Raw genomic sequence first — 72089 nt, 5'->3', positions numbered from 1 at the left:
TTATTTGGATGTGAAATGTAAACCCTGGCTTAAATTAAAGCCTGGCATGGAGTTTCACCCTCGTCTGTGGAGATCTAAAACAATCCTATTATAAAAGGGCTCATTATTAAGTTAATTGTGATACAACATGATATAGATGCATGAATAGACGTGTTATATTAATGCGTGATAGGATTGCTACTTCTCTGTGCCTTTTCCCCCCTCAAAAAAAAACATACATATAAACATATCAGAAATACTTTGTTTTCCAAAAAAAGCCCACACCTATTTTAGAAGCATAAAACTTGCATAATATATGCATACTCAAACACATACACACACACACACACACACACACACACACATATTCCAAATTAAATAATTCTCAAGAACAGGAGGAAAGGATATTTTATTGAGGTCTGTCACGTGCCTGCTAAATGCCAATAAAAGCATATAACTTTAGGCGTACTACGTTTAGCCTTTTTAAACAAGATTTGTTATTGCCTCCCAACACCAAGCTTATTAAGCAATTTCAGTACACATTTACAATAGACAGGATAGTTCAAATCCTAAAACGTGTCACACAGTTTTTAAATGAATTTAAATATCACTTGGAAAATTTAGCAGCTGAAGCCCCAAAGAGCCAAAAGTGGCAAAGAAAGAGGCTTTGAGGAGACAGAGAAGAGAATGTATTCCTCTCTCTTTTCCAGAAACATCCAGAGGGCCAGGGAGAGCAAAGCCAATAAAAACACTTGCTGTGCCCTAAGAGACTATAGTTACGTTAATGGAGACCTTATGCCTGAACTCTCACATTTACTCAATCCCTGTTTGGTGGTGTTAAGACAATCCTTGTAGCAGAAATCAGGACCAGCCTTAGGAGTAGCTGGCTGCCAGCAAGAGCCAATGGGGTCTCCACTAACAGTTCCTTTCCCTTTCTTCCAAACACCTCTCTCTTGTCAACATTCACAGTCTTACCAAGTAATTAGTACTCTTCACGTATCTGATCACAGGATCAGCCATTTTAGCTTTAATTCTTCTCAAAATGTAATTAATCCAGAAAACTTTGTAATTTAAGTTGGCATGCATGGCACATATCTGAAAGCAAGCTTAACTGAAGGAATTAGATGAAATCTAGATGTCCTGGCTCACCGTTGTGTAACTTCCACACACATTACTCTCAGACTTGGCACATTGTATTTTGGTTTTCTACCTGTTTATCAGTCCATCAGTGGACTTGGACTCAGAAATTACTCAGTGCTCAGAAACATTTTGTGTTTTACTTTTTGTGTGTTTATTTATTTTTAAGGATTAAGTATGTCAGGGGATACCAAAAGGGTCAATCTCTCAGTCAGGGATTGCTTGATTTCCCAAACACAAAATAGAGGAATGTAATAGATATCTCTTACTTTCTTGGCTTCTTCAGTATCTTTTCCATTTAGAGATTTTCCTTTCCCTGCATGATGAGGCTGCCAATCGCATAGCTCCACTGAAATGCTTGGCAATTCTGCTAGGCTGTCCAGAGAACCCTATCCTTCTGGAATCATTGATTGAGTCAAGAGTGGCAAAAGGATTCAAGAAAAGCCAGTCATAATTCTTTTTGAGGAATTGACATGGATATTGGAATTTAAAGTTCTTTCTCTAGAGATCAAGAAACTTGAAGATTGTTAAGGATTGTCATTGTTGCCACTTTGCAGAGAATGCAGTGGAGGGAGTGAGGTCTCTGAGAGGTAAAGAGAGCAAGTGGTAAGATAAACTAGTTAGATTTCCTAAGGACATCATTAAATTTCTGAATCAAGCCATACCTGAAGATATACATTCATAGCAGCTATTCTAGACTTATGTTTCAGGATGTTATTTTTGTTTCTTTTTGTTTACTTGTTTCAGTAGAGTCTGTTACTTATAGCCTTAAAAATCTTGACTATTACATGAGGGCCCATGAAGTTTCCCCAAAATCCAAGCATAGGAAGCAAGATAGCGTTGGATGATAAAGAATAGAAGCCATGTTTACTTCTTCATCCCTGGTGGACTTGGTGGCCTCTTGCTTCTGCTTCTTACTGATAATTTGCTTCAGTTTTCTTCTTCTCTCTGGACCTGCTCTGGATACGTACACAGGACTCTCTCTGTTTCTGTGGCTTAAACCTCCCTGTAACCTAGAGTGAGGACCAGGGTTGTTTCCATTGCTCAGAGGGCTGTGTAGCTTATTGTCTTAGATTTCTCTCTGACTGTCAGTCTGAATTCCTGCTGTTTTCTCCCGTAATGGTCTAGATATACACCATCATCTTTTAAAATCACTGTTCTAGTTTAAAATTCCCAGAAAAGAGAATGTGGTTGGCTCCCCCAGGTGATGCCCTCTCCCACCTCGTTCCTTTATTAGCCGTTAATTGTGTGGGATCATACAGCATGCTGTCTTTTCTGGGCTCACTCCTAGAGTTGGGAGTGTGATACCTGTGGGATGGAGCATGATGAGAAAGCACTGATGAGCATCTCAGGTATGATGGTAATGATGGCCTTCTCCAACAACCAGACGGATCCTAGGCTCTTTCTCAGATTCTCAATGCGTCATCTTTCTTCCTCTCCCACAAAAAATGTTTCTGCCTCAACTGTTGCCTCAAATTACCTGATCACTCCTTACTTGCTCTTTCCAAATGTGGATGAAACCCACGCTGCAGGGCCTGAGATATGATTTCTCAAGTGGCCACAAGTGTGGTCGATGATGTGAACTAAAGCTGGGGGAGGTAATGATTTTAGGGACCACATTTGACCAATGGAAGATAAGAGAGGAACATCCAGAAAAGGCATGCTTTCCATCTTCTCTCTGTTCAAGGTATAGCTTTTCCATATAGCCCATCAGGAGATTTTTGGTGCCTGGGGTTACCTGCCAAAAATCGGCTGTGTCTCTTTGCAGTTTATTATGACACAGCAGCCAGTGAGGTAATATATCATCTCTCAATCACTCCCCATCCTTTCTGGACTGAGTTTTCTTTCCTTCCTTGTGCCAAAAGGAATGGCTCCTCCCTAAATAAAGCATTAGCACTTAAGTCTTATCCCAGACTCTGTTCTCCAGAGAACCTAGGACTTTAATTGATGACCTTGTACCATCAGCACTTGTCTATGTAATTCTCGTAACATCATGAGATATGTGTTAATACACATTTCCAATGAGGTTAAGCAGTTGAGATTCCAGCAGGAGACAGTGGCACTCTCCCACTGGGATAATTCAAAGTGTTTATTTACAAAGGGACCATTTATAATTGTGGAGGTGGGGGACCCACATTTAGTGTAGGAATTGGGATCTGATGACAGGAGAGAAAGTGTTACCTAGTCCAAGGGGTATGAGGGGAGCAGGCAGGTTCCAGAACTTAGAGAGAGGTGTGTCAAGAATGGCACCTTGAAATAGATAAACAACAAGGTCCTACTGTACAGCACAAGGAACTACATTCAATATCTGGCAATAACATATAATGAACAATAATACATATATATATATGTATATATATATGACTGAATCACTGTGTTATACAGCAGAAACTAATACAACATTGTAAATCAACTAAACTTCAGTTTAAAAAAGGAAAAAGAGTGGTGTCTTGGGGAGGGCAGCCACCCGTGATGAGGGGACACAGACAGGGAAGTCAGGATCCCAACAGTGCTCTCCTGCCGCCCTCTGCTCTGCTCCCCCAGCTTCCTTTTCTCCCCACCCAGCCAGAGTCGGAAGGCTCTGGAACAGCTCCTGTTAATGTAACCCCCAGGAGTCAGCGTTCCATGCCGGGGCAGGACAGCAGAGGTGTAATCCAAAAGTGAATCTGGAGCACAAGACTGCATTTATCTGATAGAATGAAGCAGTGGAAATTCTGGAAGAATGTAGAATTTGCCTAAGGTCATACAGCTAAGAGAAATGTTTTGCTTTTTGGTTTAAAATACTGCCTCGTGCAAGTCCTGTTGGAGAGGGTCTAATTGACATCTGGGAAGCAGTCTGCAGTGTTTGGCCTGATGCCCTCTTTCAGCTGAGAAGGATGCATGTTAGCAGCCAGTTCTCTGTTTAGTTCAAGTCTTGTACTGTAATTGCCACACATCTTTTTTTTTTTAATTGAAGTATAGTTGATTTACAATGTTTCATTAGTTTCTGTTGTATGGCATAGTGATTCAGTTATGCATACCTATTCTTTTTCATTATAGGTTATTATAAACTATTGAATACAGTTCCCTGTGCTGTACATTAGGACCTTGTTGTTTATCTGTTCTGTATATGGTAGTTGTATCTGCTAAGGCCATACTCCTAATTTACCCCTCTTTGGTAACCTTAAGTTTGTTTCTATGTCTGTGAGTCTGTTTCTGTTTTGTAAATATATTCATTCATGTCATATTTTTTTAAGGTTCCACATATAAGTAATATCATATGATATTTGTCCCCACACCCTTAAATGAAGCCTTAGTATGCTCTGGGTCACAAGGGTGGAAATTTCTAGAAACTGGATTATTGCTCACAAAATTTTGTTTTTCCTTCTAAAACTTAAATTCAGTAACTCTTGGAGATTATTAGAATAAAACCTTTAAAAATTAAATTTATTAAATTTGTAATTATTGTCCAGAGACAGTGTATTTCAAAATTAATTTTAAAAAATGGCAGTTTTATGAATCAATGTAATTTTACATAATGTATTTTAATATCTATGCTTGCTGGAAATTCACTTCACCCCTTTCCTCTTGGAAAGAGTACATTAAAATGTACTTGGCCTAATCTTTCACCTTCCAAGAGAATTAATTCTTTGCCACGGGCTGTTACCGCCCACACCATCTTTCCTTATCTCCTCACACAGATCTTGCCCGCAGTTAAATTAATTCCACCTAAGGTATTTTTTCCCCGCATCTTCAGTCGTCTTTTACTTCAAGGAACCTTATTTTCACATTTTAGTTAAATCTCCTATTTCTCTAAAATAATCCCTGAAAGGGTTTTGATGCCTGGAGCAGGCATTAGCACAGCATTGCCCCGTAGCCCTTCACAATCCAGCTTTGAAATATTTGTACTCGGGGTGCCATTGCAATTAAATGACAAACCAGTAGTTTCCCCTAAGGGACTGGTCTGAGGTGGTTTTACATTATAGAAGTGTTAGACTTTCCTGTAATTGTGCTGAGCTGTTATTTGCATTATTAACAATCTCCTTCAATTCAGAGAAACAGAAGTTTGCAAATGTAGATCATCTATAATCCTTCACTTTCCAGTTTCAAAAATCAGTATCCAATCAAGTAAGATGACAGTTGAAAGGTCACATAGCTACTGATTGCCCTGTGACCTTTGCTTTTTTAGGGTTTTTGAAAATCAAAGAAAGGGTGGAATAGATGGCACAACATCCTCATATCCCAGACGCCTGAGTCACAATGTGCTCAACGACTCAGGCCTGGGTGTCACCACAGAATTCCCTAGAATTCCTGAAGCCAACATTTTCAGGAATTGCTATGCCCAGACTGGATTTTGTTTCCCGCACATTCTTCTTCAAGGGCCCATCTAAAAGGAGTTGATGTATATGTCTTCTGGTAAAGAATAAATTACTAACAATATAGCAAGGATTTTATTGCCTGCTCTTTTGATGATTCTTCTGAATCCACGTGTCAAAGGCAATCACGTGTAGGATAATTGACCTTGCTTCCCTGTTCTTCAACAGCAGCAGCAAAGACAGGTTTTGTATGAGGAGGGGGCTTATTGCAGGACACATACAAAGCCCCTCAGGGATTTTCTCCTGCAGTGCAATCTGGGCTTCTTCCAAGTCCCACCCCTCTTAGGCTGTAGCAGCAAGAGGTTGGATGGACTTAAATGTCAGATTTACTTCAAGACTTTTGTTATTTCTCTTTTATCTTTTTAGCATGGGATGAGGATTGATCTCTGTTTGGAAATATTGACAACAAATCAAAATATAATACAAATATAAAAGGGGAAAAATGAACGAACAAAACCCTTCAGCCTGACTAGTATTATTCCTTTGATTTCCTCTGTTTTCAAGATTTCATGTATTTTTTTCCCTTTTACATTGATTGCCCTCCCTCTTACACATACCCCAACCCTTTCAGTTTCAAGGCTCACCGTGTGCATTAAGTTCACCACACTGCATCTTTCTTAGGTTTGTCTTAACAATCTCTTCTTCTCTGGCTCTTTGGATAGGCTGAGTGGGTGGTGTATTTCCCAAGGCCCCCTGGATTTTGCTGCATCTCACTCTCTCTTTTCTCTGAACTAGGATAAGACTCTGTAACAGGCATAGCACTTTTCAAAGTACTACTTGAACAGACCTGATGAAGTCTGATTATTTAATTCCCTGGACGTTCGTATTGTGTGCACTCACAGTTGCAATCCTCGTGTCATTTACGATTTTTCAGGGGGAGTTTTTGTTTTGTTGTTTTGTTTTTTTTAATATCTTCTACCTCATTATAAAAAGCTCAGTGTATGTCACTGATTTTTATACATTTTGTCAGTGATTTGTGTGAAACATACTCAACAGAATTGTTGAGTTCCTATCGTGTCATATAATTGGCTCTGTAAGTTAACACAGTGTTGGATCTCCTAAGGAGTGACAAAAAGAAAAATTGTGTTCCTGTCATTCCTTTTAGGGGGGAGGATTTTTAACACTAATTATTTGGGGCAGAATTTGTATTTCTTTATAATTTGAATTTTTATTTCTATTACATCTTAGTTCTTATCCTCTTCCAATCTTTAATTTAGTGTTCTCTATTTAGGCAGAGTAAAAAAGTGTAGTATGAAAATAAAGAGCTCTGAAGTCTATCTCTATGTTTAAATCAGTGTGTGACACTGAGTCAAAAACCCCTATTTTGTCTCTCACTAGTCAAAAAGATATTGAACAGTTTACTGAAATTCTCTAAATCTTAGTTTCTTCATCTGTAATATGGGGATAATATTAACATTCTCTCAAATATTGAAAATTAAGTGAGGTGAGACATTTAAAATTCTAATTTCTATTAAGTATACAGTAAGCTAAAATGTGTTATCAGGCAATAAACAAAGTCTATGGCAACCATTAAGAGCATTGGTGAACTTTCTCTGTAATGGGGCAGATGATAATTTGGACTTTAGTGGCCGTATTATTTCTGTTATAACTGCTCAACCCTGCTGTCATAGCATAAAAGTAGCCATAGACTGCAAACACACATATGTAAACTCACAAATAAGACTGTGTGCTGCTAAAACTTAATTTTAAAAAATGAAGTGGTTGTCTGAGTTAGGCCTATGGGCTGCAGTTTGAAGACCTTTGATTTAGATTATTGCATCTACATTTTGCTCCTATCTACTTCTGTACCTCGTTCTTACTATTCCTAAGTAAATTCAGTAACTGCTTCATAAAGATTTTGTTTTTTCTTATTTTTATCTATTTATTTATCTTAACTGAAGTAAAGTTGATATACAATAGTGTATTAGTTTCAGGTATACAATATAGTGATTTAATATTTTTATAAATTATACTCCATTTAAAGTTATTATAAAATATTGGCTATATTTCTTATCTGTACAGTATATCCTCATAGCTTATTTATTTTATACATCCTAGTTTACACCTCTTAATTCTCTACCCCTATCTTACCCTCCTCCCTTCTCTCTCCCCATTGAAAAGCACTAGTAGTTTGTTCTCTGTATCTGTGAGGCTGTTTTTTTGTTATAGTCATTCATTTGTTTTATTGTTTAGTTTCCACACATATGTAATAACATACATTATTTGTCTTTCTCTGTCTGACTTATTTCACTAAGCATGATACCCTCCATATACATCCATGTTGTTGCAAAAGGCAGAAATTCATTCTTTTTCATGGCTGAGTAATATTCCATTGTGTAAATATGTGTGTGTGTGTGTGTGTGTGTGTATACACAGACCTCCACGTCTTCTTTATCCATTCATCCATTGATGGACAGTTAGGTTGCCTTCATACCTTTGCAATTGTAAATAATGCTGCTTTGAACATTGCAGTGCCTGTATCTTTTTGAATGAGTGTTGTGATTTTGTTTGGATATATACTCAGGAGTAGAACTGCTAGATTATATAGTAGTTCTATTTTTAAAATTTTGAGGAAGCTCCATAGTGTTTTCCACAAGTGGCTGCATCAATTCACATTCCAACCAATAGTGTAGTAGGGTACCCTTGGCTCCACATTCTCACCAACGCTTATTATTTGTGATCTTTTAGAAGATAGCCATTCTGACAAATACGAAGTGATATCTCATTGTGGTTTTGATTGGTGCTTCTCTGATGATTAGTGATGTTGAGCATCTTTTCATGTGCCTTTTGACATGTTCATGGGGGAATGTGAGCTTTGCGTCCTCCTACTCTACTGTCTTGATCTCCTCTCATAATATTTTTAAATGTGTTAAAATGTATAAGATATGAAAATATACTCATAATGATGAATCAAACACGTATTAACAACCACTCAGATAGAATAATATAAAATATTATAAACATGGGCTGACGTGTCCTAAGTATCCTTTCCTAATTCCATTCCACTCCCTACCCTCAAAGAAAAATGGTCTCCTCATCATTCCTTTAGATAACATTTGCTTTTGTCAAATTTTTGTGTATATTCTTAATAAATAATTTTGTTTCATTATTGTAAAATTATGTATGTGTGTGTAATATCATACATACTACATATATCCTGTCTTTACTTTTTCACTAAATATTGAGTGTTTTAAGATCTGTTTGGATGTAAGTAGATTGACTGTTAATTTACACTGCCATATAATATTCCAATAAATGTTTACACCATAATGTATGTGTGTGTGTATATATATTATATATATATTATATATTAGTCTATAAAGATTTATGTTATTTCTACCTTTTTTCTACTATAAATTGGCTATGCACATTCTTACCCACATATTGTATATTTGAGGGTTTATCTAGAATATGTACCTAGAATTAAATTGGCAAATCATCTTCTATTTTTTATTACTTTGCTAAATAGCCTTTCAAATTAACTATAACAGTCTGCACTTTACTAGTATCTATGAAAGTTTCAACTCATTGACATGCATTTTTTACTGATAGGTTTTTAAATGTTAGGCACCAAATGATACTTTATTGTGGTTTGAATATGTATTTCTTTGATAACTGGTGTACTTTTTAAAATATATCTATTGATTTTTATTCAAGTTAGAGTCTTACTCTGTGGAACGACCATATAAAACATTTGTCAGTTTTCCTGTTGAATTATTTGTCTTTTTCTTACAGATTTTAAAAAGTTCTTTATACATTGTAGGTCATAATCCCTTGGCATTTACTCAGTTTGAAAATAATCTTCCAGTGACTGATTGACATTTAACATTGTTTCAATGCCTTGTGATGCACAGAAGAATTAAAAATTTAATATATTACCTAATTTATCAATATTTTTCTCTGCACTTATGATATATATGTCATTTTTAGAAATAGCTTCAATATTGATGCCATTGATGCCATTCCTTCTACAAGTTTTAAAGTTTTTCTTTAACTTGTACACTCAGACCTATTATTTATTTGGAATTGATTGTCTTTATTGGTTAAGGATACAATTTCATTTTTTCTATGAATAAACAGTTTTCCTAGTGGGATTTATTCAATAATTAGTCTTCTCTGCCCATGATTTTCAGTGTTAATTTATTTATATAATATACTTATATAATATATTTATATAATATACTTTTATAATATAAAATATGAATTTTCTGTTTCTTTGGTCAATTTCCTTATGTCTGGGCCAGCGCCATGTTGCCTAATTACTTTGGTTTCACAATTGCCTGATGTCTATAGGACGAATAGTTTGCTTCATGCCTATTTTTGGTTTTTGGCTTTTTCATATAAATGTTTTTGACATGTTTCTTGAAAAAATCCCTGTCTCTTTGCTTTTCTATGTACTTTTTTGTAGATTTCTTGAAAAAAAAATCCTGTGAGGATTTTGATTGGAACTGCATCTAATTTTACATTAATTTGGAGCATACTGGTAGTTTTTTGCTTTTGAATCATTTTTATCCAAGAACATTAATATGTTTCTAATGTTTAAATTTACTAAAGTAATATTTTGTGATTTTTCTATTAAAACTATTCACATTGTTTCTGTTTAATCTCATACCTTACACTTTTTTTGCTATAGAACATGATATCTTTTATTTAATAAGATATTTTTACTTAATAAGATTTTACCACTCTATGTGGCTGCTTATAGGAATGCAGTTGATCACTGTATTCTGTTTGTATATGCAGCAGTCTCGCTAATTAGATTACTTGTAATGATTTCTGTGTAGAGGATGATGGGCTTTATATTCAGACAATTTTATTAAATACGAATAATGACAACTTTGTGTCTTTCTCTCCAATCCTTACAGTTTATACTATAGAGTTGGCATACTAGTTCCATTCATGCCTTTGGCCTTTTATGTGAGGGAGAAATAAATCTTGGACTTATTTAATTATTGTCATTATAGCAATGGAATATAATTCCTAAATTTTTTTTAACAGATACACAAAGATTGTTTCTGAGATGGGGGTGCTACAAGACTTTTCTTTGATTAGTCAGCCTTTAATTGTCAGACATTTTGGAGAAAGAAAATTTTGCCTTTTTGCTTGGATTGTTAAACTAATAGATTATAAATTTAGAGATGTAGTAACCCATGGCTGCCACTGGCCTAAGCTTGCCTGTAAAAGAAGCCAACACAGAGGAAGGCAGAACCCAGAGGAAAGGGAGAGATTCATGTTCAGCTCATGAGCATGACCTTGCCTACACTTTTCACTTACGCAAGCCAAAACGTATCTTAAGTCAGTTCAAGTTGTATTATTGTCATGCATGCCAGAAGAATCTGCACAAAATCTTTTCCAGGGCTACTCATCTTTCTCAGCAATGTTCTGGCCGTTGCTTAACGTCTCTCTCCTCTTTCTGAGCCTTCTGATACTATGTCCCTCTCACCTACCCACTGCGCTACCTCCTCTGTGTAGGTTCCTCAGTCAGCCTAATCCAACTACAAAATCAACTGCCCTGCTCTATTTTGGGAGGTGAACTCTTAGCCACAACTGCCCCAGAACACATCAGGCAGTCAGCATTGCAGTATTATCACCATCAGGGTTTATACACCTGTCTTCCAAATGAACAAAGTGTCTTACTCAGAATGCCCATGGTAAAATATAAATTTTCATTTGTATGTTCTCCATGAATTTAATAGTTTGTTAATCTGTTCATCTCTTCTACTAAACCAAGAAGTCCTTAAGGTTGTCCATATTAACTTTGTAGTCAAAGGACCCAGTCAGTGCTAGGCACCCCGGTTATAGACAGTGGTGACTGAGTTGAAATTACTGACCATTCAGTATGAGCCTATAAATATATCTAATTTTCTTATACAAATTCCACAGTTTAGACAAAAGAAAAAATGAATTTTGGAAGTCCTCTTTATATTGGCAAAAATTGGGCCCTTCCAAGTCAAAATTTTGAATAGATGTACTGAGGGAACATTTTGTCACAGCAGAATTTGGATACAGAATTCTCCTGTGCCTTTATGTATGTTTCTTTTCTCAGTGAGTGGAATAGTGGAGATTTAAACTCTGGCTGGAAATTGGAAGCATTTATTTGTGAACATGTTGTAAACACAAAAGCAAGAATAGAACAGGACTAAAAAGAAACCAGATTTCCTTTCTAGTTTTACTTGGAAGATTTTTTGTTTCCCTCCTGCAGCTTTTAGAGAAATAATAAATTGCTTACCATTGCTTACCATCCTGTTTCTTTCCTTTACTTCTCTGTGCAGGAAAGCTTGGATGATCAAGGAAGAGTGGAAAACAGTGCTGGTGCTTATATCCATGACTGCAACTGCCTTTTAAAGGTAAGCCTTTCTGCAAACCGAAATACATTCAACTAGCAAATCACTGATTTAATCAAAACATAACCCTTTTCATTTTGTCTTACACACTGATTTTGCAACTAATTACTCATACATGTGGACTGCGTCAGGTAGCGTTTCTGCTAGTACCAAGTCTTCCTGCTGATCTCACATCACTGCACTCTACTGTGCAACATTCAACACATACTGGCGTAAGAAAAGAGAAAAGAAGCAAACAGTGACAACAAGAACAATAACACATGGGCCCCGATGCCTCTGGACTTCCTCATCCTTTTAGGTAGAATGCTAAGTTGTCTCTTTGAATGTAGCTTGGTTGGTTGTTTTACAATTTTTGCTCCTTTAAGAGTGTGACAACTTTGTTCTTTATTATACATTTTTGGAGGGTTATTTATTTGAATATTTTTGAAGCTGTAAATCTTTTAAAGACTTATAGACAGCAGAAATCATTGAGGCATAAGGAGAAATTTATATTGGATACAAATATAATTTATACATGAATAAAATACAAAAAGCATAGATAAAAATATAATTGAACAACTCAGTATGTTGTATTTTGCCATTTACAACATACTCGAGTAAAACAATAAGTAAACAAAAGCAAGATGAATCCTGAATCCTGTAAGTGAGGAAAACATTGATTAAAGTTAAGGATTCTGGACATTTTTTTTTTAAATCAAGCATCGTTTTGTTTTCCTTAGAAGGATACACTGTTGAACCTCTCTCCTTCCTCTGCAGTTGAGTAAATCTGTTTAAGAAGTGACTAAAACATCAATAAAATGAGATTTCAGCTGGGTTTTTCATATTTCCCATGGTAATTATTAGAGATATTAGGTGTTGATAAGGAGAAGCTATTGGGCTATTATTAGTGCTCAGCATTCCCTTTGTTTTCCACAAAGGTTCAACAAAATAAGTGACTGCTGTATTAGTCACTGTTATTGGAAGATGCTAGAGTCACTGAACACTTCATTGCCCATGTGTATGTATACAAGATAAGAAAACATTTTCCCCTATCATAGTATTAGTCCAATTTTGTGATAATTAATTACTTAAAATTTGCCTTCTCTGTTAAGCTGTGAATTCTAAGTGGGCAGGAATTAGTTTATTTTTGTTGCAGTATCATGTAATCTAGTACATATTGAATACCTAGTGAATATTTTTCAGTGAATGAATAAATTAATGAATCAAAGAATAAATCATCAGGTAGGTTTGGCCAATAATATTTTTGTAATTCATAGGAATACTTAGGATTGAGTATGTTTGTGTATAGATAGGCAGTATAACTTATTCTTTTATTTTTTGTTACTAGGTAAACATTTCAGGATTCACTACTATAATAGTAGAGTCTATTATGAAGCCTCCTTTATTACCGTAGAATATAAAGTATGCTATATACTTCATATAAAAATGTATAGAGTATGTTTAGGTTTTCTGCCCATTTTTGGATTGGGTTGTTTGTTTTTTTGGTTGTTGAGTTGTATGAGCTGTTTGAATATTCTAGAAATTAAGCCCTTGTCAGGGGCTTCATTTGCAAAAATTTTCTCCCATTCCTTAGGTTGTCTTTTTGTTTTATTTATGGTTTCTTTGCTGTGCAAAAGCTTATATGTTTAATTAGGTCCCACTTGTTTCTTTTTGCTTTTGTTTTTGTTGCCTTGATAGACTATCCCGGGAAAACATTGCTTCAATTTACATCATGGAATGTTTTGCCCATGTTTTCTTCTAAGGGGTTTTTGGTGTCTTGTCTTCCATTTAAGTCTTTAAGCCATTTTGAGTTTATTTTTATGTATGGTGCGAGGGTGTGTTCTAACCTCACTGATTTACATGAGGTTGTTCAGCTTTCCCAACACCACTTGTTGAAAAGACTGTCTTTTCTCCATTGTATATTCTTGCCTCCTTTGTTGAAGATTAATTGACTGTAGGTATATGGGTTTATTTCTGGGCTCTCTATTCTGTTCCATTGATCCATATGTCTGTTTTTGTGGCAATACCACACTGTCTTGATTTCTGTAACTTTGTAGTATTGCCTGAATTCTGGTAGGGTTATTCCTCTAGCTCAGATTGGCCATCATTAAAAATCCCACGAACGATCACTGCTAGAGAGGCTGTGGAGAAAAGGGAACCCTCCTACACTGCTGGTGGGAATGCAGTTTGGTGCAGCCACTATGGAAAACAGTATGGAGATTCCTCAAAAAACTAAAAATAGACATACCATATGATCCAGCAATCCCACTCCTGGACATGTATCCAGAGGGAACTCAAATTTGAATAGATACATGCACCCTCGTGGACATAGCAGCACTATTTACAATAGCCAAGATACAGAAAAAACCTAAATACCCATTGACAGATGATTGGATGAAGAAGCTGTGGTATATTTATTGGAATACTACTCAGCCATAAAAAGAATAAAATAATGCCATTTACAGCAACATGGATGGATCTCAAGATCATCATTCTGTGAAGTAAGCCAGAAAGAGAAAGAAAAATACCATATGATATCACTCATATGTGGAATCTTAAAAAAAAAAAAAGGAAAAATAAGACACTAATGAACTTATCTACAAAACAGAAACAGACTCACAGACATAGTAAACAAACTTGTGGTTACCAGTGGGGTAAGGGGGTGGGGAAGTGGGAAGGGATAAGTTGGAAATTTGAGATTTACAAATACTAACAACTATATATAAAATGCACAAAAAACAAATTTCTTCTATATAGCACAGGGAACTATATTTAGTACCTTGTAGTAACCTATAATGAAGAAGAATATAAAAATGAATATATGTATATGTCTGACTGAAAAATTATGCTGTACACCAGAAACTGACATGCTGTAACTGACTATACTTCAATTTAATTACATATATAAATATAGAAAGAGAATATAGTATAGTCTACATAGTATAGTCTATTCTATACTCTGTAGAAATATAAAATATTTTTGGATAACTTTTTCTAGAGAAGGTACCTGAGATTCAGAGAGATTATTCAACTTCCTTAATTCCTTGCTAAACCAGAATTTGAACTGTACCCCAGAGACTTTTCCTTTTTCGGGAACCCTGTACTAAATTAGGCAAGCTTTAGATTGGGATGTCACATGTTGTAGATGATATGGGAAAAGGAGCTCTAGTGTCGATGCTTTAGTCTCAAATTTTACAGAACATTCTAGAACCTGGGACTTCAGAGAGAGCACTTTCACTAGGGAGCAAAAATGTTTTCAAAGGCTAGATTTTATACATGTAGCTTTTTTCTTTGTTTTTACCATTAGAGAAAAATGCTCCTTCAGGGCAACCAGCTTTTTACCCATTATTTAAAAATACAATTAACCTCGATGTAAGCTTAATAATACTGTCTTTTTCCTTTTGCCATCTTAGCAATAGAAAACCAACTTTTCTTTAGAATACTTTTCCATATCTTCCAAGGCAGAAATATAGGAAAGAAATGCAAGATGAAATATTGAATTCCAGCCCAGGGATTATTTTTACAATAGGTGCATAAAATTCTAAAATTAGATATTTATGATGGAAAACTTGACATATTTTGACTTCACAGACTCACAGAAAGTAGAACTATAATTCTATTCATTCATTTTTCCCCAAACTAATTTTTAGGATCAAATCCCAAAGGAAGATTACTTAGGTAGGAAAGCAGAAAAATGATCCACTGATTTCTACATTACTGTAGATGAACAAGACATAGTAAGGAACAGAGAAGGACCATTTGTGCACCTCAGAGAAAGAACTTGCTGAAGTTGACCAGGTCTCAAGGCAAAACTGAGAGCACTTAATAAAACAAGAACTGCTTATTCGGAACACTTTTGCTTGACATCTCTTGTTCTGTAAAGCTGCGTGCTTAGGAAGGATGATAATGGCTCTATGCTAAATAAATATAAGATAGAACAAACAGTGAATATTCCATTTTGTTCAGAAAATATCCCCTGCGAAGAGAATGATGGCTGTTAAAAGTGCCTCCTGCAACTTTTAGAGGTAGGAATGACTGCTAATGCATCAATTAGATGCCTTATCTTCCGTTCTCTTTGTGCTATATAGTATTGAACAATTAACTTGCATCAAACCATATCTGAAATACCTCTGGATAATAAATGGCACTTATCAGAGCCACCATTATTTCTGAAAATGTGGGCTTTTTTTTTTTTTTTAATTCCTAGTAAAACTTTTTCGGGATAGATATTTCTAGTGAAATAGGTATGTATAACTAAACAGAAACAAATGTCTATTTCAGAGAATTTTCTTTTCTTCATGCATCACAGTTGGCTTTTTAGAACTACTGGTAGTAAGTGTCCTTAATTTTCAAAACTTTGCTGGAAAATGTAGAAGTTACTTACCTATCTCTGAGACAGGACTTTCAAATATGAGTCTGAATTTAGGATTAAACAAAATCCTAAATGTAATACATATAAATTTAAAAATCTTTAAAAATTTTCTAAAGCTGCTACTATTGAACACAGTCTGATATTTTCCTGAAACATAGCATTGCCGTGTTGAACACAAATATATTTAAAACTTTAAAATGATTTAATGCTTGTGATCATTATGCAATCACTTTTTATTATTAACAATTACTGAAAAGCTACTATATATAAGATACTGGATAAATAAACTGAGTTGATTCAGTGAGGTTCCCTCTTCACAAAATGCTTTTAGCCCTGTGTGATACAGAAAAAAATAATTAGGTTCATGTCAATTCAAAAATCTTTATAGCTATTCAGAGAAAGGAGAGATTCTTTAAATTTGGGGCTTGGATAAAGAGAATGGAATTAGAAAATGATAGTTGTATTTTTGGTAAAACTATTTCAAAAATGGTTTTCCTAGGTTTTTTATTCTATATGTATATCACTAATAGGAAGCTTCATTTATTTTTTTTTTCTACAAATACTCATCATGAAATCACCACAAAATCGGAAGGTTTTGTGTTTCCTTAGAATTTCAAACTTGATGTAGCCCTCAATAAGATGCAAATGTTGTTTTTCTTAGGTTTTGATGAAAAACCATCCTTTCATGCAGATAACTTGGCTTAAGGCGTTTTTTTTTTCACCAATGTGCTAAGTAGTCCTGATTGAAAAAATTCACTAAAACCATAACCACTATTGACAAATGGTAGCTTTTGTATTGCCTGAGACAGCAACAGATTCATTTTATCTATTCAGTAGACATTTTATGAACTCGCATGAGTTTGAAATACTTCCTTCCACCACTTGCCTCCTTTCCTCACTTCTCTTCCCTTGCTCCCTTTCTCTTTAAATGAAATTCTGTACAAATTTTCTGCAGTTTAAATACTGGAAACTACAACATCACATTTCATTAAGGATGTCAAATGCTGCTTCATTTTAGATTCATTTTGAATTCAGAGATACTGCCAAATATAATCACTAGCTCAATGCACAAGTACTTCCAAGTGTGACTATCTAATCCTTTTGGGGGGAGGGTTTAATCAGATATAGTGTTTGTAGTAAGTGGCTAATTTCTTTGTCCACAAATAATTCACCAAAACAGATATTCACCATGTGGGGATCTCTACTGACAGACTTTTATTATGACAACTAATTATTCAGGGCATTCTGTATATTTGGCTCATTATGGGACAAACATCTGAGAACAGGCAAAACAAAGTGCATACGGGATACATGTCTTAAGCAAACTACTAAAGGAATATGTCACTATATCTTGACTCAAGATTCTGTTTGGGCTCAACTATGCCAACAGAGAAAGATAGGGAGATGATGATTTGCATGATCTGTACATGGTATATCATACAGATTCTCATGAAAACAACTTGAAAGCATGAGCTAATCCAGAAATTAAGCTACTATGTATACTATTGTATTCTAAAAAAATATATATATATAACTTCAATAAGTTTTATTTTTACCAGGTCACTTGATATTAAGGGATCTACAGTGGACTTCATTTGTTTTCCTTGTTAATCATAGCTATTCCATTATGTACTGAAAAACAGTCGCCACTACAGTGATATCTCTGCTTTTGTTTCTTTTCAGGCACTAGAGGAAGTTTTGCTTTGAGAAAATTCACTATTTAAATTGCCTATGACTTTAGGATATCTCTTCGCCATGCAAAAATTTTTTTCCAGGGTGACAGTGTGCTGTCTTTTCTCTGAGTTATGTCCCACGTTTTATAAGATGTCTGATTAAAATTCAGCCTTGCCTCAAACCTGTCCAGGTTAACAATCTCACACCTAGGCCCCTTTGTTCTAGAATTCCTTGAGCACATAGGAATGGAGATCTATGTTTACGATTTCGTTTCTGTTTTTCATTCACATTTAAATTCCAAGATCATCTCTTCTACTATTACTGTATTTTCCCAGGGCACATGTCACACAGAAATGTGGAGATGGTGGACTATCATAAATGTTACCGGATGCACTGATGTAATGAACAGTTCACCATCGTCCCCTCTTTTTTAAGAATCCCCATATGTATGGCATTTTCTTGGACCACTTCTGGCCACAGAGCCGCGGAAACGGTTCGAATGTGATGCTTGTTTTGGATTGACTTCTCTCTTCAGTAATTCATCTTGTAGTCATGGGCTCCTACACATGTACTTCCCTTTCTCCTGGGTGGCAGGGGTCAGGGGGCTCAGATCTCACAGAGTGAGAGTACTGTCTTTGTAAGATTCCCATCACTGACTAGAATAGTAAGAGGCTCTGATGCAGGATGTGTGACGTCTAGTTAACAAGGGGTAGAGGGTAAAGGTGGAATTTCAGTTTAATTACCTCTGTATTTGTTTTCCTGGGCCGAAAGCTGGGTATGAGAGAGAGAGAACAATTGTATTTTTATCCAGATGGTTACTGTTAGTGTCTGATTATTACCCAAAACTCCTCGCCCGTGTTTCAGCAGAGAATAGTTGCTCCCAGTAGGCCAAGAGTTCCTTTCAGGCACTGAAATTCAATTGACTCCCCAGCTAAAGCCCCAGTGGGAGCTGCCCAGGAGTGTCTGAGGGCAGGATTTGGACACTTGTGAGTTACAGCCTGTCAGTTTCAGGCCTCACATTTGTTGCTCTTGGTTCCCAAGTGGCACGTATTGCCTCTGTCCTACTGACCGCACTGTCTTATGGACGGAAGACAGATGGTTCCAGGTTCTCTATTAGCCAAGCAAAAACACTTTTAAAGTTCAGTTCTTGTCTGCCCATTTTGAGTATCACAGAACTAACTATACTGACAAAATCTATAAACACCCTCTATAGGGCTTCAGTGGTAAGATAAAAATCTCCAGGTGCCAGTTGATTTTTTTCCAGCGTCCCATCCCCTTCCTTACCTGACACACACCATCCCTTACTACTCGAGTGCTCACACGATCCTCTATTGAAACATTTCTTAGCTGTAATTTTTATCATAATTCAAAATGTGTAATGATAAAGTTGTGTAACACTGTAATCTTAACTTGCAAGCTGTAAAAAAGATCAAATGTAACATCTCCTACACTAAATATTGTCCTAAGTTCTAGTGATATTCATAGTTACTGTAAAGATTCAGGCTCTGGAGTTAGGACCATTTACTCATGGAAATTACACTTTGAGAACACCAGGTTATCTCAGAGCCTTTACAGTTAAATATGAGGAAAGCAATCAAAGGCAAAGTCTTCCGTCGCATGGGAGTTTTGACCTTCTTGCTGGGTACCCTTGAGATTGCCGCATTTGAGGTTTGACAGGAATCTGGCTCCAATCTCCTCCTACAGATAACACCATTTACTGGCGGTACTGCTACAACACATGAATTATTAGACAGGCAAAGAGCTAAGGACTTTGGATGGGACGCTGCAGCAGATCATAGGCTGGGATGTAATGAATACCTTTATTTTCTGACTCTTAAAATAATGGAAAAGGATCATATGCTACACTTTCCTCTGCAGAAAAGTCACGGTGCAACTTTTCTCAGCATGAAGTCTGTATCTGTATGTTGTGCAGAACAAAAAGTTGTTGCTGGTTTCTGTCTGCTCTCTCTCTCCTTACCCGTGGACGTCATTAGGATAGGAGTCTGTATTGAACTTCTGGGGCTACCGTAACAAAGCACCACAGATTGGGTGACTTAAAGAGCAAAAATTTATTTCTCACAATTTCAGAGGCTCGAAGACTGAAATCAAGGTGTTAGAAGGCTTGATTTCTTCTGAGGCCTCTCTCCGCGGCTTGTAGATGGCTGTCTTCTCTTCCTTGTGTCTTCATGGGTCATCTTCTTGGTGTGTCTATGTGCTAATTGCTTCTTCTTATAAGGATACAACTTTTATCAGATTAGGGCTCACTCTGATGACCTCATTTTAACTTAAATCTTTAAAGACCTTGTCTCCAAGTACAGTCACATTCTGAGGTCCTAAGTATTAGGACTTCAACATACGATTTTGAGGGAATCTATTTTTTAGAACAATTTACAACACAATGACCCTGTTAAGTACTGTCAAAATATGCAATTATATGGATGATGGAGGCAAAACCAAGTATGGATTGTTTTTCTGAAATTCAGTTTTTAAGCTAATCGTTAAGTATAAAATTCCTTTATTTTTCTGCTTTGTATCTGATTTAGTTCTTTTTCAAGAGACAGAAAAAGTCAAAGGAAATTTTTTAAATGTTGAGTCAGTTGCAAAAATAATTGATTGCCTATGGCCCACACACCCAAATTAAAATGAAAAGGAATCAGTAAAGACAGGATATTTTATAAGTAATAAAATTTCTCTAAAAAATGAGTAAATCCAGCTATGTGAACTATGAAGAGGAAAATATTCACACACACCCCAAAGTGGCCTAGATAATTAACAAAATTATGAGAAAGTGGAAGAAGCACCAAGTCTTCCCCATGAAAAATAGCTTTCATTCACTAATTAAATTCCAGGAACAATGTGGAATTTATTTTTTGCTTTTAGAAAAGGGAAATTAAAAAAAAAGCTCCTATATATGAATGTATTCTGTCAGCCATTACATTTGTCTGACAGCTCAAATCTTTATATTTACTCTTTTAAGATATGTCCCTCATCACTTTTAAAAATTTTTTTAAAGAAGTCATAGGAAAGTGGAAAAAATTCAACTAATTGGTTGGTAGTTTGCTTCCTCCAATATTTAATGCTTTTCAGCTTCCTCCAATATTTAATCCTTTTTTTAAAGAAGGATTACTCATTCTTATGCGAGAAGATTACTCATTCTTACATACTCTTTTCTTCTTTGTTCTGCATTGCTTACTGACCATTCTCTTTTTTTTTAATTGAATTACAGTCAGTATACAGTGTTCTGTCAATTACTGGTGTATAGAGTAGTAATTCAGTTATACATATACATACACATATTCCTTTTAATATTCTTTTCCATTATAGGTTACTATAAGATATTGAATATAGTTCCTTGTGCTATACAGTATAAATTTGTTTATCTATTTTGTACATAGTAGTTAGTATCTGCAAATCTTGAACTCCCGTTTTATCCTTTTCCACCGCCTTCCTCACCAGTAACCGTAAGTTTGTTTTCTGTGTCTGTGAGTCTGTTTCTGTCCTTTACAGCCAGTTAGTCCACTGATACTGTGAACTACTCAGGTGGCATTTCAGGTTTTTGCTAAGCGTCCCTTTTTAACTTGCTGTGTTCTTATCTAAAGTCGCAACATTTTTTAAAATTACAATTTCTCTACTATTTCCTCTGATGTATATGTGTGCATATATACACGGTTGGAGTGAGGAAACTGTTGGAGAACCCACTGAAGATGTTTTCCTTTTGAAAATACTCAGTAATTTCTGAGACACTCACCTTAATTCATTAAAGAACCATAATTCAAAAGTATTACGTTTTGAACTACATTCAATATCTTGTAATACCTATAATGAAAAAAATATGAAAACAAATATATGTATGTATACACATGGCTGGGACATTGTCCTGTACACCAGAAATTGACACATTGTAACTGACTGTACTTCAATAATAAAAAGTATTACTTTAATCAATAACACAGCTAATTAGACTATAAAACTGTCTCTCCTTGTCCTTGTGTGTTCTTGAATAGTGTTGGAAAGAATAATATCCCCTGAGCAGAATATAACAAATATTACCATAGTCATTCCTTGTGTATGTGCCTGTGATTTGAGGTGAGACATAGAAAGGAAGTTGAAAGAGAATGAATCAGATAGGAAAGAGGTTTGAATTTTCAGGAAATGGCATAGTTTGTACTTCATTTATTAAGAAATCTTTTCTTTCTTTCTTCCTCCTTCTCCTTTCCTTTCTCTATTCATTCATTAAAAAAATATATTTGTACTGTGTTCACAGTGTGCCAGGCTAGGACTCTCAGCAGTGACCTTGATCCTTGTCTAAGTTGACTTAAGATCATTACCTTGTTTTTGTTTTCTGTCAAAATTCCAGCTCATCTCAAGTTTCAGTTAGGAATAACACTGCACCGAGGAAGAACCATTGAAGGTACTAGCTGACAAATTTTTTGTCCACTCTAGTAAGATTGTAGACTGCAGCGAAAGCGAGGGACTTGTGAAGACAAGAAATGCCAAAGGAGAGCGGAGGGTGTATTTGCAAAAGCCCACTTGATAATCTGCTTACCATCAGGATCACAGCAAAGGCCAGGAGTGTGAAGCAATGTGGACTTTTGTTCTATTCTGCTTAGACTCTGTATCCTGAAGATCACCACCTGAGTAGTCTTCTAATTGTACCTTGGTAATCTAAAAAGGTTAAGTAAGCTCGATGACAAGCTTTCCTTAGAGAGAATCACAAAACGGGTATAGAGCAGAGGCTCAGCTGAGCAGGTAATGAGTGGTCTGAGAGGTCTACAGCCCACAGCCTAGCTGCCCAAGAGGGATGGACTTTGAATGTAAAGGTGAATTTTCTTAGATTTGGGGCTGGGGAAACAGATCCTGTGTTCTGAAGAATCTGTTACAAACAGCCCTAGAAGGGAATGATGCTAACAGATAACACTGACTGGCAAATGTGTGCGTGTTACCATGATAAGTGTTTCTTCCTCTACAAATTGCTTCGTATTGGCCCCATTTTATATGAAAAATGAACCTTTCAGAGCCTAAGCAAAACATCAGGTCACATGGTGGAATCAGAATTGCAACCTCAGGTAGTCTGACCACAGAGCCCAATATTTTAACACATACTCTAAGGAAAAATGCATAACAAATGCTTGAACATGTGAGCTACGCTTTGATGCAGGGACAGAGTGGACCCCATTTCCAAATTTGATTTATACCTGTAATCATCACCATCTTCCCTTACGTTGCTTAAGGATGTAGAATACTGGTGAAGACTACCCTTTAGGAGTTTCAGAGATGCTTTGATGGGGGAAAAAAAAAAGAGTACAAGTGGGTTGGTGAGGCAGACAGATAATTGAGATTCAGGTATCTTAGGTTTGCATACTGACTTTCCTGTGCACCGAAACCCATGTGACAGCTATGGCAGTGCAACCTGCACGTCTCCAACTCCACGGGGCACAGCTGACCAAGGGCCGCAGGAGGTCTGGCTCTCTTATCTGCCAGACCTGTTTCAAAATAAAAACGTGAGAGGACCATTGTTCGAAATGCAGTGTCAGGGAAGGTACTAAAATATAAATCTGTTTTCTTTCGTCTTCAGTCTTTCTTTTGATTTTTCATGGTGTTTTTTTAAATGTTAATGTGTTATTTCATGTTGTCTCAAGTAAAGAAATACTTAAAATTTTAAATTACTAGCTTGAATTTCACCATCCATCTTTGTTGTGTAATGCCAGTTTTAAATGCAGATATGAGAGCATTTAACTGCGTGCAGGATCACTGAATCATATGATTCGTGTTCTGTGACTTGTACATGCATGTGTAATTTATCTTATTAGAAAAATGGAAGCTACACAAAAGGCACTCAAGTGTTTTTATTTCACTTTTTGATATATATACATCCTACCAACATCCTCTACCTTTAGCTGACTAATGAGTAAGGAAAGACTGCAAGGAAAAGGAACTATTGGGTTGCTCTATCTTTTCCTTGTCTTTCTGTGCCATCATTTTCAGCATAAGTGATTGTTCAGCACAGAATAGTGGCATAAGCGATGATGTGTTCCTATGTTCATTTGTGTTTCTTATAATGTTCTGCCTTCTTTCTAATTTGAAGCAAGTTCTGGTGGCCTGTTGGCCTCTGTCACTCACCATGGACATAACAAACTTACCTCAAACTAAGTTTGAGTCTGACTTAAACACATCATGGGTCTACCAGCATCCTGTGCGGTGGGGCACCATGAGCCCTGTATGTAGATGGGCAGCAAGGTGTGGTAGCCATGCATATTTCATGCGTTGTCTCTGTTAGTGCACGTGCTCCCTGGTCCCTTAAGATGCAGGTTCAAAGATAAAATCATTCAGAGTGTCAAGACAATAGCAGAGCACTTCAAGAAATGCAGGTCTCTGCGTGACAGTACAAGCTGCATGCCCATGAAGTTGGCCCCAAACTCGGAAGCTGTACTCCAAAATCGATCCCCATGTTCTGACCATGGGTATGTTTCCCATGGGGTGCTCCGAGACGGGGATTGAGTGTGGCAGGGCAGACAAAGGCCCATTCATGAGATTCAATGGATTCTACTGATAGTTGACTTTGGCTTAAGGCCTCCTGAATGGTCTAACCAAACTTTCCTTAGACTGCTCAGCAATCTAGGTCTCTTTGACCCAAACCTCTCTCCTCTCCTGTACTTAGAGTCAAACATCATGGTCTAATGGCTTTCCCCAGCTACCTGGCCACCATCTTTCATATAGATTAATATAAGTGGTACCAAGTGGTCTAAGAAAACAGGTAGTAAGATGGGATACGAAACTGGCTTACCTACCAACTGGCAGGTGAAGAGGATGCCACCCCACTCATTGGATGGGGCATGGGTAGATGGCATAACTCAATTAATAGGGATTTCCCAGTAATGACCTAGGAAAATGTCACACTGGAGGGAGATGCTATGGCAGGTATGTTGATGCATCTGAAAAACTGAAACTTGGAAAAATTGAAGCTGCAGAAGTCTTTTGCATAAAAGGCAATAAGCTGCCTCCACCTTCTCTCCTGGTTCTGAAGCTGCTAATTAGGGTTAAATCCTGACATAGCTCAACTAAGGATCTGCTGAGCTTTATAAGGAAGAAAAGAGTCTTTTCACCTAACAAGCTGCAAGAACTAGTCTGTATATGCCAGCAGGAGCCAGGAGAGCAATACTGGGATTAGATTTTGAGAATGCTTGATCAGGGGGCAGGAATGTAAGTCTGGATGAACAAGAATTACTGATTTAAGGTCACTCTCTGGAGACTTAGTATTTAATGTTCTAGTAAGAGTCCCAGAAATGGAGATAGACTTACTAATGGGTTAGATCTTAGACGCCTGGAATAAACAGCGGCTCACTCTGACTAAAATAGAAATGCCTGAGTTGCCTTTGAAAAAGGCAGAGGAAGGAATAAAGATGCAGAGGAAAGAGGGCATGTTGGAATGGGCATATTACATAGGTCCAGGAGATCCACGAGAGAATGATGTTCCACAAGGGGACCCAGAGGACATACGATTCACCAAGGCTATTAGGAATGTGTGGTGGGAAGGGGACTAGCGTCACTGAGAAGTTTGATGATGGTCCTCCTCTGTATGCCAAGGCTGATGGTAGAAGATACGGTCACAGAATTTGGGCTTATTATTACTCATGGGTTGTTGTGGCCTTAAAGGAAGGACGGCCAGGTGACAGTGCTCAGGAGGCACAGTTAATGTAATGGCTGGTAAGATACAAGGAACAGACAAGGAACTTCACTAGCCAGGAGTTGTGAAATGGATGAGAGGTAATAGTATCTCAAGGGGTATAATGTCTGAGGTGTGGCTCAACAAATGTGTGTGTGTGTGTGTGTGTATTAAAGGCATATATGTAGTAGGCACAAAAGATGGAGAGTGGACAATAAAATATTATGCTTAAGTTTTCAGATCTGAAATAATTTTTACACTGAAAACCCTTTGAGGAGGAAGGACTTAGCCTTATTATGTCAAGTGTATGTGCTAATGATTTCCCCAACTTTTTTCTGAGATCTACAGCCATTTACTCACATGAATACACCATGGGGAAGAGGGATAAACCCAGACGTTTCTAAGACTGTTGAACACAGGCTGAGTGGGCGTTGACATCTACAGACCCAGTTGTCATCACAGTCTCCCTGTTGGAGCAGGGGCAGACAGGGGCCGGATAATCGATGCAGTTCTGTCTCATATTGAGTACACTGGGCCTACAGACCCATCCTGTGGTCATTTCTCCAATTTTCAAGAACATAATAAAAATTGATATATTGGACAGTTGGATTAACCCTCCTGTCCCTCACCTGTGAAGAAAGAGCTATCATTAGGAAGAAAGTCAGATAGAAACAGCTGAAGCTGCCTTCCCTGGATAAGACAGTCATTAGAAAACAGTATGAAACCCCAGAGAGGATGACAAAGATTAGCGCCTCAGCTGAAGACCTAAGCCGTGCAGAGTAGTGGTCCCTGTCACGTCTGTTTGATTAGCCAGTCTGACACCTTTGGTATCTGATGGACTCTGGAGAATGGCTGTAGACCACCACAGACTTGAAACAAGTGTTAGATGCCACCACAGCTGCTGAGTCAAATGTGGCGGTATTTCTTGAACAGATTAATAATACCTTGGGTATATGCTCTGTCACTATTGATTTGGCATATGCTTTCTTTTCCCTTCCAATTAGAAGAGAATCAGATCCAGTTTGTATTCATGTGAAACAAATAGCAATATTCACTGACAGTTTTGCCTCAGAGCTATGTTAACTCTCGGGCTCTCTGTCATAGTCTGAAGAGATTCGAACTCTTGGTGGAATATATTCCACCAAAAATTACCCTGATCTGTCAGTACATTGATGACATCATTCTGATTGGACCGAATAAGCAAGAGGTTATGAGAAAGCTTGAAACACTGGTAAGACACACCAACGGGTCAAAGATAAATACGATGAAGAGAGGAAGGTCACATCAGTGAAATTTATAGGAGTCCAGTGATCAAAATTATAGTTGGACATCCTCTACAAAGTGGAAGACAAATTGTTGCATCTTGCATCCCCTACCACAAAACTTAGCATCTTTTTTGGATTCTGGAGGCTGACATAACAGGTGACAGAGAAGGCGGGCAGCTTTGTATAGGGCCTGGAGCAGGAAAGAACTACAGTAATTTCCAGTTACAGTACAAGCAGCCCTGCTACTTAGCCTATGTGGTCTGCCAGGCACTACATTATTAGAAGTACTGTTGGCAGTATAATTGGCAGTATGAACTTCTGTGGCAAGCTTCACTGGAGGAATCACAATGCAGACCTTGAAATTCTGGAATAAGACCATGCCATTCAAGCAAATAATCATATACCCTTCAAGAAACAGCTGTTTGCTTTACTGGTCCTTGGTAGAGATGGAATGTTTAACCATGGGCACAGAGTAACCATGCATCTATAATTTTCTATTATGGTCTAGGACCTACTGGACTCACTAAGCCACAAAGTTGGATGGGTCGAACATAGGTCAGTCCATTGTAAGATCAAATTGGGTACATCTAGAATTAAGTCGCTGTAGGATCAGAGGTTATGAGCAGACCCACATGTTACCTCCTAACTGTATTCCTCTCCTTGCTTTTTACCTGTGACTTATGGGAGATTTTGTACTCAACTGCAACAGGAGAGAAAACTATGAGATTAGTTTATGAATGGGTCAGCTGAGTTCTTGAGTGCAAGCCAAAAATGGATGTTGGCTACATTCCAGCCACCTTCAGGGGTGATCCTGAAAGACAGTAGAGGGGAGAAAAAAATCTTCCTGGTGAATAGTGCTGTGAGCAGTGCACTGGGATATATCCTTTGTGTAGAAGGAGAAGTGTCTCAGTGTGAGACTATTTATGATTCTTGGCAGTGGCCAATCACCTTGCCTTCTGGCAGCAGTCTAGAAGATGAAGAACTGGACGATCAGCAATAAGCAGGGCTGGGATGTGGGTGAACATACAGAAATCTTCATATTCTGTGCCCACTTCTGTATCACACATTATTGGCCATAAGAAAGCATCTACTGCGGTAGATGCGTTGAACAGCTCAACCAGTTGACGTTAGCCAGCTTTTGCCGTTGGCTACCCCAGAATTGCCAAGATGGGCACATGAGTAACAGACCTGTAGTGGCATAGACAAAAGGTCTATTAAGGCATTTTCTCCCATTTAGAAAGGCAGATTTTGCAATTGCTTTCTTGAAATATTAACTTGCCAATAACAGGGAAAAACACTGAGCCTACAATAAAACACTATTCCTTGGGGAGACCAACAGACTGCTTGGTAGAATTGACCACACTGGGTCTCTTCCATCCTAAAAGGGCCAGTAGTTCATCCTTACAGAGGAAGGTATCTATTTTGGGTATGGAATTGCCTTTGCTGTCTGCGTAACCTCAGCCAGCATCACTATTTGATAGTAGGTAATGCCTATCCCACACAGGCATGGAATACCGCTCAGTGTAGCATCCAGCTCGGGGACCTGCTTAACACCGAGGGAGGGTAGGAGTGGGCCATGACCATGGAATCCACTGGAGGCATCACATATTATATTTCCCAGAAGCAGCCAGGCTCACAGAATGCTGGAATGGCTTCATAAAGGTACAGTGGAAGTGCCAGGTCAGAGGAAAGACTGAAAAGATGAGGTAACATCTTTGAGGATAAAGTATACTGCTTAAATCAGGGGCAGCTCTAGTGTTCTATGTCCCCAAAGGAAGGATACTTGGATCCAGCATTCATGGTGAAAGGTAAACTCTAAATAGAATCTAGCCCTCTGTATTCGCATGTCAGTCACCTGATTGAAATGCTTCTCCCACTCCTGGGCAGAGCTGCAGAAGGCCTGCATGGGAATAAAATAAATTCCCAACTGAAAAGGGACAACACTATCACAAGTAAACAAACTTTTTCTTTTTTTGTCTTTCCTGATAACCCTTTGGCTACAGATTATGTAGGCTTTGTAAAGAAGCAGCTGTTCAAATAATAACCTTTGGCCACAATGCAACCAGTTAATTACTGTGGCATCCCATAAAAGGCTCCACAGAGCCATGTTGTCTTTTGCATATTAGCTATCTCCAATGAGCCAACCTCAAAGACAAATTGACAAATCACCACTCTCTCCCACCTTCCCCCCAAAGGCCAGTTATCTGCAAAGCATTTGATCAGTCTGCAGATGAAAGAGGCTGTGAAATTGCCAAACATTATTTGTGATTGTATAGTGTTTTAAAAGAGCACTGTGGTGGTTCACACCCAAAGAAAGGATGAAAATATGTGTACAGAAGCACACACGCATATACACAATCTTCCTGAAGACCCTTGGTGCTGGCATGATGAGGGCCATCATGTGTTAATACAAATATTTGAAACTTCCAGAATCCACATGGCTGGCCTGAGTTCTGAGAAGGAGATTTTTCACTCTGCATTTCACACCAAGAACTCGAGTTCAAACTTTGTTCTCTCATTGTGATTTTGCTCTTTTATAGGATGCTTTGATAAGATGACACAATCAGGGTTGCCTATAGCAGGCATTAGAGAGAAGACCTTTTCCAATTTTAATGTAAACACAAATCATATTTCCAAGCACAGAATTTTTTCCCAGCAGGTCTGGGGTGGAGCTTGGGATTCTGCATTTCTAGCCAAGCTCCCAAGTGCTGTAGGTACTTTGAGTTGTAAGACTGTAAGGTCTACCACGTATCCTACTAATATCTCTTGACCTCTCTTCTTACTAACAGAAACGTTTTCTCTGTACCCATGCCTCCCCCATTTGAATCAAGGATAAGTCCTACTTGGTGGAATTCAGTCATGATAGTTGCATTCTTCTAGCCAGTGATGGGTTAGAGGTCATATCGCTGATAAGATGTGAGGGGAGACCTGCTAGATCGGGGAAATAGTTCTCACATGTAAGAATGAGGCTCCACATGGGAAGCTCTCTCCTCTGCTCCTGCATGCTCTTATTTCTGCACATGATGACTGGAATCAGTGCGGTATCTTGCAACCAACAGGTGGATGAAGCCAGCACCTGGAGAAGGTCAGATTCAAGATAATGAGAGAAAACCAAAGCAGAAGACCTATAGTTACGCTGTCTTTGAACTTCTCCTTATTTGAGGTACTTGCCTATTATTTAAGACAATTTAAATCAGGGTTTGAAAATTATCTTGACTACAGGAGGAAATGTAGAAAACAATTTAGTTGAATTCTGTATCATATCTACTAGATACGAGTCTTTAGATATGTTTAGGTTTCCTCATTTTATAAGTTTTATGACAGAGATGATTATAATAGTGACCACCATATAGGATTGTCAGGATTTTTTAAAAGGGTTTTGCTTGTTAACTGTTCATCAAAGCACCTGGCATGTATTACATATTCTAAGAAAGTGATAAATGAGTGTCCAAATTCTACCTGTGTACTGCTAGCGCTGGAACTCACTAACTCAAATGATAGCCTGTTCCTTTGTTGAGCAGTCTCCATTGTTCAAAACTGATCTCTTTCTTTGAGCTAAAGATCTATGCCCCTTAATCCTTGCTCTGACCTCTTGTGGCACAGAAAATACATATAACTCCCTTGTTCATGACTATCCTCAAAGGATTTACAAATTGTTTTCATGAGCCATTGCTGAATCTTCTCTTCCTTGGCTAAACCTCCCCAGGCCTTTCAAACACTTCTATCATGTCATGTTTCTTAGATTCTTTTCTATCCCAACCTCTTTTTCTGGGCCTTCTTGATTTTCGGTAAAGACTATGTGCTTAATGATACTTTTCTTTTTTTTTAAACTAGAACTGTGGCTCAAAGTTCTGCTTCTAAAAAAACTAAATACACATGTTGTATATATACAGTTTTATAATTATTAGATTTAAATTGTCCAGTATCCTCTTTTCAGGACCACTGTGTTTAGTTCTTGAGTGGTCTGTCTTACACTGGGTATGCACTGAAGATAAAAATCATCTGTGATTAAAATGTACATTCCTGGTATGCCCATGAGAATCCTACTTTCTTCCTGCTGTTTCAGGGTAATTATTAACCTTTCCTTTTACTTTTAAAAATGTCTCTGTTTAGGTAATGAATTACCTGATCACCCTAGTTATAACCTATACCTAGAATTTTAATTCACCAAAAGACTATTCACTTTTAATTAAGGACCTAAAAGCTTTCATCCTTGGAGGACATGTCACTGATGGAGCAAATAATGTGGATTACTAGCTCTAATATTCTCTAAAAAATATCTTGTGTCATGCTTACCACCGTTTCCAAACATCCTCATAATTTCTTCACCTTTCAACAAGTTCAATTCGACTTTTTCTCTGTTTGCGTCAGTAGTTAGTAAGTGGGATGCCCCCAATCCTGACCTGTTTCTTTAGTGTACTGTCCTCACAGCACTCACGACATGCAGAGATGAATGTGGGAATCTTCATGACTCATTCCATTCACCCAGGGAATGGTTACGGCAGAGTGAAAAAAAAACCATTTGATGACTAATAAAGGATATTAGTCTGAAAGAGAAGTTTCTACTCTGTGTTAATTGCTAAATAAACCAGAAAGCGAGAAGAAAGCCCCGTCTATTTCAGTGAAGCATTCCACTTAGTGTAATTGGGAGATTACCCAGGTGGCATTTAGGTCTCTCTTGGAACTCAGAGTTCCAGAAAGTTTTCCAACAGACTGAAACTGTCAATTTCATGGAAGAGAAAAGTGTCGAGTTGAATTCCATTCTGAGCTGTGCAGGAGGCTTAGTGCTCAGTTTGAATGAGATTAGGTAGCATTGTCCTTAGTCACCTGATTTTTGCTTCTAATGAACAAATCAGGACTATGTTAGAATGAGACCTCCATTCTTGAAAAGAATAAAAAGTTGCAATTTAAGTGGGTACCTGGCCTAAGCAATAAATATCCAGTAAATGGGAAATGATAAATCTTTAAGTTCACCTCAGCAAAAGATAGCACTTTTTTTTTTTTTGGTCTTATTCTTATCCAGTATTCAAAATAGTGTAAGAGAATTGTGTTTTCTCCTCTGAGGCATGTAACAGAATGGAAATGGAGAATTTGAGAACCAAATTCTCATTAGCAACTGCAACACATATTGAATAGTGTTCCATGTAATTAGAGCTACCACACTGATTTCCACTTTGTATGATTAACCAAAAATTGGTAGGAAAACTGTGCTGATTAATTACTTTATCACAACTAAAATTTGCTTTTAAAAATGTGTTTGTAACAGGTTTTTTTTTTTTGCTTATTTTTAATAGGTGACCAAAATCCAAAATTTAGGCAGTAAATAGGACATATTTTACTTTTGTGTTTTGCAAAAATGTTTACATTAGATTATAAAACTTTGAGAATTCACCTCCGGGACTGATTTTGGTTTTTATGTTCCTGCTGTGTTTGCCACTGGGAGAGTTCAGCTGAAACGTATGAACTTTTGTCTGAGATTAAGGAAAATTGGAGTGGAAATTAAGATTCTCTCTGACTCTGGGTAAATTCTCAGATCTCTAAAGTTTAGGTAGAATATGATTCAATGAAAGTGGGTTGCCACATCCTCAGATACTGTCAGTGGGCAGAAAAGATGCACAAATACAAAGGCTGTGTGGTTGTCACCTTGTGTGCCTGGTGGTTCTGTCACGCTCTGGATCCAGCAATTCCAGGATTTGAAGAAAGCATTGCAAATTTTTTGCGGGGGAATTGGCTCATGGTACTTTATTATATTCTTTAAAAAATGTTAATGAGAGATGTCTGTTAATTTGCAGAGCGTTAGGGTCTGGGAAATGGTCAGTCTGGGCTCCAGGAGGGGCAGGCATGATAGGGGGTTTTCTGTGGGAGGACAACCTCTGGTGACTGCTTACACTAAAAGGTTGGTCCCTAGGCTCCAAGCTATAGCGAGACACACCAACCAGAGCATGAGCATGGGAATGGAGCTCTAGGGTGGGCAAACCAGGGACTTAGAACAAGATTTGGGTCACAAGAATGGGTTTGAAATTACAGCCTGAGCTCTATCATCTACCAGGATATCACATTCCATAACATCTCTGAGCCACAGTTTTCTCATTTAACATAGTCCTGATAATAGAATCTACTTTAAAGATTGATTATATGGATTAATTGAATCTTATATGTAAAGCTCTAGGATCTTGCCTAGCTCAGTGCTTAATAAATGGCAATTTTCTTCAGCCCCCAAGGAAGGATATTGGTGAGGTCATTCCAGATCATCAGATGTGAGTGAATTAATCTAAAAACCCAAGCCATTTGAATCTTTGGCATTGACTATTGCTGTGGCTAACTATATAATTTGTGAGGCTCAGTGCAAAATAAAAATACTGGACCCTTGTTGAATAATTATTTAGAATTTCATGACAGCCACAGCATAATTAAGCCAAGAGCAGTGCCCTTCTAAGTGTGAGGTCTGGTGCAATAGCATAGTTTGTGTGTCATGAAGCTGGCTTTGACTATGCACTTCATTTCTGTTTTCCCTGCATCCATTCTTCTTCCTCAATAATCCTTCCTTCCACAGCAGATGGTGTGAATTTTTCAATTAATTAAGTAGATCCCGTTACAACATGCTCTAGTGTTCAATGGAGAGACAGGAAAACATAGGAAGAAGCTACATAGCCTTGTGGTCAAGTGGGTGGGTTGTGAAGTTAAGATTCTTATCTTTGCTGTTTGCATCCTGTCTGTCATGGGCATGTTACTTAAATGTAGTTGACTGTGTTATCAAATGGGCATGATAATAAATACCTACCATATAGAGTTATTATGAGGATTAAACAAAATCGCTCATGTAAAGCACTTGGAAACTGTTTGTTATATAGAAGCCACTTGATACACATTACTGTTCCCTGAAGTAGATGTATACCTGCAAGATGACCTTACCGTGGCCCCCCAGCCTCTCCATCATCTGCCTGTGTCTCTCTCCAGGCTCATCTCCTGCAACTTTCCTCTCCTCTCATTACCCACTAGGCACATTTGGTTTTTGTTTGTTTTCCAGCTCTTTGGGTTGATCATAATTTTTGGGTACTGCAAGGTCTTTGCTGTCCTCTCTACACAGAATGCTTTTGCTCAGACTCCATCTTGCAGGTCTCAGTTCAAATATTCCTTTCTTACATGAGACTCCCATAGATTGCAATCTAAATGACCTCCCTTTGTTATTATCCAGTACAATACCAGATTCTTCTAATTTGTAGCACTTTTTATAATTTGGACTTAATTATTTAATTATATGTTTTTTTAATGTCTGCCTTCCCGTGAAAGTAGAAGGTTATATGTGATGTGTTTAATATTTTATCCCAAGCACTCAGGAAAGTGCTTGGCACATGGAAATCAGTTGGTAAGTATTTGTTGAATACATAAATGAATAAAGAATAGCAGCAACTTAGAAAGCAGGATCATTTGAATAAATTAGGATTCTTGGCTGAGTGGTAGTAGTTGGGACTAATAAAATATTAGGAAGCCTAATTAAGAAGACATATTAGGTTGCTTCCATGTCTTGGCTATTGTATATATTGCTTCTATGAACATTGGGGTGCATGTATTTTTTCAAATTAGAGTTCCCTCTGGATATATGCCCAGGAGTGGGATTGCTGGATCACATGGCAAGTCTATTTTTAGTTTTTTGCTGTATCTCCATACAATTTTCTATAGTGGCTGCACCAAACTACATTTCTACCAACAGCAGAGGAGTGTCCCCTTTTCTCCATATCCTCTCCAGGATTTATCGTTTGTGGACTTCTGAATGAAGGCCATCGTGACTGGTGTGAGATGATACCTCATTGTAGTTTTGATTGGCATTTCTCTGATAATTAGTGATATTGAGCATTTTTTCATGTGCCTATTGGCTATTTGTATGTCTTCATTGGAGAGCTGCTGTTTAGGTCTTCTGTCCATTTTTGAATTGAGTTGTTTGGGGTTTTTTTTGTTACTAAGTTTTATAAGCTATTTATATATTCTGGAAATTAAACCTTTGTCAGTCATATCATTTTCGAATATTTTCTTCCATTCCATTGGTGGTTGTTTTGTTTTACTTACAGTTTCCTTTGCTGGGCAAAAGCTTATAAGTTTAATTAGGTCCTATTTGTTTCTTTTTGCTCTTACTTCTGTTGCTTCGGTAGACTGCCCAAGGAGAATGTTGCTGAGGTTTTGTCATAGAATGTTTTGCCTATGTTTTCTTCTAGGAAGTTTATCGTGTCTTGTCTTAGATTTAAGTCTTTAAGCCATTTTGAGTTTATTTTTGTGTATGGTGTGAGGGAGTACTCTAAATTAATTAGTTTACATGCTGCTGTCCAGTTTTCCCAACACCACTTGCTGAAGAGGCTGTCTTTTCTCCATTGTATATTCTTGCCTCCTTTATTGAAGATTAAGTGACCATAGGTCTGTGGATTTATTTCTAGGCTCTCTGTTATGTTCCATTGATCCATATGTCTGTTTTTATGCCAGTGCCACACTGTTCTAATTACTGTAGCTCTGTAGTATTGTCTGAAGCCTGGGAGGGTTATTCTTACAGCTTTGTTCTTTTTCTCCAGTATGGCTTTGACAATTCTGGGTCTTTTGTGATTCCATATAAATTTTAGAATTATTTCTTCTGATCCTGTGAAAAATGTTCTGGGTAACTGGATAGGGACCACGTTAAATCTATAGATTGCCTTGGGTAGCATAGCCATTTTAACAATATTGATTTTTCCAATCCAAGAGCATGGGATATCTTTCAATTTCTTTAAGTCATCTTTAATTTCCTTAATCAGTGTTTTATAGTTCTCCATGTATAAGTCTTCCACCTCTTTGATCAGTTTTATTCCTGAGTATTTTATTGATTTGAATGTGATTTTAGTAGGGGTTGTTTCTCTACTTTCTTTTCCTGCTAATTCATTGTTAGTTAAAGAAATGCAACTGATTTCTGTATGTTAATCTTGCATCCTGAAACCTAAATGTCCATCAATAGATGACTAGTTAAAGAAGTTACAGTATATTTATACAATGGAAAACTACTCAGCCATAAAAAAGAATAAAATAATGCCATTTGTAGCAACATGAATAGACCTAGAGATAATCATTCTAAATGAAGTAAGCCAGAAAGAGAAAGAAAAATACCATATGATATCACTCATATGTGGAATCTAAGAAAAGGATAAAAGAGGACACTAATGAACTCATCTACAAAACAGAAACAGACTCCTAGACATAGAAAACAATCTTATGGTTACCAGGGGAAAGGAGGTAGGAAGGGATAAATTTGGGAGTTTTGAGATTTGCAAATGTTACCCACTATGTATAAAAATAGATTGAACCCCCCAAATTTCTTCTGTGTAGCACAGGGCACTACATTCAATATTTTGTAATAACCTTTAATGAAAAAAATATGAAAACAAATATATGTATGTATATGCATGATTGGGACATTGTGCTGTACACCGGATATTGACACATTGTAATTGACTATACTTCAACCAAAAAAGTAATTACGCTGCATAAAAAAAAATCTATATTAATTCTATAAACTGCTTTTAAAGAATTTGCCTTGGTAGAAAATAGTTAAAATTTTGAGTTCTTGCTGTGTGTCAGTTATTCTGTTAAGTGTGTCAAACACTGAATTTAATTTTTTTAGAAATCCTAAAAATTAGTTAAAATTACTATCCCCCTTTTGTATGGCTTGGTTGTGGTGAAACTGATATTTTAACTTGTTTACTTTACTTTTGGCAGAAACTGTTCTTGGGAGCTAGTTGTGCACATGTTTGTTACTAGTTTTTTAACCTTATTTTCAGGGCTGTCTGGTTTAGTCTGTTATCTCCTTGATAGAAATTTACTGAACTTTAAAAATCAGCTTTATTGAAAAACAGTTTGACACAATAAAATTGACCCAATTTAAGTATACAGCTAGATGATTTCTGATACATGTACAGAATGATGTCATCATTGCAGTTAAGATATAAACATTTCCATCACCACAAAAATCTCCTTCCTACCTCTTTGATCCCTCTTCATAACCCTGGTCCCTGGCAATCACTGGGCTGCTTTCTGTCACTCTAGCTTTCCTTTTCCTGAATTTAGTATGAATGGAGTGATAGTATGCACTTATGTGTAGCTGACTTCATTCACTGAGCAGAATGTTTTGGAATTCCTCTGTGTTATAGTGATATCATGGTCCATTCTTTTTACTGTCAAGTAGTATCCATTGCATAGGTACACCACATTTTTGTTACCCATCTAAAAGTTGATAGGTATTTCGGTTGAATCTAGCTTTGAGTTAATGTAAATAAAGCTGTGTGAACATTGGTGTTCAGGCCTTTATTTAAACATGCAAATATTGAATTTTAAGTAGCGATGTAAATGTATTTGAAAATTGACACAAACGAGGTATTTAATGAGATAATTTAAGGTGGACTTTTAAATAAGAACCATTAGCAGTTAATTTTTCAACCCTATGTGGTATCTCTTTTAAATGGAACCTTTTTGTTTACTGTTACTAAAAAGCATGATTTTAAAGCTATGAAAGTCAATATCAAAAAAAAATCAGTATCTTTAATACCTTGGAAATTCCTTTTCCTTTGTACAAATCTCCTTTGCTCCTTCTTTTTACACCTAAATAATGATGGTACACAGTAGTCATTTTTTTCATTTCCTTAATATTAGCAGAAAGCTTTATTTTAAATGAAGCTGGTCAGGATTTACAGTTTAACATTATTCCTACCTGTCCCTTCAAGAACAAAGAAATAAAATAATTTACAAGCTGAAGTTGTGTGTCTCATGAGCAGCTGCAAATGGGAATAGGGGAAGTGAGACTATTACAGACCCAAACTTGGCTGCATTCACCCATGCACAGTGAAGCCAACCTACTGATACTGGACTGTGGTGAAGGAAAGTACAGCATTTATTTCAAGGCATCAAGCAAGGAGAATGGGCAGCTCATGCTCAAAAGACCCCAACTCCTTGATGGCTTTCAGGAAAGGGGTTTCAAAGGGAGTGTGAGGGAGGGTGTTGCAGGGTGCATGATCAATTGGCATAAAGTGAAGTTTCAAGCATCATCAACCTTCTAGTTTCAACTGGTCTAGAGTCTTTGTGATTGCAGTCAGCAGTTTTCATCTGCGGGGGGTGGGGGTAGTCTGCATCCTTTAAAAACTATTTTGGAATGTGTGTCAGACCTTTATATCTTACAGGGAACTGGGAGTTCAATGATTCTGCTATGTGGCAGATTTATAGTAGAAATTATTACAAGTTTCCTGGCCCAACAGCTACTCTCTGTTTCTACATCTTCACATTTCTTAATCATTAACTCTTGAGACTTAGGGGAGGCCTGGGAGACTAAAGTAACATCCTTTTACTACAAAGGACTGGGACACAGGGGCTTGTATGTGATTTCAAACCCCCTTTTCTTTGATACTTCTCAGTCTTGAGGGAAACATGTTCAGGAAAAGAAAGAAAGTAAAGTTTAGAGTAGAGAAGTCAATCAAAAACTTGGTAGCGAAACTTGGTTTTAGGGAGACTCAGTTTGGAGATGATAGCTCTTATCCATAATATTCTTCATGGTACACTAGTACCTCCACCACAAAGAGCTTTGTCAAATTATAAAATAAGTAAAAAGGAATACCCAATAGGAAAATGAAAGATGCAATCTAGTAGATTTCAAACATTAATACCTATCAGGTATATTTCACATTGATCCTGTTTTATTCTGAGTCTCTTAGTAAAGAAACATCAATAGAGGTGATTCACCTCCAGATTCCAATGCAAGTTGCATCCTGTGTGACCTATGAAAGCTAAAAATGAACAAAAATGAAGGCTTTTTTATTGTCCGCATTTTTGTTTTCCAAAATATAGTACACGCTGTCATTTCTCTCTGGTTAAACAGAAAGGGAATCATTTAGGACTATCTCAAAGTGATGGCACCCTGAAACTGACCAGTGTTCTTTGTGCATGCTTCTCCATTCTGGAATTGGGACTGTGAGGGGAAAGGTGCTGTGTTATTATTGAATCATCACCAGACCCTTTGTGAAAGGAAGATTCTGTGACAAAGTGGGGCTTATCAGGGGATCAACCACAGAAGGGAGTTCAAAACATTAACTCCCAGATATAACTCTTGCTGTAAGACATTCCATAAAATTGCAGTGTAACTTCCAAATCCATGGATGTGTAATTCATATTAGGGAGAAGCTAATACCCAGGGCATTTTGATGCTGTTTAAAAACTACTTAAAAATATATTTAAGAAGATGACCTGGTCAAAAAAAGGTGGGGGGCGGTGAATGATAAACTTTTCAAAGTAAATATAGTATGATTAAAAAGATAAATTATGAATTTTTATTAGTGATAATATGATTTAAAGCTCAATCTCTGAGAGAAAATACGCTTTTGAGTAAGCTTTATACTCCTCAAAATTCATTTGTGTAGGTAATTTTTCCCACAAATAAATCAGCGTCATTTTCCATATTAATTGATGTTGTATGTCGTCTTTGCTTTTGACTGGCCAGGGGTTAAAAGCGAGGATTTCTGATGTATCAAATGGTATGTGTGTTGGAGAAGAGTTCTTGGATATTGGTTTCTTCCAGGAGACTCATTTCTCTACTTCTTATTATCCTACAAAAGTCGATTGTTAGTGTGTTTAAAATTAATCTCATAAGTCTGTTTTTAAATCCACATGCATAATCATTTCTCTGGATTTTGACTGTAGCATTTGAAGCCCGTTTTACACTAAATATATGAAAATACCTTTGTTTCCAAAGTAATCCCAGTTTTAGGTAAATGATATTGAGAGAGGCAGTATTTAAATTGTTCTTTTGTTCTGCTTGTCTAAAATTTTAAAACGGTGAATGTGATGCAGGAAAAAAACAAACAGAAGAAAAATTCACTCCATTCTGAATTTCAAGGCAGTTCCAGTAGGTATTTAATTAGAGAAGCAGAAGTATCAAGCTGTGAAGGAGGACTGCTCTTTTTCCAGCTCTTTTCTTTCTTTCCCTCTCTCAGTTCCTTAAAAGAAAAAAAAAAAAAAAGTTGAATAGGAGACAAGGTCAGGCAAAGGAACAGTTCTTACTAGCAAGCATTTTGGCCAAACCCCATGTGGTCTTTTAGTCAGCAAGTAGGAGTATGTAAAAAAAAAAAAAATTGAGATTTACAACCATGTTAGTTGGAACACCCACTTTTAAATTCCTAGGTCAGGTTTTATGGCTTTGCTGGTAAAGTGTGTTCTGTGTAGACTATATGAGGTAAAAACAAGTCAGTTTTCCTCTGTCTAGAAAGGGGCTTTAATAGATCACCCATTGTCCGCTCACTTTGCGAAAAAGGACTCAGGTCCAGCTTACCTCGTCAGTTACAGGAGAAGATGAGGAGCCAGAGGAAGGGAAGACAGAGGGACCCAGGTCTCTCACAGCACGCCATTTCTCCATTGGAAGGGCCAAGCAATTTCCTGCCCTCTCATACCCCTAAGACCCATGAAAGGAAATACATATAAAGAGAGAGAGAGAAGGGACATTTGCCACAGTATAGTTTCCTCTGCTCCCACTACATCCCATTCTCTCATTCATCCCAATAAATACTTGCCATTTTGATTGATCTAGAAACATTAGTCTTCCTTCATGCGGCGAAGTGAGAAAGGAGACATGTTTTGAACTGGCTACACTAAGCCCAGCATATGTAAGTTGAGTTTTCTGAGCCTGCAGTGTAACACCATCAATTATCTACTGCTATGATTATATCACGGGCTTTTTTGTTTTGAGATAAATCACAGTTCTAGAAATATTTATTCGTCTGGAAGATATTGGTCCTGTTAATCATCTATAACTTTATTCCAGTGACTTAATAATGAAAAAGACAACTAAATACCATCCTTGGGTATTTACATTGGGGTGTCTATGATCCTGTCTTACCCGCCTGCAGAGGCAGCCTGGCAGAGCATCTAAACAGATTTTACCACTCATAGTTGAGCATTGTAACACAATTTCAGATGTTAGTGCTCATCAGTAGCCTGAAGAATAACTTGGATTTCTTTTAGGCAAGACATTTTTGGGTTTGCATTAATTTAGATGGCTGCCTATCAGTTGATGGAATATTCAGTTATTCCTAGCTAATGCATGGTTTCTTGGGTCTTTTGTGGTATTGGGAATCAATTTTAGTTGACATTGGCTTTAAATTTGCATTTAGTAAAATGTGTAGGTCTTTGGTGATGAGAGGAAAAAGGGATGCTAGAAGTAAATAAATAGGTATCGAGAAAGGAAGTTCAAATTGTTTTCTTTCTATCAGAACTTCTACATAGCAGTGTGATATAATCAAATAATTATACACATTGAACCTCTTCTTTCTGTAAACATCCATTAAGCCAAAGCCATGAAGCTGATGACAAAGTGATGTTTTATCTGTTCCTGTGTGTCAGCTGGGCTGCCTGTAACTGCATCTCAGTCATTTCACCTTTTTAACTCTCTATAAAGAAAACGTCTGTGTTTTTCTTAATTCAGACTAAATTCATGCAGTGTACCAAGGCATGTTTCTCCAAATACCTAGCTTTCAAGTACTTTCCAATTAAAGAATCGGGAAATGTTTTCTGGCAGTAATGAGGTTTGTTTTTTTTTAATATATGTCATTGAATCCACAGCCTCTCATTTCTGTTGCTGTTTATACCACTTCTTGGAGATTTTACTATTAGGTTTTTGTTTCTTTTTCTGGTCAGGTCTGCATTAAGTAACTTACAAAAATGAAACTTCCTTTTAAGTGATCTAATCCTATAGGATTAGAGTAAGCAAAGTGCTGACTAAATTGAATAAATATTCTGCTGCCAGTATAAAAGAGGATGATTTTACAAAGTGCTTTATAATGGTGATTTCACAAGCTGTGTAGTAAGAAGAAGTCCTGGTTTCAGAGAAATACTAGAGGGATAATCTTAGGAGTTAAATATTACTTTGTTCAGAGGCACAGAGTGAATTGTTACTCTTCAATTGCCAAAATGTGTCAGCTTCTTACATTATCTGCTCAATCAAAGCAGTGAAATTCTTGTTAAGGAAATACTTCTTGGGAATCTGTGATTCGCCATCCAAACTTGGGTAGGTTTTCTCTTTTGATAGTTACATAGCTGTTATCCACAGCTTTATTTTCTTTGGTTTCTAGTGTTACTTCTTTCCTTTTCACACTGTGTGTTTTATTATCCTTGTTTTCTTCTGAAATAAGGAGGAATGCTTAGGAAATAATATTTCTGAGTCTTTTCATGGCTGACAAAGTCCTTGCTTCCCTACTTTGCCTTCACACTTAATGATATTTTGGCTGGGTCTAGAATTATAGGTCAGTAATTAGCTTTTTCGTCAGAGCTTTAATGAGCTCCGTCATTGTATCTAGAAACCAGAATGGCAGATAAAATCACTGATGTTAAATCTGATTTGTTTTCTTGGTAGGTAACCATATTTCCTCCTTTCTCTGAAATGCTTTATGCCCTTCTCTTAAACTTATGAATCCTGATGTGCTGTATTTTAGGTGATCATCTTTGTTTTTTTTTCATTCATCCAACTCAGTCTTTTCAATCTGAGGTTGAGCATCATTGGCTTTGGAAATTATTTTATCTATAAATTTTATGATTATTTTCTTATTCATATTTCATCTTTTTGGAGCATTTTTTCCAGACTGTGTAATAAATGAATATCTATAAACCTCTTTAATTGATCCTCAGTCTCTCTTACACTTTTATTTTTCATCTTTGTTTATCTCTCTCTAACATGATCTGTTCTGGCTGTTTAGATTTGCCTTTTTCTTTAAACAGAATATTTTAATACACATTTTACAAACTTAAAAAATGAAAATGCAATGAATATACAATAAGACACAAAATATAAATATCTTTTCTTTTTGTCTCACACTCAAATACATCTTTATTTTTTTTTACCCAAATGGAAGCTTACTACAGTTTCTCTGCCCTGTGTTTTTTTTTTCCTCCCCTCTTAATATATTTTGGACATAATTCCATTATAGTCTAATCTATTACTCATTATACCATTGGATCTAATAAAAGTTGCTTTTATTTTGATGGCTATTTACATAGATTTGGCTTTCATAAACAATGATAAAATTTTTTATTGAACATCTTTGTTTATATAGTCTGTATCTCTATAAAATAAAATTTAGAAATAGAGGTAGTGAATAAAAAGATACTTGCATTTGAGTGTTTTGTTATATGTTTGTTTAATATTTTGTCAAGTTGTTCTTCAGAGAGGATTTACAAATTTATATTTCTATGAGTAATAAATGCATGTTTCCCCATATGTTGCCAGTCCTGGGTATTGACTTACTTTTTGATATACACTGCTCACATTGGTTAAAAAAAAGATGGCCTTTTCTTTTTGTTTTGATCTGTAGTTTTTCAATTGAGGAAATTTGAACATTTTCAAATACTTCAATGCCCTTTATGGTTTTGTTTTTCCTTCATGTTAAATAGCTTTATGTCATCTGCCCAGTTTTTTCCCTAAAAATCTGTCATTTTTTTCTTTAGTGATTTGGAGCCTGTTGATCTTGAATAGAAATAATTCTGCATATCATATGTGTTACTGTTCTTCTTCTGGTCTGTAATATGTTTTAGAATCTTGTTGGCAGCATTTTTTTCAGGTAGAACTTTGATTTTCTACAAAGTCAGGTACATCAGTCTTGCCAATTACGGCTTTTGTAGCCTGCCCACATGCTAAGAATACTTAAATATGGATGTATAGATGTGTGTGTATAGAATATATCTATATGTACACATATACATGCAGATAATTATCCTTTTAAAGCTAAAACTGAAAAGCAATATTGTCATCAGTTTTTACTTAAGTTTGAAAGTAAGAAATCCTACTTGAAATTTTTAATGCATTATTTATCAGAAACATAAATAGTTTGATAATAAAAAACATTTTTAATTTAAGGCAATTCTCTACAAATTTTGGTACCTATCCTAAAATACAAACAATTTATGTGCTTATAAATTAAGCAAGAGGTACATAATTATGTTTCTTTAAGATGAAGGCCTCAACTCTCTCCTCTCAAGGTTATATGCCTGAGAAACTTCTAAGTTTCTGAACAACCAAGAGCTATAAACAGCCACGATTTATCCTCCCTAAATGTACCAGGTATCGTTAACCGCCGTATGGGTAGTTCTTCTGCCTTATGTTGTTATTCAGAGATAAACACAGAAAGAGTTAGGTCAAATTTCTGCTAAATCTGAACTACCTGTAAGGCACTCTCCTGAGCTCTGGACATGCAGCCTCCTTTCTTAAGCTGCACAGCAGCTTGCTTTGGTGGGTACTGTTGTTCACCCCATTTTATAGGGGAGTAAACCAAGCCTGTGAGGCATTATGTAATTGCTCAACATCACACAAGTGATGCTAAGTTTTTCAGGCGCCATAGCTCTGTGCACTTAATGCGGACCCAGCCTCTAATGTTTGTTACCGTGGCCATGAAGCTTCAAAACGGGGATTCAACAAAGAGGTAACTGATTTACTGAGGTTAATTCTTCTTATCCTAATTAACTCCATATCTTTTTATATTTTAAAGACATGAAGATAAGGAGATCACTACCAGGTTGTGGTCACCTAGAATGTATGATCTAGTTGGATTTTATATTTAAATTGAGAATTCAAAGTCTAGATTCATGCAGACCTGGATTCAAAGCCTGTGAACTTAATCAGACAAATTAATTAACTTCTAAATCCCACTATGCTATCTTCTAAGTAGTGGGATTAATAATAGCACAGGCTTCAAGAGGTTCAAGGGGTGTTAAATAAAGGTGAGTTTTTCAAGAGCAAGGGTTTTTCATTTGTTCATCTCCATATCCCAAGTACCTAAAACTGCCTATACACAGTAACTGCTCAATAAATATTTGTTGAATAAGTATAAAAAGTTCTTAATGCACTGTCACCATGTTTGTGACTTTTAGACAATACAGTTAATAATGGTACACATTTAGAGTTCGCTTTAAAATAGAAGAATGATTTGAGATGCTTAGTTAAATAAAAATTCTTTAGTGAAAATGGGCATAGATAAGATTCTGTAAGATCTGGTTCATTATCAACCGCCAGCCTTTAGCTGCTTGTTTTGTATCTGAGAGTTGTGTACCCTTTCCTCATTGGCAAAAAAAAAAAAAAAAAAGGACAATTAATTGGTGATGAAATTTACTTTAATTTTTAATGTTGTATACTGATACGTCTTTTCTTAAAGTAGTGCTTTGGAAATGCCACGATTTACTGAAGCAGGTTTTAAGGTCATATAACTCAGTATATTTCAAAGAGGTACAGAGTGGGAGGGAGACAGTTTCCAAGAACTGAAAAGTGAAAAGTGATGTTGGAATGCACTTTCCCCTTTTACAAGTCAAACTGGGACTTGGGACTTTTACCATATTAATTCCAGAGGCAGGAGAACTGGTTTCACTGCCAGCCCCTTGAACACCCTTGCAGGCTGTGGGTGGCTGGGGAACTAACATTCAATTCATGCATCATGGTCCCCATGCAAGGACCCACATGGATGAATTCAGCCTGTGTAGGGTGGACAATCGACTAGGGTCAAGGCACTCTGTCTGTCTTGTTTATTATGATTTCTTCAACATTTAGAAGTGAGTTATCCACAAAATTTATCAAGTGAAGGAGTGAAGTCAGTGACAGGCAACCTTTATGTTGCTGTTCTTTTTAGACCAATATTTGTAAATTGTACATTTATTTTTCCTTTCAAGGGAGAAACACAAGGAGAGCATAAATATTGTCGGGAATGTTGTAGGAAATAAAATGTTTGTTTATTTAATAAATCAAGAGAGATCAGTAGAACATTCTTGATATACTTAATTTTGAATTGAAGTTAAAAATGATAATTCTATAAGCATAGACACATAATAAATCATTAATATATATTATAAATGAAAAAAATTTAAACCTCTGAAGACAAACGCCCTGTCATCTTATGTGATCTACAGCAGAGCTGGAACTCAGGGACTAGTCCTTAAGGTCAGTCTTGTTTCTTGAATGTCAATCAAATTCATTTCAAATAATAGAAAAATAGAAAATTTGTATTTTCTGAGTTACAGTGATTTGGATTTCTGATGATGGGTATTTCTTTCCTGTTATTTACCAGTATGGGAATAAAACATAGCACATTCTCCAGCCTTAGAGAATATTTCTGATATATGCATACATGAGCCTTGAGCACGCATGTGTAACTACCTCACTTGGGTGCAAGATGAGTTGCATTTGGGATTTAAATCACTGTTTTGTAACCTGTCAAGATGCTTTGACAGACTGTTAAGACTGAAGCTACTGTGAAAACTGTTCTCTCATTTACTTTCCTTTGCTCAATTATTTTGAGCCTTACCCAAAACAGGGATTCATCACCTCCAGAGAAACGTCAGAAGATGTCAAGATGTCGATTTGTCTTTTTTATCCTTTCCTTGCAAATGAGATTCAATTGTCAAAATGACAGAAGATTCTAGCTGGAGAGAAGCCCCCAGTAAAATGTCAGAATTTCATCACACTATGAGTTGCAACTGGCACATTAATAAGTATTCACTCATTTTGGGCTTGACCTCAAGCCAACCAATTAGACTTCTGGACAGAAATTGCACAACAGCCAGTCAAACATATGGAACACATACATTATATAGGGATATAATTTAAAAGGTATGCAACAGGTTCGTTGCATCAGCTATTGATTTGTCCTCTTTTGAACTTCAAAGAACCTCTCTAGTGTGTAACTTTGTGACATGGAAGCCAATAAACACAAAAAAGAAGTTTGTTTGTAGTGACCTCATTATGCTCCGTGTTCAGATAATGATCTGGGTCTTGCCGAGAAGACTTTGATCTGGGAAATTGTGCTAGAAATCTTTCTGAGCCAGCTTTCCCTGTGGCATAAAAATCATTTTGTGCTGCTGTGTATACAGCAAAACAAGCTTCATTTGGCTAAGGGGACTCTTTATCAGGCTTTGTTTACTCTGAAGGTAAGAGCTTTTGATTCTTATTAACCAGGAAAGTGTGTGTCCTGGACCTGTGGATGACTCTGCAGCTTTCAGGCCGGCTCAGACTATTAGTCTGAGTCAGCCTTGGGGCTTTCATTTCCATTGCCGGCAATAGGTTCACTTGGGGCATGTGACTCAATGTGACGCTAATAAGAAATCAGAGATCCAAGTTAAAAGAATCTGCACTCCTACGAAAAAGCCCCAGGTACCTGCTCTACATCTGAACGCTGGCAGTGTGAAATGACCCTGGGGACAGCTGCAGCTTCCTTGTTACCGGTGTGAGGAAGCAGCTGACAGCATGGTATGGCCTGGAGACAAGAGGGAACCTGGGCCCTTGTTTCCATCACCGAGCAGCTGGATCAATGAATCCTGGAAACCACTGCGCTTGTCTTCTTTCACAAGAGAGAAAACGTGTTCTTACTCCTTAATAGAATTGAAGGTGATATTTCTGTTACCACCAAAAACCTCCTAAAGAGGCTAAAGAGTCCATGTTATGAACTCTGTATTATAATTAGTATGTGGGTGTTCAAATTTAAGATTTTAGGGAAGACAGTATAGCTCAGTGGTAGAGAGTGTGCTTAGGTTGCACAAGGTCCTGGGCTCAATCCCCAGTACCTCTGTATGAATGAATGAATGAATCTAATTACCCCCACAAATAAAAATTAAACATATTTAAGATTTTAAAAGGATAACAGCTTTAAGAGTAGTTTCTGAAAATAGATCTAAAGGACACTTGTATGCTTTTATATCTAACAAATTTATAAGAAATATTTGCAATCAGTTCATCATCCCACTAGCCCATGTGGCTAAGGGAACTATTCTGGTTCCATCTTCATGCCCTGGCAGTGTGTCACAGCAACTTGTCCCACCCGATAGGTACTGGGATAGATGCTCCTGGGCTTAGGACATTGATAAAGATGATGATGATGACACTGTAGCCAAGACTGCACCAATTGGTTTCTGTCTAAGGGCTTGCTGTTCTAAGATCTGTCCCATCATAAGCTTAGTAATAGCTGTGATTCTGCACTTGTAGCCTTCTCTTCTGAGTACACTGTGTCCTCTGTGTCTATATTTGTTGGTTATTTGGTGGCTGCATTTTCTGTATGAGACCAGAAGGGTCACTGGTTATTGAGACACCTGACAGTGAATTTTAATCCTATTTTCACAAGAAACTTACTTCCTGCTTGAAAAAGGAGCTAAAAATGAACATCACTTTGTACTAAGTGTGAAGGCCATATGCTTCCTGCCCTAATCTGGGTTTCTCTAGTGACAGAGTGACAGACAAGGGCTTGTCTCCAAGTGCTGCACTTGTGAGTCAATCCCAAAGAGCCAAAGTAAGAGACTGCAGAGAGTAAAACAGAGGAGGGAAAAATAATTTTTTAAAGGTGCACAGTTGAGTTGCTACCGCTGTGAGTGACTGGGCTTGATCTTGTGACCTTCCAGTATATGTAGTGAACCTCAGAATTGTCTGCTTAAGAAACAAAGGGAGGTGCATTTATCCATTAACTCTCATGCCTCATAGGTCAAGGGACACCTCTGAGTAGCTCTCTCACTCTTCGAGATTCCATCTATGTGACTGCCACAAGAGTTTCCACAAGTGTCTCATGGATTGAGCTCACAGAAGCCCAGAAAAGGAAGCAAGAGATACAGGATGCTCCAGTGGTGAGGTGCTAGCAGGGTACACATATGTGAGCTTGGCCATTGACCCAGTGACTAGGATGAAAGACGATTTGAGAGGACCCGAGTTGGAGAATAAGAGATGTACAATATACTTTCTTCTCAAAACTGCAAAGTAATCTTATCTTCCTTCCACATGAGAGATAAATAGCTCAGAGATATTTGCATTTCATTATCTTATGATTAATATTTCATGGGCAACACTGATTCTGGAATGCAAATAGCAAAAAGGAAGACTACAAGAAAAATTGGAGAAAGACGCAAAATGAATCTGAAGGCAGAAATGATAAATCATACACACCCGTGAAACACTGGGGAAATACACAGAATGTAAGAGGGCACAGAATGTTTCTCAAAGTTAAGATGCAGAAGGAGTGAGGAGGATTTGGAACCAAGTAAGCAAGGTATTACTGAACAGCCTGGCTAAGTTAAGAGATTGAAGATTCTGTGGCAATACAATTGTATTCTATCTGAGAGTACACCACTTAGAGACTGTGGCTGATGCTTGGATGAGGAGATTTGTGGGGTTGTTAGAACATAAAGAAAAGTAGGTCTGAGTAGAAATAAATCTCCATCACTTCTCATGGGTGGCTTCTACATAAAGGAAAGAGGATAGATAACAAAAGTCATCTGCATATGGAAGGGCCCAAAGGAAACAAAATTATTTAATTCAATGCCAGTGGCTACCAGAATTCTAGAATCCTACTTACGGTGTCCGTGTGTGTGTAAGTTTAAGTAATACTCACATATGAGTGCTTGTGTTTATCTATATATATTTATCTCAGGCCATCAGTGATATATAAAATTACACCAAACTAACTGCAATTCATATTATATCAGAGGTTCCAGACTGAAGTTAATTGGCGAATCAGGTGTTGGGAAAGTACATTCTATATGACACCAGCCCTATGCATCTAATCCTAAAGCATCTTACATGCTTCTTAAAAAGGGAGTTCTCTGGCAAAGTACATCATAGCAATTATTCTATCTCTCACAGTCACAGTGGACACTAGCATTGTAAGGGGTTTGAAAATTTTTTGTAGGACTGAAACCAAGTACGTTTTTGTTAAATAATGATGACCAAAATTTATCCTCAAGTGTAACAGAATTTTGGAAGTGCTGCAGGTAGACAGAATATTTCAGATTTCAGCAAGCTTTCTGACAAAGTCTTTTATGGCATTCTTGTACATAGGATGCTGATATATGGGTTGGGCTTTTGCAAAAATAGGTCAGCTTGTGGCTGGTAGAATTATTTTTCTCAGAGTATTGAGTAATGGGTTATTGCCAACACAAAAGAGAGTTCCCTGGTGGCATGCCACAGAGCTCTGTCCTTGGTACTGCCATGCTTAACTGGTTTATAAATAACTCAGATAATGATCTGAAAGGCATACTTTCCAAACTTTTAGAAAGAGTAATGTTGAGAGGAAGGGTTATTACGCTATCACACTCTGAGGCTGTGTAGTATTAGAGAAGAAATTGTTCTTTGACTCAGGTAGGCGTGGATTCAGTCTCTAGCCTTGCTAATCTCCGTGTAGTCATTGTCACAATTTCTAGTCTCGTAGTATCTCTGTTTCCTAACAGATAAATAAGTATGGAGGTAAGTATATTAAAGATAATAAGTGAGGTGTTACAAGTAAAATCCTTTACTATTTGCTGGTTATAGTTTATATCTGTGAAGTTCATTTTTAAGATCAATTATATAGGTATATAAGAAAAGCCTTAGTTTACTGAAATTATATTTTATATGCTAGCCCAAGGAGATAAACTGATTACAAGCTTAATATAAGGCAGAAATACAGATGCAACTTCTCATAGTTAATGTGGTCTGGGCAGCACTTGTAAAGATACAATGTCCAGACCAAGGCAAACAGTCACTCTAGTATACTCTGGCTACTACTGTGTCTAAATCACTCTGTCTGGCTGAAGGGCAGCACTGACAATGTCTAGCATGTCTCTGAGAGGGTGACTTGGATAGAAAACATCGGACCATGTTTTATTAAGACATTGATGAAGGCTACAAAAGCGGTATTGAGTGGAGTTATGCCAGGGGATACTTGGAGGATGACCTTCTGATATGGGGACTCTGTGCTCTTGCTCTTGGTGTTCCACAGGGCAGGAAGGTGGGTGAAAGGATTTGTAAACAAATCTGGCTCAATATATTAAAAAACAAGAGAATATTCTCATTTTTAGAAAGTATAAGGAGAAAAAGAAGAAAACACAATCTAGCTCACAAAGGAATGAGTTTTACCATTAATGCAAGTCCAGGAGCATCTATCCAGGGTTCTGCTTTTTGGAAGGAGAAGAGTGGAGATGACTGCCCAAGCATTTTCCAACACGAAAATTCTCAGACGTAAGAAAGTAAATGAGGTGTGGAGGATAGATCAGTGAAGAAAAGAACAATGTCTAGAACTCTGCCCAGCAAATTTGCTTGAAAGGGGCAAGGCTTTGTTCGCCTTTGCTGTTGTTTTATTTTTATTCTTTTTCTCTCCTTCACTTTTTTATCTTTGTTGTGTGTCTATCATTTTTGTGGTCACTCGTTTCTATACTCAGCATTTTGCTTCTTAGGCTCTAGTTTTGTGGAAACTGGGAAGTAAAAGCAGTCTGGATTTTATCTTGCTGACAGACTTCTACAGACCACTTGTTACTGTGTGAAGTGCTCTGTAGATGCTTACCCAAAGACTCAGTTCTCAAAACTCCTAAGTAGGGAGAGAGGGGATAGCTGGGTCCTAGGTTGAATCCCCAGTATCTGCATTAAAAATAAGTAAATAAAAACAAATCTAATTATGCCTTCCCCCAAGAAAAATCTCCTAAGCAGACTTTCACCTGGACACATAGATAGTGGTGACCTCTCTGTTGTTAACAAAAAGGCAAACACTGTGGCCCATGTTTCTGCTTCACTGAAACTAGCACAAAGAGAACAATCTTTTATTATCTGCTTTTAGAAAAATAGCTCTGTCTGGATTTTAATTGCTCATATTGTGGGAAAAGTATCTGGATCATGATAGATAATGTAAAAAAAATAAAGGAGAAAACTAAAATCAGTAATAACCCATAATTCTGCTGACATTTGTCGTGGGATAGGACTTACTAATCAAGATGTAAATAAAAACCCTTCAGAATAGTAAAAAATAAAATAATAATGGCTAATAATTAATCCTCATTAAAACTTGATGTAACCAATATTATTATACATATTTTGAAAATAAGTAAACTTGAGGCCAAGAGAGTCAAGTAATTTGCACACAGTCACGCAAGCAGAAGTGGCAGAGCCAAGGTCTGACCACGTGAAACCTGACCCCAGAGAGCCCATGCTTAACCATTCATTGAAACAAGTTACTTCTAGAAAGTTGAAGAACAAGGAGTAGAATGGATAGCAGGCAAACACATAGCTCACTCTGTATATTATATGAAAAACATTCATATCTAAAATATATAAAGACCTTTAACAAAATGATGAAATACAGATACCCACTTACTAGAAAAAAGAAAATAAATATGATTAGGTAATTAAAGAAGAAATACAAATATATTCAAGCATATCAATAACCTGATTAATCAGGAAAACATGATTTTTTCTAAATGAAGTTTTATTTTGTTTATCAAAATGGTACAATTTAAAAGAAGATTAATAATGACTAGCATTGGCAAGTTTGTGAAATAAACATTCTTATACAACATAAATGAAATGTTTACAGAGGAAAATTTAGCATTATTAATCAAAACTTTAAAAATAAAATTCATATTTATTTCTAACACTGTTAAGGTACCATCTTACAGAAAAACATACACAAAAGACATATATTAATATCTTTGCAACATTGTTTTTAGTAGGAAAAACTTGGCAAGAATTCAGATGTCAAACACTGGAGTATATTCAAATTTTAATGTTAATATTTAGGAATGCTTTTTTGTGTCATACACTCTACCAATCTTTTTATGGGTATTATTTCATCTAATTTCAATAAATATTAATCATCAGGTATTAATGTATTCATTTATATATGTGGAAACTGAGTTATAGAAAAATTAAGTAGTTTGAGATCTCATAGTAGGAAAGGGAGGAGTTAGGATTTGGCTCTAGAGGTTAATGCTTTACACAGTGTGACAGTCTTCACAGTAACTAAAAAGAACGATGTGGCTCTTGAAATGGAAATGCCTTCAGTAATGAAACTAAGTTGGTCTGTCTACTTTTGATTGTTTATGGTTTTCACTGAGGAACTAAACCTTGATCAGTTTTCCTCTTGGGATTCTTAATTTTCTTATTTGTTAGTATACAAGGGCCTAAACATATTTCACCTGCCTTTCTAGTTTACCAATTTTCCTATCTTTTTCTTTGAAATACGTGCTATTTGTAAATAATTCAATTATTTATCTCATGGATCACTTCTGAGAGTATTTTTTTCAATAAATTAAAGGTTTGAGTTTTAACACTTATCTGTTAAATGATTCATGTCATTGATCTGAATTCTACTTTCTTATGTTACATATTTTGTTTTTTGAAGCTTCATTGATTTGATGTTCTTTCTTTGTAATATGAACTTACACTTTTTATGTTGTGTCTGTACATGATTGTGCACATAATTTTGAAAGTTTATTGCATGTTTTAAGTATTCTGGAGCCTATTTTTCTACTTTAGGAAAAATTTTCACACTTTTTTTTTTAATTTACTAACTTTAAATAGCTTCCTTTGACTTGAGTATCAGAAGATCCAGAAATTCGTATATTTTAACCTTCTCAACTTTTGCCTTCTCCCCTAGTTTCAGTCATTTCCTCATTTTTATTAGTTTTATTTTATAGATCTTCCTTACTGTGACACCTACTTCTACCCCACAGATCTACTTTTTTAAGTGTCTTTTCAAATGTTTTGCCCATTACTTGACAGATTTTTTTAATTGAAATATAATTAATGTATAATATTAAATCAGTTTCAGTTGTACAGTTTAGTGATTCAGTATTTTTATAGATTATACTCCACCGAAAGTTATTAAAAACATATTCCCTATGCTATACAATATATCCTTGTAGTTTAAGTATTTTATACATTGTAGTTTCCACTTTTTAAGCCCCTGCCCCTATTTTGCCCCTCCCCTTTACTCTCCCGACTAGTAACCACTAGTTCGTTCTCTGTATTTGTGAGTCTGTTTCTGTACTGTTGTTTATTAATTAGCTTATTTTTTAGATTACATAAGTAATAACATAGAGTATTTATCTGTCTCTGTCTGACTTATTTCACTAAGCATAATATTCTCTAGGTTCATCCATGTTAGTGCAAATGGCAGAATTTCATTCTTTTTTATGGCTGAGTAATAGTCCGTTGTGTGTGTGTATTTATATACCACATGTTCTTTACTCATATTTCTATTTACAGACACTTAGATTGCTTCCATATCTTGGCTATTGTAAAAATGCTGCTATGAACATTAGGGTTCATGCATCTTTTCAAATTAATGTTTTCATTTTCTTTACATACATACCCTAGAGTGGAATTGTTGGATCATACAATAGTTTTAGTTTTTAAGGAAAACTCCATATTGTTATTAATTAATGTGGTATAACACTTTGATTTGTGGATAATCAACCATCTTTCCAACTTTGGAATAAATCCCACTTGTTTGTGGTGTATGATCCTTTTTATGTATTATTGAATTTGGTTTACTATTATTATTTTGTTGAACATTTTTCATCAATGTTCATCAGAGATATTGGCCTGTAATATTTTTGGAGATCTTTGTCTGCTTTTGATATCCATATAATAGTGGCCTTGTAGAATGGATTTAGGAATACTCCCTCCTCTCTAAATTTCTGAGAGTTTGAGAAGAATGAGATTCTCTTCTTATGTTTGGTGGAATTCTACTGCGAAGTTGTATGGTCTTGGACTTTTGTTTGGTGGGAGCTTCTTGATTACTTGTTCAATTTAATTTCTAGGGATTTGTCTCTTCAGATTGTCTATGTCTTCCTGATGCAGTCTTGGAAGATTGTGGATTAATGTAAATCTACCCATTTCTTCTGGTTATCCAGTTTGTTGGCATATAACTGTTTGTAGTATTCTCACATGATTTTTTGTGTGTGTATCTTTGAAATATCTGTTATTTCTTCTCTCTCACATCTTATTTTATTTGGGTGCTCTTCCTTTTTTTCTTTTATTCTTTTTTCCTCGCTGAGCCTGACTAAAAGCTTATCAGTTTGGTTTATCTTTTCAAAAACCCAGCCTTTGGTTTTATTAATCTTTTCTACTGTTTTTCTTTTTCTTTCCTTTCTTTCTTTTTTTGAACTCTATTTTGTTTATTTCCTGTCTGATCTTCATTATTTTCTTCCTTCTGCTGACTTTGATCTTTGTTTTGCTTTTTCTAACTTCTTTAGATAGCTTAGGTTGTTTATTTGAAATTGTTTTTTTATTTCTTGAGGTATGCCTATAACACTATAAATTTTTCTCTTATAACTTTTTCCTGAGTCTCACAGATTTTGCAAAGTTGTGTTTTTATTTTCAGTTGTCTCAAAGTATTTACTGATTTCGTCTTTACTCCTTCATTGACTCCTTGGCTTTTTAGAGGCATGCTGCTTATTTTCTATGTGTTTATGCTTTTACCACTTTTCTTTCTGTAGTTGATTTCTTATTTCATACCATTTTGGTCAGAAAAAAACACTTGATATGATTTCTTTTCTCTTAAATTTGAGACTTGTTTTGTGGCTGAGCATGTGATCTATCCTGGAGATTACTGTGTGCACTTGTAAAGAATGTGTAATACACTGCTCTTGGGTGAATATCCTGAGATAACTGTTAAGCCCAACTGGTCTAATGTGCCATGTAAGACCACTGTTTCCTTATTAATTTTCTGTTTGGATGATCTGTCCATTAATTTAAGTGGGATGTTAAAGTTCCCTACTATTATTTTGTTATTGTCAATTTCTCCTTTTGTATCTGTTAGTATTTGTTTTATCTATTTAGGTTCTCCTACAATAGGTACATATATGTTAAATATCTTCTTCTTGCATTAATACATTTATCATTATATAATGTCTTTCTTTGTCCTTTGTTATAGACTTTGTTTTAAAGTCTACTTTGTCTGATGTGAGCATAATTACCCCAGCCTTCTTATCATTTTTTCTTGTTCTAGCCTTTTCTTTTCCACTTAGAGAAGACCCTTTAACATTTCTTTACAGGTTGGATTAGTATTGATGAACTCTTTTGGTTTTTGTTTTTCTGAGATTTTTACCTGTCCATCACTTTTTAATGATAATGTTGCTGGGTGAAGTATCCTGGATTGTAGATTTTCCCTTTCAATACTTTAAGTGTATTATTCCACTCCCTTCTGTTCTGCAAAGTTTCTGCAGGAGATTCAGCCAACAGTGTGATATGGATTCCCTTGTATATGACTCTGTTTTTCTCTTGGTGCCTTTAAAATTCTCTTATTATGGTTAAATTTTGCCATTTCAATTATCATATGTGTTGATGTGAGTCTCTCTGGATTCATCTTGTTCGGGACTCTCTGTGCTTCCTGTATCTAGGTATCTGTTTTCTTCTGTGTGTCTGGGAATTTTTCAGCCTTAATTTGATCAAATATGCTTTGACCCTTTTCTCTCTCTCTTCTTCTGAAACCCTTATGATGTGAATGTTACAGCTTCAATATCTTGGTTATTGTAAATAATGCTGCATTGAATGTTGAAGTGCATATTTTTTTCAAATAAATGTTCTCATTTTCTTCATATAAATACCCAGGAGTGGAATTGCTAGATCATATGATAGTTCTGTTTTTAATTTTTTGAGGAACCTTCACTGTTTTCCATAGTGGTTGCACCAATTTGCATTCCTACCAGCAGTGTACTAATGCTCCCTTTCCTCCACATTCTCACCAACACTTGTTATTTCTCGTCAGACATGTGTGAAGTTGTATCTTACAGTGATTTTGATTTCATGTTTCCCTGATGATTGGTAATATTGAACATCTTTTTATGTTCCTGTTGGCCATGTGTACATTATCTTTATATGGAGTTGTAAAATGTCTTTCTGTATCTTACATACAAGTCTTTTATCATGTATGTATTTAAGAGATAAGTCATCTAATCTGTAGTTTGCCTTTTCATTTTGTGTCTTTTAATGAGCAAATTTTAAAAATCTTGATGAAGTCTAATATATCCTTTTTTTCCCTTTCATTATTAGTGCTTTTTGTGCCCTATGCAGGAAATCTGTTTATACCAATATTGTGAAGATATTTTAAATTTTTCTTCTAGAAAATTTCTTTTTTTTTTCTATTGCAAGTTGGTTTCTTATAATTTTTAAAACTTAGGGATGGATGTTGAATTTTCTTCTAATACCTTTCTAAATCCATTCAGTAATGAATAATAATGAATTATTTTTAGAAGAAAGCTCTTCTTCCAAGTTTTGAATGGTATATTTTATGTGTACTGAGGCCCTTTTACAGCCTTCTCCCAGTGTGTTTAGTTGTGTTTTCTAGATTTATTTATTCAAATAAATTCCTTGTACATATATTTTAACACAAGTAGATTTTCTATGTGTATAGATGTGTGTGTGTTTAATCCTTGTCCACCTGTTTCCTTTTTGAACTCTATCAAATGTTAAGCTGGAATCACTATGTTGTACACCAGAAACTAACACAACATTTTAAATAGACCATACTTCAATTAAAAAAAAAGTTAGCTGTAAGTTTTTGCTAGGTACCCATTAGCACCTTCAGAAAGTTTCCTTCTTTGGCTAGATGGCTTAGTGATTTTATTATAAATAGATGCTGAATTTTGTCAAATTACTTTTTCTATACCTATTGAGATTATAACACAATTTCTCTCCTTTATTCTAAAATGTGATAAATTACATTTATTAATATTTAACTATAAAATCAAGTTTGCCTTCCTGGATACACTCCACTGTCCATGATTTATTATCTTGTTTTGTATATTTCTGAACTTAATTTGTTTAAACTTAGTAAGGAATTTTTTTCATGAGGAATATTGATTTATATATTTTTTTCCCTGAAGTGTCCTTGTCATGCTTTGGTTTTAGGATTATTCCAACTTCATAAAATTAGTTGAATAGTGTTTACTTCCATCCTCTATTTTCTAAAGATGTTTGTGTAATATTGGCATTATTTTTAATTTGTATGTTTAACAGTAATCATGGGAAATACTATGCCCATCTATCTGCCCATAATTATTTTTGTAAGACGCCTTTCAATTACAAGTTCAATTCATTTCTACCTCTTATATGTTTATTTTATAAATTCTTTTTTCTTAAGGTCAACAACAATTTCATGTCTTCTACATTGTTAATTTATGCTATGAAAGTATTGCTAATATTTATTTTTCTTTTAATGACTATAGGATCTGTAGTGATGAGCTATTTTTTTTATTCTTGATGTTGGTACTGTATATTTTCTCTCTTTATTTCTTAATTTTTGCTAGGTTTATCAATTACATTAAATATTATTAAGAACTTATTTTTGGCTTTGCTGGTTTTCTCAGTTGTCTGTTTCCTACTCTTATATTTACTTCTTTTCTTCTACTTCCTGAGGGTTTGTTTTGCTCTTTTATTTTTTTCCTAACATCTTTTTGTGGAAGCTTAGATCATGTTCCGCAAACTAGAATCCACAGGACAGATGTCTGTTTTTGTAAATAAACCTTTATTGGAACACAAATTTATGTACTGTTGATGGCTGCTTTTGTGTTACAGTGGCAGAGTTGAGTAGTTGCTATACAGACTATTGTCCATAAGACTCAAGCATTTATTCTCTAGCTCCTAAAGGAAAAAGTTTGCCAATCTCTGGCTTATATCACTATTTTAGATTTTTATTTTCTAATATAAATCACTATAGCTACATCCTCTAAATTTTATGCTGTGCTTTCATTTTTCTTCACATCAAAGTATTTTCTAGTTTCTTTTGTCCGTTCTGTAACTATCAGAATATGTAGGCAATGTAGACCCAAGTTGCTTAATTTAAAATAAGTAAGGATTTTGTTAATATTTTGTTCTTGATTTGTAATTTTATGTTTTACTTAGATATGTTATGTTCTATGATTCCAATTCTTTGAAATATATTGAGACATTAAATGACATGCGACATGCCATAATGTCTATTTTGATGTATATGCACTTTAATGTGTGTTTTGTAGCTGCTAAGTATAGTTGCTATACTTATAGTATAACTAGATTAAGTTGGTTGATATTATGATTTATATTTTCTATACGCTTACTTTTTGTCTTATTAGTCTATCAATTACTTAGAGGAGAGTATTAAAATATGCAAATATAATTGTGCATTTGTCTTTTTTTCCATTTACAGCTGTCAATTTTTGCTTTATGTACTTTCAAACTCTATAATTAGATCCATGCAGATTCAATGTTTTCATGACTCCTTAGTAAATTGGTACTTTACTATTGTAAGTAGCTCTTTGCTATCTCTGGTAATATTTCTTGTTCTCAGGTCTATTTTTTTCTGATGTAAATATAGCCACTTGCTTTCTTTTGATTGATGTTGTCATAATACACCTTATTCCAAACTTTGTTTTTAGCTTATCTGTATCTTCCTATCTATATATTAAGTGTATCTCTCTTAAATACAATGTAGATAGGTCTTGCTAGATTGCTTGATCTTAATATTTCATTCTGAAAATGCTTGCTTTCTAATTAGAGTATTTGACCCATTTACATTTAATGTTAAATATTGGTATAATTTGGTGTAAGTCTATCATCTGGCTCTTTGATTTTTATCTATCCCAGTTATTCTTTGTTCTTGAGATTCTCATTTTCTGCTTTCTTTTGCATTAATTGTGCATTTTTTAGTATTTGATTTTATATGTTTTTTTAGGTTCTATATATTCGTCTTTGTTTTATTTATCTATTTTTTAGTAGTTTGCTCTATAGATCAGAATATGTATGCTTAAACAAGCATAATCTGTCATTTCACACAACGTAAAAACCTCTCACAGTATGATTTCATTCAGCACCCCATCTTCTTTCTATTTTTGTGATATATTTACAACTACATATACATAATGCTTTTATTACTTTTTAGCCTGGAGAACTTCCTTTATTATCTTGTGTAAAGCAGCTCTTGCTCATCCTTTCACATCCTAATTGGATGCAGAACTTTATACTTTATTATCATAGAATAATGTTATCTTAGCTCAGCCTGATTCAGTTGTAGTCAACACTGAGCCCTTAGGGAAGTGATTGAGAAAACTCAGAACACAGAGCTAAAAGTAGAAGGAATTAGCAAGCTATAACAGTAACTGAAATGACCTAATATCTAAGTTCAGACGGCTGTAGTATATATTTTAGCCATTGTTATTGACTAAGTGGGGTCAGTTGTACTGGTAAGGGCATGCTAGAGCTTATAGCAAGTGATTGTGCTTGGCAGCATAAGAAGGAAAGAACTAATGATTAGAGTATCTGCTATGTATAAATAAGTTGTATATACCTTATCTCACAAAACCTCATTTAGTTCTCAGAAAACCTATGCAGAGCAAGTTTTATCATTGTTATTTCACAAACAGAGGGGTCACTCACCTGGTGCTGAATTTATAATAGTTCATATGATTAGGGAGGACCCCACCTGGCAATTAGGAGTGGAAGAAATGTGATCCAGATCCTGAATTATGAGATGGAACAGAGTAGAATATCAAGACCCTCGTCAGGTAGACCAGACTGCAGACCAATTAAGAAATCCGGTGAGTCTCTACCCCACACCATCCCATACACTTGACACATGAACAGTGGGGCTAGAATAAAGCCATAGCTCAGGAGTCACAGTTGTCCAGGGCTAGACTAGACATTGCAAGTTAATTTCCTTTGTGAGTGAAGATGAGACTTCTGATGTCTTGCTTTATTTTTTCGGATCTGTACTTGAAACTCATTGGCACTAATTGGAGACATCAGAGCTTGTAACTTGTAGGATTGTGTAAAGCTGGGAATTGCCACAAAAAAGATGGCTGAAGCCAAACACAGACCTTTCAGTTATTCTCTATTTTAGAAGAAAAAGTTTGCTGGGTAATTCTTCACTAATGAAACTCAAGTTTATTTTTTAAAGATATCCACCAAGTATTTGCAGAGTGTCCCTTTTTACAGTGCTTCTAATAGTATAAGTAGTTACAAACACTGAAAGCAGAAAGTATGTCTTTCTCTTCCTTACCAAAAGCTACTTTCCAGTTTTAGTTCTGCCTCCACCAGAAATGGAGTTAAAAAATGCTCCTTGTCTTCCTCTGGCCCCTCCTAACATCCTTTATTTAATGAAAAGCAAGTAATTCGCTATCAGTCTTATTGACCACAGTCTAAATAATTTCTATTTTTTCTAAACTTTTAACTGGAGGTTCTGTTTTCTCACCTATTAATAATTTTTAGACTCTCCCACAAGGAATATTTTTCTTTAATTACAAGTCATTCTAACTTATCCTATTATAATGTACATTTTTGATGAGATTTTTACATATTGAAAACAAATATAAGCCAAAATAACTATGTGAAATCAAATCACAGACTTTCTGAGGTTCTGTTCAAGGTGGAGGTAAAAGTCATGTCTAAGCATCAAGGCCAAGCTACTTGGGCAAATAAACAGCACGATGCTGCAGTTGTCTTACCTGTTTATTAGTGTAATGAATCACATTTATGAAGGCATTACAAAGTTATAAACAGTTACAATATAACAGTGCAGAGTGGTCCATCCCAGATACTTGATACATAACCATTTTATTACTGCAGTGGCCCAACATTACAATTAACTGAGGAAATAGGGTACATACAAGTTATTGAAGAGCAAAAAAAAAGAAAAAAACTACAAAAGGTTAACTTGCTGGCCTAGTTTAAAAGTGCATTCTCATAAGTCACAAATGATTGTGCCACTATCAAAACAGTGTAAATAAACTGGTAAAGAAACTCTTTCCACAACACTGTTTAAGCCCCATAGAACAAATCTTTAATGGGATGAAGCATTTTGGTTTTATCAATGCACAGTGAAGAAGGTCAAGTGTCAAAAGTACAAGAATAGTTTTATACATTTGGTAGTATATCTGTCAGAAAGATCTTGCTATTCTGTCCCTGAATCATTTAACATCACACCCAAAAATCAGTCTTGGTCAGTTTTGCATGTCTACCCCTGGACTGGTTCTCCCAAGCTCCATTTCCTTCTGCCAGCATAAACCTTCACAGATGGATGGCAGCGTGTTACCTTGTATCTTATCTGTTTTGCACACTTAAATGCCTTCTCTTGCCTTTAAGAGGAAAGCTATGATGACAGATTATAAGGCCATGGTATCATTTTGTAATTTAGCATCATTATTCCTAAGACTCTAACACTTGTCTGCATGGTGCTCTTTGAAGAGATTGCTTGCTGTTAGCCTTGACTCAATTATTTCTTCCATGGAGTGGAGAAAATTCCCAGATTCATTAATTCAAACATATTTCTTAAAAGCTTTGTGTTCAGCAAAATCCAAATTATATTTTGAATCATTTTGTTCTTACCTTTGAAACCTTTTACTTTTGAAGAAGAATATAATCAATAGCTACTTTACCTACTGAAATTTTCAATCAATAACATGTAATGTGGACAGTTGTACAAGACCCCATGTACTCAATCCCTGCCCTTCCAGACAGGTGTCCTATGATGGCTAGACACCTCACTTTTGTCCTGAAGAGGTGACAGGGGTAGTACAGTGCTGAATGAAGAGGAGGTGTCTAGCTCAGTTCTCTGGTCCTCAGGCCAACAGAATGCATAACAACCTGGCCCTCTTCTCTTGTACTGATAGCTGACTTTTTTCTCTAATGATAATTTAATTCTCAACTCTTACCAGTAGTGGAAGCCACTGGAGGTCATGTCTGGAGGTACTATAATTAGGGAATTAAAAATATTTCTTAGCTCTCTGATAATAAGGTTCTTCTTTTTTGACATGAGAGTATGTTTCAACTTTCAGACCACTGTATGTATGTTCATAACACAATAGGCACTTGGCTTTTGCCAACTTGATATTCTGCAACCAACTTTTACATTTTATAAAGGCCAGATCAGTGTTTTATACAGTTTATACAGCCTCAAGGTATCTGAATTATTTCTTCATTTTTTGCTGTGGGACAATGTTTTTTGTTCGTTTGTTTGTTTTGTTTCGCTTTGTGAAAAAAACTCAAATACTAAATAGTTTTTCTATTATGGCTTACATATATATTTGACTTACATTCTTTAAACCTTGAGTGTTTTTTCCTACATTTAGAAGACATTCCTACCAGCTGATTTAATAAACTTAGAGGTAAGAATAACTCTGCATTGCTACAACTCCACTGCTTTATAAATGCAGTAATGGATCCTATCATTGGGTTCTTTAAAGTGATTGTTCTCCCTGTGTGTTTTGAGGAGAATAAAGCAGGGAGTTTTTTTTAAATACTTTTGGACAGGAAGAGCCAGTACCTTCTTGAGTCCAAGCTGAAATCATTACCTCACACCATGAAATTTTGAGCCATAACATTATAATACTATAATACTCTTAAATTTATTTTCATGGCCACCACAGCCCAGTATAGCCTACCCTCCTTAGCAACCCTGAAAAATATTATCAAACTCTTGTGTATCACAGATTAGGAACCCGAGAGTAGGAGCAGTTAAGGGACCTTTCCAAGGTTAATCAGCTGGTAAGAATTTCTGTGTTTGAGCTCAGAGCTTTTTCCTATAAAACTCTAGCTGATGTTGGTAATAGCAGCATTATGGTTTTGTATATGGAATATGATACTTTGGCTTGTAAGAAATGGAAAAGACCCGATCAAAGACTTACTTAACTAAAGTGCAGTTATCTCATTAGCAAACTTAGTCTCTTTTCTGTAATATAATAGTTATGTAAAAATAAACCAGCCACCCAGGGGCAAGACATCTGCTCCTTAATCAGGTGTGTTCTTGTTTAAAAGAGAGAAATCAGCGCAGAGGTGACATAAGGGGGGAAAATAGACTGTTAAAGACTTGCAGCTCTAACAGAAATGGAAAGAGAAATTATTCTGGCTAAATTACATACATGTTATTGCTTAGTTCTTAGTAAAATTCAGGGAGAAATAAGACAAATTCTTTTGTAAAAATGCAAAGGCAACAATTGGAAAAGCTTCTTTTAACATTCCAGATTTCCACAGATGTCTCTTATCTGAGTAAGGCCATTCTATTTTGTTTTTCCAAGTTTACACATTTCCTTATTGCTTTTTATATTAGCAGGCAAATGCATAAAGCTCCTAACAACCAAATTTCCCAGTATTCAAACATTTCAGTTTCTCTTTTTCTTTCCCTCTTTCTTCCTCTTTCTCTCCTCTGCACATGCATATACCTACCTACCCCACCACCACCATTTTGATGACTAATAAAAGAGACTGAACAAATGCAATTTCTGATTTTCTGTGTGCAGTTTGATCTTGATGTCAGGGTCACAGATGGATACAAAATGCAAATTAAGTAGCGCCAACATTGAGCAGAATCTTTGTTTCTAGGTGCCCTTAAATCTGCAGGAGAATCTCAGAAGTGGTCATGATGGTGATGGTGGGAGGGGTTTGGGAGGTTGTAGTTATATATATATAAATAAATATATATATATATATATATATATATATATATAAAACTTTTAAAGATATATTAAAAATATAATACACTAAAAGTAACATGTCTGTCCAACTCCTTAGTGTTTCAAATCTTGAAATTCTGGAAGAGTAATTTTTTTGTTGTTGTTATTTATTATGCTTTGGGACAAAACTGGCATAAAGAATCAATTTTTGCTGCTCTGTAGCTCTGCACATTTCTGCTGACTATCATAGCTTCCTGAAAATTTCCTTGCTTGTTTGCTTCCTTCTTTCTTTCCTTAGTCCCTTCTGTTTTCCTCTCTTCCTCCCTCCATCCCTCCCTTTCCTATCTAATGCAAAGCACTCCTCTAGAGTGACTTATTATAGTCTGTCTGGTGTGATTTCAGCTACAGGTAACATTATACGGAGAATTAGGGAAGAAACATTTAGATTTTTAATTCATGAAAGAATGAAAATTTCCAAGGAGCCAATTCAATTTTGACAGGACTTTAATTTTGATATTCCCTCATTTGTAGTGTCATGCTTCTAATCACATTGTATTTTGCTTAGCTGTCTCTAGATAACGGTTTATCAGATGACCCTTTCATCATTTATGTTCATAGGTACATTTGGGAAAAAGATTAGTTTAAGAATGAATCAAAGCAACATAACAAGGCCTTAAAGGAAATTAAGAATAAGTTTGAGTTTTTAAAAAAATATTTTGGAACCCTGTGGCCATGACACAACATGCATTACAAATGAAAGTGTTCTGATTTTACACTTCTCTATGTTAGTATCAAGGTGAAAATGTTGGCCTAAATATATGTGCAACTGTGTTTACCATTCCCAGGAATCACACATACATATATATGTGAAAAAAATTGACAAAATTGGAGCTATTTTGACTGAATGCAAAGCAACAAACTCATTTTTTTCCATCAAAATGTGCATAAAGAACAGTAGAGAACACTTTGGAACCCGTTTTTCCCCGTGGACTTTTGCAGTTATTGGATAACATGAAAGTTAAAGTAAAAACAAGTCAGTGACTGAGGACAGAATGCCGGTAATATAAAAATAATAATTATAATAATAATAAAACTTGATTGTATTCAATAGCAAGAATGGGATGGTATGTACTCCCAAAGCAATATCAAATAATTTATGATTGTTTAATTTTAATAAGATAGCCTAGAGTTCAAAATAGATAATGGGGAGTTTTTTTGGAATAATGGATATAACATATACACAATACAATGTGATTAAGTTTTATGAATGTACAGTCCTCATGGACTTTTCACAAGAAACTCTGATTTCTTAAAGGACTCTTCTTATCATAGAAGTAAAAGTATTAGTTTTACAATCCAGCCTTAGTTTTGAAAATGAGGTTCACTCACTCACTGGGTGAATAATTCTATTCTTGATAAGGAACATCTTCTTTTTAACCTTTCCTTTTCATTGTACCTAAAATATCTATTATATCTAGCTTCATATATTTTATGTCTGCTTTTGCTACTTAGGGATATATCTTTTTTATATCATGGTAAATTCTGGATGTGAACAGAAGAGTTTCTGTGGTGGGTAATTCACAACAATGAAACTCTTTGGCCTTATTTCTGTCAAGAGGGAAGACTTTTCATCTACTGCTGGTAACACTAAATTTAAACATAATAGGGAAAAGTGGTTATGTACCATCCCCTGAGATTACCCTTTTTCCTGTTTTTTTGTATCAAAGCAAATGGCCTGAGAACTCTTCAAGGCACATCTCATGACAGCATAACAGGAAAGAAGATTGTTCTTAATCCATGCTGGCTTTTCCTGATTTGCTCTTTCTGCCGAGGTGGGAGTTGAGTTACCTGATGTGAATAGAGTTTATTTATTCCCAGGCATAGTTTTGGTACTTGTGTTCAGCTGAGGAAACAATTTCTCTTTTTTTTTTTTTTTCCCAGTTATCCCTGTACTTCAAGTAGCTGAACTCAGCTTTTCCCCTTGCGAGTGTCAACAGACAAATCCATTGACTTAAATCCACCCACATTCAACTCCAGGATGATGTTTCTGGGATTGTATCCATTCTGAGTCTCTATTTGCCCAAGCGAAGTGGAAGGAAAATGCAAGCATGATTTAATCCATTCATTGAAACAGTTGTTAAATAAATACTATGTGTCTCTTAGATTTTGCTGATTCAGAGTGGCAATATATGTTCTCAGAGATGTGAGCGTGTCTAGTGGGAAAGGCAGGCAGATAAAGAAGATGAATTATATCAGTAAATACTACAGGGAAACTATAATTAAAGTGCTGTGGGAGCATGACTCTGACTAACGAAGTTGGGGAAGACTTACTTTGGAGACGATGGCTGTCATGTATTAGATGGAAGTTGTCCTTTATAGTTGAAATTCATAACTTAGTTGTATGTATATTTTCCTGAGGGCCTCATTGTGACTAGGCTCATGATGCCAATCACTTGGGGAGAAAAATCCCACTAATTTAAATAGAGTCTCTATATAAATAGATTGGGGGAAATCTAATTGTACATTTCTATCTTTCATGTGTGTAAATCCTAAGTATTTCTTACATTATAAATTTCTTGGCAAAAGTTACATTGTTTTCCAGTTATATTTTCCTTCTGTGTGCTCTAAGACAGTTAATTTAAGATGTCTCCTGCACTTAATAAAAAGTGTGAATTAACTCAGTGATTTTGAAATTGGGATGAGAGATGGAGAGAAATAATTACTTGGTTGAGAGTAAAAAATCCCATTTTCTGCTAGCAGCTCCAGTAGTTTCTGTGTTGTGATTTGAACAAAATCATGGAATCCACTGTGCTCACACCTTTCTTTCTTTCTTTCTCTCTCTTTCTTCCTTTCTTTATTTGTTTATTTATTTATATTTAAAAACTTCCTTTGTGCTCACATCTTTAAAATGTAAAGTTGGGTAGATAATTTAATGATCTCTACCATTTCTATATTTTTACAACTACTAAGGCTTTTTTTTTTTTTTTTTGCAACAAAGAGCACGCCCCACCCATGGAGATTTATGATGAGATTATAAACGATTTGAGACAAAAAAGACCTTGCTTTTACTGATTTTTGTATTCAAACCACAAAGCTAAGAACAGTTTAGTAGGCTCCCTATGAATAGTTGAGTAAGGGAAGAAGAATTACATTGAACTAAAAGTAAAAAAAAAGAAAAAAAAAAAACATTCTCTAGACTGGTACTCTCCAGAATAATGGAGTAAGGATTCCCCCAGATCCATTCCCCAATAAAAGAAATGATAAGAGTGACAAAGACTGTCAAAATTTACTCTTTTAGAATTCTGGAAAATAATCAAAGACTTGCAACAATCCAGAGAGTATGTATTCAAGAAAAAGAGTGGAATCTCAGTAAGACTATCAAACTTTCTGATGTTTTGATTTTCCCTTTTCCCAATTCCCTCTTCTAAGATCTACATTGATTTTGAAACCAAAAGGACTGCAGGCATGTAGCTGTGAAAACCGGTAGCCTGATAGCCACTGAAGGGGCAGAACAGGTTGGGAGCTTACTAAATGCCTCATCCCCGGAGAACCGTCACTATTTGACCCATCTGGCAGTTCCCTGAAAAGCTCCATTGTCAGGACTTTTCTCTGTTTAGCCTGATTCAGTACTTTCCATGTGTGCAAACAGTCTATTCTTTTTTCAGCCATTCTCATTAGGTGTTTTTCATAAACAATCAGCAGCAGCTAGTTGATATTGCAGTTGCCTACAGAGGTGACACCAGCTGGGATTAACAAGATGCTAACAACAACAAAAAAAACCTTACTGGGAAAACTGGCAAAAAAATTTTTCATGGTTTTGGGGAAAGCTCTTCTGACGTATACCTGGGATACTGGAAGGACAATTACATAGGTAGAGCTGTGCTCATGCCCAGGAAAGACTTGGAAAGACACTAATTTTTCACTTCTGGCTCATATTGATGTCCTGTGCAAGGAGAAAGTGAAGGCTAAGGTGGAGTTGCAAACAGTCTGATGGGTGTTGAAGATGTGTTTCAATATGCACATATAAACCCTTTGGCAAAGGCTGAGAGACTTAATAGTTTACAGTACTTAAGGTAATTTTTATCCATTATTTGTTGATCACAAGTAAACATATTATAGCCAAACTGTTGAAATCCAAACACAAAGAGAATAAGTTGAAAGCAACAAGAGGATGGGAATTTGTGGTTAGGCAGCAAATGGCATCTTTCAGTTGGATCTAATGACATGTATGCTAGTAATACTCAGTATGCATAGAGGAAACAGACTCTGATTCAACTCTACAAAAGTTATGCCTTGTGACAAAGGCAGTATTACTGATATATTTTGTATTAAATTACTCCTCTGTAAACTGTGCAAAACACTTTTAAATCAGTGAATTGTGACAAACTTATAGGCAGTGTATTCAAGAAGCTTAACAGGTTCTTAGAGATTACAAATACCCATAAACTGTCACAAAAAATTCTTGCTCCAAAAGTGACACTTTATAAGAAAATGTTGATTAATCAAACTCATTTTGCTTCAAATTAGGTCATTAATCACAATTATTTTTTTCCAGCTGTAATAAATGAGATGTGCAGGAGAGGAGATGCTGAAGAAAATAAATCCTGGTGGGAGAAATGAAAAACTCTGTCCTTTTCCATTTTTGCTAGTAAATTGACATCTATTTAAAAAGCAAAAATCAGTGAGAGTGAGGTCTCCATTAGGCTCTCTAGGAATTAAACATTCATGTACCTCCAAAATTGGTTAAAAAAAATCACTATTTATTCATTTCAAAGCACTGATTTTACTGAGGGTAGACATGAATGGCTTATTATTTAAGATATTCTGAGTTCTTGGTTACACCTAAAATCATGAAGAAAAATGCATAGTTAACCATTGTTTCCACTCTACTACAAATAATGTGATAACTAGAAATTTATAGATCATGCAAATAAATTTAACAGAACATTGGTAAAGTAAGTGAAGTTTAACAAAGGAAAAATTTCTTTTCCCTCTTTCTCACTGCATCTAATATTTCTCACTGGTCTCTATATTCCTTTAGAATTGATGAAAAATATCAGGGCTGTAAGTCTAAATTACCAAGAGCAGGATTAGAACAATGAAAATTTGTTGTTTAAAAGACTTCTCTCCAATCGCAAAATATCCTTCTTTTTTAGGGTGAGTTGTTTTCATATATGTATATACACACACATACATATATGCATACATACTGCATCTTCATTATCTAACTATTCATACGCACTTAGGATGCTTCCATGTCTTGGTAATTGAAAATAGCGTTGCTGCTAATAGCAGGATGTATGTGTCTTTTTGAATTAATTCTTATTTTGTGTTTGGCTTTTTTCCTTTGATAACTATGTAAGTTTAAAAAGCTAAAGCTCTAAACATCCTTAGAAACAATGAACAGTACATATATGTAAATTTAAAATAGATGGGCAGTTAAAAAAAAAAAAAGAAATGAGCTATCAAGCCATGAAAGACATGGAAGAAACTTAAAAGACATATTACTAAATGAAAGAAGCCAGTCTGAAAAGGCTACAAACTCTATGATTCCAACCAAATGACATTCTGGAAAAGGCACAGCTACAAAAACAATGAAAAGATCATGGTTTCCAGGGGTTTATGGAGAGGGAGGGAAGGAGGAATGAATAGATGGAGCACAAGGGATTTTTTAGGGCAATGAAATTATTCTGTATGATATTATAGTGGTGGCTACATGTCATTATGCATTTGTCAAAACCCATAGAAGTACAACATCAAGAGTGAACCCTAATGTAAACTGTGGACTTTGGTTGATAAAAAAAAAAAAAAGACTTCTCTCAAACTAAATCTAGGTATTAGTGGAAATATATTGGCAGTTAGGTGATAATAGGGATTCATGGACGTTTGTTTTTATTTTTTAAATTTTGTGGATGGGGACAAAAAGCACTGGAGTTTTAAGGACTTTTGAGCTACCTGGATAAAATCAGAGACTGTACTTTGAAATCTCATACTGTAGTGGCATAATTCTGTGTCCTCTAAATTTTTGTTTTTTATCACTGATTTTGGAAAAATCAGCACCTAAATACTATTTCAGTGAAGGACCTTTGGCCAAAGCTAACACTGAGAAATCTCCCTTACGAGTAAATAGGCTATTAAATTCTGATGTAATTAGTAGAAAATATTCTTTTGTCTTTAAAAACTGACACTGTTAAAAAGATAAGTGAAAAATTGGCATTGTACATGAGCGGAAGTGAAAAGAAGCATGTTTTTTTAGTATGTTCTGTGTGCCAGTTTTCATGCTAGTTGCAATGTCCATCTCAGTTTAAAAGCATGAATTTGTGTCTCATGTTATAGATGCAATTAAGAAGAAAGAAAGGACACTTAGTGGAGTTAATTAACTATCCTACGTCATAGGTCTGACAAATACTGAAACAGCGCTATCTGATTCTCCAGCTCATCTTCTTGCCTCTGTTTTCCACAGTTTATATAGATAATGCAATTTCAATCATTTTAATGATCAAAATAGGTACCTTTATGCCAGCTTTTCTGCATGTGTTATTTCATTTATCTTTGTAACAGCCATATGACATATATAAGTGCTGAAAAGTTAGATGTCAGCTGTTCTGTCTCAGTCCAGTGCCTGAACTCTTACTATGTAACGTCCAGTTTTTGTAAAAACCCTAAACTATATTGGAGTCTGATGTTCTGCTTATCCGAATATTCTTTCCAATGTAATTCTATTAACTAATTATATTAGAAATCCTTGTAAGCAACATGTGTAGAGCAGCTTCTGTGTGCATCGCACTGCAGTCGTGCTCAGTTCTATGTTTTCTGTCTCTGTCATAGAAGCCATGTAATTGGAATGTGTTTTTGTTTGTTTTTTGGTGCCTAATGATCTGGCACTATTCAGAGCATGATAGAAAGAATATCTTACAGAGAAATGTATGTGCTTATAAAAGAAACTGGACAAGTACTTACAACTCCTTACTTTAGAAAATACTCTCAGAAGATAATCTTTCTTTAGGTTACAGAAAAGGTCACAATTAAAATCTTGTAGCATTTATTGGGCAGCTATGTGTCTGCAGCTTGTGGACCAGCAATCTGATAGTTTGACAAATTGACAGTAAAATGATATGTAAGCATAGCGGTCACTCTGTAAATTGCCAGTAGAGCAAAAAGTGGGGTTAGTTGTCACTTAGAGGAGTTACTAATTCAATGTGGGTGAGAGATCAGAGGAGAAGATGCCCTGTGTGCAATGGAAAATTTTCCAAGAGAACAGAGTTGAAGGTTTTCAGATATGGATAAATATCTGTAGTCATGGCTCCATATTGGAGATATATTTCCAGATAATATTCTGGAAATAGAAAGACACTAAGTGGTATGATGTCTGGAAAGAAAGACTGGAAAAGATAGAATGGGGTTTTGGATGCTATCAAATATGGAACATGTTCTAGAGCTCTCAAAAAACTCATTATACTTTTGTAGCAGTGGAGTAACTTTATCAAACATGTTTTAAATTAGAGATTAAAGATAGGGAAAGTTGGAGGCAGAGAGGTTAAGTGAGAGGCTGCTATAAGGAATGTGGGGAGAGAAAATAAAGACTAAAATTATTTGACTGCCTCAGAACAGAGGACATGGACGTTGGCTGTAGAAGGTTTGAGTTTGGGGGAAATGTAGGAATTCTGTTTTTGATGTAGATTTGATCCGCAAATATTGGGGATGGTCTATGGAACATCTGTTGACAACCATCAGCCAAGGGTTTGAAAACAGAAAAGTAAATGTGGGGCCCATGTTTGTTTTAATAAGTGTGTATGTTCAAAAGAGTTGAAACCAGTGATGAATAAGCAAAATCAGGGAGAGTTTGTAGAGATGCTAAGAAAGGAAGAGGGTCAAGAAACAGATCAGTCTTAGAAAGAAGCTTAAAGAGGTACTTCCACAACAGGTGCAAAGGGTGTACTTATTCTATAATAAGAATTCCTTAATTATGATCATCTTTGCCTTCATTTCTGTTTATTAGGAGACTTACCTTTAATGGACTTTTTAAAATCTAATTTTATTTTCCTCTCTTGTGTCTTAAAATACTGTTCCATCAAACCCCTTCCTTCATATTATGCCATCTCTGTGTCCCAGCGGACCTATTTGTGTCTTTATTATCCATTAAATTAC

At 35.9% G+C, this 72089-nt stretch overlaps 1 long non-coding RNA gene across 1 annotated transcript; it reads right to left on the bottom strand.

Moving 5' to 3' along the window:
- Positions 1-39658: 39658 nt before the first annotated feature.
- On the bottom strand, positions 39659-46222 carry LOC140694978 (uncharacterized). The gene is made up of 3 exons (XR_012070636.1): positions 46097-46222; positions 40093-40212; positions 39659-39760 (listed from the first exon to the last, which is right to left on the bottom strand). It is a non-coding gene; the product is annotated as an uncharacterized lncRNA (long non-coding RNA).
- Between the last annotated feature and the right edge of the window lie 25867 nt (positions 46223-72089).

Source organism: Vicugna pacos, chromosome 3 (assembly GCF_048564905.1).
Source record: "Vicugna pacos chromosome 3, VicPac4, whole genome shotgun sequence".
NCBI classification, from domain to species: Eukaryota; Metazoa; Chordata; class Mammalia; order Artiodactyla; family Camelidae; genus Vicugna; species Vicugna pacos.
Note: the sequence above shows the minus strand (reverse complement) of the source record. Positions and strands in the feature narration are given on the sequence as shown.